Below are 72,089 nucleotides of genomic sequence, written 5' to 3' on the forward strand. Positions count from 1 at the left end.
ATAGAAATCGACAATGGTTAGCTAACATCGATCGACAGAGCATTACTAGCATTGATCGATCGCCACTTAACTGTGTTGGTCGACATTCATATCAACGTCAGTTAGCTGTTTAGAAAAGGGACCCGAGTAAACGATTGCCATGATATCGACCGACGAGAACAAGTCGATATCGATCGACATTGCTACATCTTCCACGACCGATGACAACACGTTTACATCAATCGACATCCATTCTGGTCAGGTATATCATTCTAACTTGTTAAATTGAGTACTTATGATTTATTTACACCATAACTCCGACTAGATATACACTGGTCACAGCGTTATCTAAGTCTGGGGGAGGTTCTACTGATATTGTGTTTTAGTTATGAAAAAAAAACAAAAAAAACAGATCCATATAGACGATTGCTCAGATCATCGACCGATGAGACCACCTCGATATCGATCGACAACGCTTCATCAACAACGATCGATTGTCACTTTATTGTATCGATCGATACTGAGCAGGTTATCGTTCTTACTTGTTAAATTTTGTACTTCTGCTTTATGATTTTCACCTTACCACCGACAGTGTTACACTGGGGACAGTGTAATTTAAGTCTGGGGGGATTACTAACGTTTATCTACCTTTATGAGTCTTATTTAAAATATTTTCAAAATTTGTTTTTATTGAGTCAAGAAGGGGGTGATGATCTAATTCGATTTATTACTTGTCATCTAAACCACTCTTTAGACCAGTCTTCGATTTACTGACTGCAGAAGTACTAGAGATACTAAAGTGGATCAACCTGTCAACTATGTTTGCACTTGCTGAGAGTGCTTGAAGGAACCAAAGCTGACCTCCAACCTAATTTGACTTGATTTGCTTGTCTTGAGGCTTGGTATACAAGGGATCGGAATCCTCCTGCAAGTCTGAAAGGTAAACGCTCATATGTGTTTCTGGTTCCCTTCCTTCTCTCTCTTCGGCATCTCAAAGATCAAAATTATAAAGAAAAGATTGAGATGATTTCCTGGAAGAGGCAGAGGGGTAGGAGTGTCTCTTGTGACCTGATACCACTCAAATTACCCTAAGGAGTGTTACTCTCATCAAAAGAGGTTCATATGTAGTACTTAGGGATCAAATCCACAAGGAGCTAGGGAACAATTAAATCTAGTGTTTATTAATTCTAAGAGTTGTAAATGTTTAAATGAAATAGCAATAGTAACAAGCGAAGTAACTAGAAAATGTAACTTGGTTGGAAATGATATTAGATGAAGGGCCACTATTCAGATGTTGGAGATTATAATACCTATTTGATGCATGCATGATATGTTAGAGCTCAATCGCTTAATTCAATGATCAGCTGTCGCATGTTTTACTGGTTAACAAACTAGATCTCGTGTCTCAACGGTAAGTATGTCGACAACGAAAGAGTGTCGTCGATGGTCCTATTGGGACGTCGACCGATACACCTTTGCCAACGTCGATTGATAGTCAGTTGAGGACATCGATCGACGGGTTCTAGCCAAGCCTATGCGCGAGTATGATATGCCCTATTAAGATACTAAATTGGCGGTTAGCCCTCTCTAGCAGTCCTAATATGATAGATAGATGTCAGGATGGGATAACAAGGGTGCTTGAGTATGCAATCCTATGATCAAGTTCTAGTTAGCAAGGCTAAAACAAGCAATGAATACAAATCTATCATGAATATCACAACAAGGCAGATCTATAGTTTGGGGCTAATCCCACAAACCTATCTGAACCCTGGATATAATAATTGAACTACTCAGACATAGCAAAGCAATTCATAACAATAAAGAAATAGAAACTCATAGTATAGATGAAAAGAAATGAAAACAAGGAGTTCCAATCACAAGTGATCTGCTCTCCAAAACTCTCTTCTCTCTCTCTCAAAGTGAAACTTGTAACAGAAAAGGTCTCTCTGCCGTCAAAGCACTTAGGCAGTATATAATCTACTAGGTTAAAAACTTGTCAGGGCATTTTAGTAATTTGGCTTGGCCTTGGGTTTTAAGTTTGCTGGATCCAAATGTCGTGTGTCTGATGTCTCGACATTGATCGATGGTACTTGTGTACATCGATCGATATTAATCTTCCTTCGTCGAGGCATCTCCAGGTATCGATCGACAGCACTGATGTGCATCGATCGATTGTTCTTCCTCTCGTCGACCTCTACGTGGTCAGCTCGGGTGAAATGTCCTTTAAGCTCCAAAATGCTCCAAAATTTTACTCTGAAATGCACCTGAACCTGAAAACATACCTAGAAGAGTAGAAAACATTGATATATATATAGTAAGACACTTATATACCATGGATGAAAACGGGTCAAATCCAAGGTATATCACCTCTCCCAGACTTACCCTTTTGCTTGTCCTCAAGCAAAACATACAGGCAGTCTGTCTGAAAGAGGTTTGAAAATATTAGGGACTTAGGATTTTAAAGCAAGAAATCTTTTCCTCAACAATTTTGCAACCACATTTTAAAAGTCCTAATCACAAAAGCACACTATGCAATATCCTAGCTTAGCAACCATTTCTAACATAACACAACTCATCAATTCACTTATGACATCCCCTCTACTGATTTCATTTGTTAGCATAAATATAAAGTAAATGCTTTACTTTGGGAGTATCGATCACAGGATGCAAGGATTTCAGACAAGTATCTGGAGCTGCAGGTAAAAGTTAGTTTCTAGTTTCTCTCTCTCTAATTTTCTCTCTTGAGTCAAAGTCTGCTTCCATTGCAGGATCAGTGACCAAGATTGGACAGGCTTCCATGAATCAAAACTTAATGGTGGTTACCACCAAGTTCTGTTCACTTCTTTTTGACATATATCCAAGAGTTCTTTGGGAAAGCGAGCCTTGAAGATTGCCGCCTCCAAGTCCCTTTTCGAACTCTTTTATTGGAGTCTTTATGAATTAAGCCTTAATGGTTTTAGCCACCAAGTCCTGTTCAGACTCATCCTAATTAAACAATAGATCTTATTTATTTTATATATATATATATATATATATTTTTTCAATAGACTAACTAATCTAGGGTCAAAATTTAGAGAGAGAAAATGTGATAAATAATCTACACCAGGCGTTACCTTTCAGACCTGTCTGAAGAATCCGATCCCACGTATACCAAGCCCCAAGACAAGCGGTTATGTTAGGTTTAGTGTTGGAAATCAGTTTTGGTTACTTCATACGTTTCAAGGCAAGTGTGTAGTTGATAGGTTGATCTGCTTTAGCATCTATAGTGCTATCTGCAATCAGTAAATCTAAAATGGTGCTAAAGATTGGTTAGATATTCAAGTTTAAATCAATATAAGGTTATAGTCCTTATTTTCAATAGCTAAGCATAATTTATTAAAATTCCATTTTATATAAGAATAAAATAAATTATATCAGTAAATCTCCCCCCAGACTTAAATTACACTGTCCCAATGTAACTCAGCCGGAGTTATGATGAAATAGTTCATGATGTAAAAGATGTAACAAATAGGGAAGATACATCTGGCCGGATTAGATATCTATCGATGGGTAAGTGTTACATCGATCGTCGTGTGGTTGTCTATGTCGAGCGATGTCGATGTCTCGTCGGCGGTCGATATTCAGGTCCTCCTACTTGGGTCTCCTAAATCTGAAAGAAATAAAACGAAAGTAAATAAATGCTAGCTAATAATACCAAAATAAAATACCTAATAGTGGGTTGCCTCCCACTCAGCGCTTGGTTATAGTCATTTAGCTTGACTGTGTTAGTGATTGACTATTGGGTGGAGAAACAGCTGCTTGTTGGAAAACAAGCATCCACGTCATCTCTCCACATTCTGGACCAAGATGCAATCAAACTTCTTGTGGCCTCATCATTTCTTGATCATTTGTCATCCATCTTCTTAAGTACATTGGAGATGTTCTGTAGCCTTTCTTGAACGTTGTCAATGCTGACCTGGTGCCAGCCTATATTGTCATAGGCGTATGCTGAAAGTTATGTCAATTCCTTATGAATTGACTTTATCGTCTTGTGTATCAGCTGCTCGCAGACTGGTGTAGACTCAGCATCGATCGATGCGATTAGGTGTTCGTTGGTCGATCTCGGCGAGTTGCCATGGATCGATTTCGCTCGTGTCCTGTCGATCGATGCTGATATCTGGTGTTGAGCTGCGAGTTGCCTCTGAATGGCTTTGACTTCTTTCTGTAGCCATTCTGCGTGGCTGTCTAGTCCACTGATTTTGTTGTCGAATGGAAAGTAGATGTCATCGCAGCGTTGTCGAATGGAAAGTAGATGTCATCGCAGCGTTTGTCAAATCGTTCCTCCATGGTGTCTATAGCAGTGAAGATCTTGAATGTGATCTTGTCAACCTCTGCTGCTGTGTAAGGAAGTAACTCCACAGGTTTCTTGCCATCGATCCAAGGCCCTCGTAGCCTGTCGATCGATGCTGATTTTGCCTGCAAAAACCTTTGATTAGTGATTTTATCAATATCCCTTTGGGCATGAAGTAATTGACTAGACAATTTGTTTATATATATCATGACTGGTGATATAAAGCGGTCATGCATGTCTTCGTAAGTCATCAGCCTCTCATTCATGGCTGAGACCTTAGCGTCGAGCAATGTGAAGGTACACATGTCGATCGATGTGGTTGGTTGTTGGTCCTTCTTGCGAATGGTGTCCAGATCTTGCTGTAGTAGCTCGATTTTAGTGCTTAGCCAGTCTACGTTGTTGTTGAGAGGGTAGTACACGTCGTTTATCCTTGTGTCGATGTATGAGACTTCCCATTCATCCTTGTGTTGTGCTGAACATTGCGGTTCTGCAGGGATCTGGGCTGTAGGAAGACTAACGTCGATCGATGGTGCATGTGGTGCGTCGATCGATGCTGAGGTCGTAGCTTCCTTTTCAAGTTGTTGACATAAACTCTCAATTTCTGTCCTCATTTCTGCCATACTTCTGAAAAGCTCATTGTAGCCTCTATCCAAAGGTTGATGTGTATCTTCTATCAATGATTTGAGCTCCTCTCCCAGTTTCTCCTGAGGTCCACAAATACCAAACACCATCTCATTGATTTCATCTTTGGTGTAGAGTTCTGATGCCAGTCTTGTGAGTGTGAAGGAAGTGGCATGTTCTGGAAGACAGATGTGGCTCATCAAAAAGAGATGCTCTTTCCAGTAAATTCCTGATGTCGTCCTTTGTGACAGGTATCATCTCACCAGCTACGCCTCGTGCGTGTCCACACTCATCTTTGTAGACTCCATACTCGTCCCTTTGTTCCCAAGTGAACTTTCTGGCTCCGTACATGTCAAAAATGCGGTTCCCAAATTCATACCGTCTGTCGATCGACGTCGGATCATCCTTATTGATCGACGTTGGTGTTACCCTGTCGATCGATGTCTCAGTTGTTCCGTCGATCGATGCTTGCCCTTTTGGTTGGCATGATAGATCTGGATTGATTTCTGTTGTGGCGACTCTTACGTGGTTGTTAGGATCAGTTTGAATGACGTCTGGAGTGCCACGTTGCTGTGAGAATAGGTTGTCAGGTCCATTGGCTACTTGAAGGATATCTGCTATGTCCTCTCTGGACACTTGTAAGATCCTTCCATCCAATGCACGTGCGTTGCCATCTGGGTCCCTGAAAATACCAAATTCATCAGGTGTTAGAAAACTGTAATCAATGTTTGCATAATCATTCAATTTAAAAATAGAAAGATTAGGGTTTAGAGTAGTATCGATCGATGTAGATACAGATGCATCGATCGATGGCAGAGTAATTTCTGCAGAACTTGTGTTCTTGAGATGATTGCTCTTCATGGATTTTTCTGTTGATGTAGATGGAAGAGTGTTCATCATTTTTGCTTGTGAGTCTGCTCTGGTGTGTGGAGGTGGTTTCGGGGGTGCAAAACGATTTATATAGGTATCTCTAAACCTAGTTGGAGAGGGAATATTCTCTTGCTCCTGAATTTTCGCTGCGGCGCGAATATCGATCGATGTTCCAGAACGGGTGTCGATCGATGTGAGTGGTTGTTTTGCTGGACGAGGGTGGGTATCGACCGATGTGGAGTGCACATCGTCGAACGATGTTGGAAACGTGCTGGTCAACCTATGTGGTTCGAATCTTTCATCCTGCAAAGACATTTCTATTGTACGTTCTTTCCAATAATCCTCATCGTATTCCTCTGTATGTTCCTCGTTAGATTAAGTAATTACAGTGTCAACTGCAAAACTTTCATGGAAACCACTGTCTGCCCAACTGCCTATGGAATAATCGTCATGTCCTCTCTTGCTTGGAGGTTGGAAGGCAAAGTGTTGGTAACAATGATTAGGTGGAGCAAAATGGTCAACTGGGTGCTTTACGTCGAGTGACGTGTTGTTGCGGTCATCGGTCACGGTTGGCCTGGGCATTCGGTGGACCGTTTGGTTTCGGTCCGGATAATTCGGGTTTTTGGATTTTCGGTGTTATGCTCAGAAGTACCATTCGGGTTTTACTAATTATCAGATCGGTTTTGGTTCGGTTCCTTTCGGGTTCGGTTCGGATCGGATGTAACCAATGTTTAAAATCGTCCAAAAGTATTTTTTTAAACCTTAAAAATTGACAAATGTTTTTTCAAAATATATAAATTGTTTACAAATCTAATTAAAAATTAGTTAAACTATCTAAATTAACTAAAAGGTATTCAAAATAACAATTAAAACAAACTAAAAAAATATTTTGAATATCCTAAAATATCTAAATCATCTTAAATATATAAAAACTTTAACATATTTAACTAATTTCGGATATCTTCGGATGTCGGTTCAGTTCGGATTATAACCAAACACCAAAGTACTAAGCTCATAAGTCCCGTTCGGATATTTTTGTATAACAGTTCGGATTCGATTTTGGTTTTTCCGGTTCGGGTCTAGGTAGGTACTTCGGGTTGAGTTAAAAACGCCCAGGCATAGGTCACGGTTGACTCATTGGAATCGATCGATGGAAAGGTTGGGGTGTCGATCGATTCCAAGTACTTTGTTTCGTACTCCGATTCGTACTCTGCTCCCCAATGGCATGCGCCAATGAAGCCAAGTTCTTTCCCGTAATCCACAGAATTAAGGACCTTTCGCTTAGGTCGGATGGGTCGTAGTGGATGTTGGGGTCTATGAGCGTCAGACACAATTTGTTTTTGTTCATGTCACATACAGCTCCTACTGTAGCTAGGAAAGATCTTTCAAGCAGAAGTGAAGAGTTCCAGTTAAGCTCGATGTCTAGGACATGAAAATCTACAGGGCCAAGGGCATTACCAATCTGTACCTCCAGATCTCTTATGATTCCTCCTTATCGTTTCTCTGAAAGATCCACGAAGGTGAATGATTCCGTTGAAGGTTCGATGGTCAAACCAGGCTGGTCTGCCATGATCCTAGGGAGGATACTAACTGATGCTCCTGTGTCAGACATTGAATGGGGAAATTCAACACCCTTGACTACGCATGGTATTGCAAACATCCCAGGATCACTCTTCTTCGTCAATGTGATCCTGTGTTTCATCTTTTCTCTGACTTGATGAAACATTCTCCTAATGTCCTACTCAGCTACCTTTGTTTCTCTGAAGAACATCCACAACCGGTGTGTGAAGTAAGCTTCATCAAAAGGTTTTTCGATTGGGATTCTGAGGACTCTTTTAGTGAAACCATCCATCTCCTTATCGTTAGCTTCCCTCTTAAGGTTCTTAGGAATTTTCTCATTTCTTTTCCTTAACCTTCTCCCTTCAGCTTCCTGATTTTCTTGAACTGGTTCTGGGGAACTATTTAAAGGGTTGGGTTTTGGTTCGGGTGCGTTAGCTAATGGTTTAGGTGGTAGTCTGAGTGCGTTGATATAATCATTATCGATTGAGGGTAACCGCACTCGGTATGTCACAGGTGCCCGTCGATCGATGGGAGGTGGGTTGTGACAATCGACGTCGGACTCACTCTGTCGATCGATGGTTGGCTCAACCGATCGATCGATTTTATCATAGAAAGGGGAGGGTGGGTAGCGACCGGGCTTGAGCCAAAGTTCGGTCGTTGCGTAGCGACCGAGCTCTTCCGAACGTCGGTACGACACCAGTCCATGCATTCTCGTCAAAACCTTCAAATGCTAACTCCCGAAGACCGTAGCAGGCTCAGTCCATTATCAAGAAAACTCATAGTAAACGTGTCGAGTCGGAAGACGGCCCAAAGGGACCTAAAACACGACTCGAGGCCCATCCTACGATTTTCTTAACGAAAAGCCCGTAAACCTCAGCACGGTTTACGCTTGGTCCCCAAGGAAGGATAAATGTCAAGTTTCCGCGGATAAATACGGAAGTTTTGAAGATAATTGTGAAGATCGGGAAAAATGGAATATCTCCATTTTTATGCTATGACGGCTTAAGGGCAGAAGAGTAAAAGCGTAAACCGACCTTGGAGCTAGTATATAAGGAGTCCTGGGCGAGGAGCATGAGGAGAACTTTTGGAGAGCAAACTTAGCACTTAGAGCAATTTAGGCATTTTTCCGTTTTTGTTATTTCGAGCTGCGACTCAATTAGGTTTAGCCGTCTTATGGTTGCTAGAACTAGGAATCTCGCCGACAGCTCTCGAGCCCAGGCTTATACCTTGTTGTAAACGCTCATACGAAAATTCGGAATAAGTTCTTCTTTGCTCTCTTTTTCGATTTCTTATACTTTATCGTTGTTATTCTCGTGTTCTGATTGCTTGACGTGTGGTAATTAGCAGATATACGGGTCATCTGGGAAATTAGGGTTTTCCTAGTTTCCTTATTTAAACGGAAATCGACAGTGCGAATTTTGGTACCCACAGTTTGGCGCTTGAAGGAGGGGGACATACAGATCAATCTAACCCGCAAAAGCCACCCAACGATCAGGAACGATATGCAAGATTCGACGTGCGCGAACGTCATCTCTTTCAAGGGGGGAACAACGATCGATCGAGCCAAACCTCAAAACGATCTCCTTGTCATCGAGTTGACGATTCGAGATATCGACGTCGCTAGGGTACTAATCGATACCGGAAGTTCGGCCGATATCATCTTCAAAGACACTCTCGAAAAGATGGGGATTAATCAATCCGAAGTCACGAAATGCCCAAGCCCACCGCTGGGACTTTCGGGGGAAACAACCATGGCCTATGGATCGATTAATCTCGCTGTCAAAGCCGGAACCGTGACGAACGTCACAGAGTTTCTAGTCGTTGACCGTCCCGCATCTTACAACGTTATCATGGGAACGCCATGGCTGAACGCCATGCGCGCAATCCCATCAACATACCATCTTTGCCTCAAGTTCCCGACCCCTAACGGAGTCGAGGTAATATGGGGAAATCCGAGAGTTTCACAGGTTTGTTTCGCCGCAGAACTAAAACGAAAGAGACCGGTCCTCGAGATCACTCCTAGAAAAGTGGAGAAAAAGACCTCCAGCAAAGATATGCGAGGCCAGGATTCAGCGGAACTTTTCTAGCAATCTCGCAGCATCGCAGCACTAGACGAAAAACGCGAGCCAACTTGCGAGCCCTTGGTAACGATCTGTCTCGACGAAGCCTTCCCGGAACGCTGCAATCTATAGTTGGGGCTAATCCCTCTAACCTATTTGAACCCTGAATCTAACAAGTAAACTACTTAGACATAGCTAAGCAATTCATAACACAAAATATATATAAAAACTGCATATAATAGAATAGATGAATCAATGGAGTTCCAATCACAAATCTCTCTTCCAAGCAGAAGTGAAGAGTTCTAGTTAAGCTTGATGTCTATGACATGAAAATCTACTGGGACAAGGGCATTACCAATCTGCACCTCAAGGTCTCTTATGATGCCTCTTGAGCTTCTTTTTGAAAGGTCCACGAAGGTGAAAGATTCTGATGAAGGCTCTATTTTCAGACCCAGCTGTTCTGCCATAATCTTAGGTAGTATGCTGACTGATGCTCCTGTGTCACAAAGTGCATGGGGAAATTCAATACCCTTCACCACACATGGTATTGCAAACTTCCCAGGATCACACTTCTTCTTCAATGTGATCCTTAGTTTCATCCTTTCCCTGATATGATGAAGCATTCTCCTAATGTCCTCAGTTTCCTTAGTCTCCCTGAAGATCATCCACAACCGGTGTGTGTAATAAACGTCATCAAAAGGTTTCTCCACTGGGGTTCTGTGGAATCTCTTAGTGAAACCATCCATCTCCTTCTCATTAGCTTCCCTCTTAAGGTTCTTAGGAATCTTCTCCTTCCTTTTCCTTAACCTTCTTCCTTCAGTTTCTTCATTAACTTGCATAGACTCTGGTGTAGTGTCTGAAGGGTTGGTTGTAGGTTCTGGTGGGTTTGCTAAAGGTTTAGGTGGTGGTGGTCTTAGTGCATTGATTCGGTTACTATCAATAGATGGTAATCGCACTCGGTATATGAGAGGTGCCCGTCGATCAATGGGAGGTGAGGGGAGTCGATCGATATCGGTCTCTCTTTGTCGATCGATGGCTGGCTCATGCGGTCGATCGATTTTGACGTAGAAAGGGGAGGGTGGGTGAGGATGTTTTTCTGCGAATTCTTCATGAGTCATCATTCAAACTGCACTACACTCCGCAGTTGATTCAGCAGATGACGTTGATCGATTTTTAGAGTATTCTATCGATCGATCTTCGTCATGGTCTGTCAATCGATGTGCATCCATTGACATTGGTCGACACCATTGAGATCCGCCGAAACACATGGAGCTTTCAACTTTGAAGTCTCCTTCTCCAAGCTTCTCATGCTTCACCACTTGCAAGAAATCATCATCTACGATGGCGTTCACGTGGTGTTTTGCTTTCTCAGCTCCTGCCTCTCTAGCCAAGGCTTCTTGCCTCTTTACAGTGTTTCTAGTCTGAGTCACTTGCATTTCAAGCTTCCTCACTTGAGTCCCTAAGGTCTCGATTCTTGTGTTCAGACTGTTGTAGGCGGAATCTATCTTCCCATTGATATCCACAGTGAGTTGTTGTTGTCCTTCCAAAACTCTGTCAAGCATTGCTTCAATCTTGCTTTCCTGAGTCTGTGGTGGTGGATTCTGGTAGTATGAGTTTCCATAGCCTCAGCTGTTGTTGCTGAAAGGTTTCTGAAATTGTGAACTATGGTTACTCCTCTGACCATTGCCATAGAAGTTTTAGTTTCCACCCTGGTTTTCAGACCTCTGAAATCCAGTACCTCCAATGTAGTTCACATCTTCTTCTTCTTCAATGTCCACAGCCTCTTCTTCTTCAGCTGAGCAGACCTGCTTCCTAAGAAGCTCATGAACTACATCTAACTTTGCTCTAACTTCGTCCATCTGCCCCATCCCTAGGGATGCAACAGACTTCTTCATTTCAAAGTCACTGTTCTTGGTGCTGCTGCTGTTTGCTAGATTTTCTATCAGTTTCATAGTTTCCACCGGATTCCTGGTGTTGAAGTTTCCCTCACTAGATATATCAAGAGCCATCTGATACCTCAAGAGGATACCTCTGAAGAAAGTGCTCAGCAGTTGCACTTCATTGAATCCGTGGTGTGGATAATCTCGCTGGAAGAACTTGAATCTGATCCACGCAACTTTGAAAGACTCTCCATGTGATCCGCGTACCATTAAAGTCAACCAATGAGAAAAAGCTTTATTATTTTGTTTTCTTTTTGCCAAAAAGCTTTTTTTTTGTCAAATGCTTACTTTACTATTTGTTAATTAGTCTAATATTAGTTATTATTAGTAGCTTACACAGAAATTTGATGTAGAATTCGTTTATAAATTTGTATGTTTGATTCAAAAGTTGAAAAGTTTTAAATTTAGATTTTATGGTTCTAAAAAAGAGTCAATTAGCTTAAAATATATTGAAAAGTAGGAAATTAGTTATCTACCCAAAACAGTAAAAAAAAAAAGGCAAGTGGCTGTAGATAAAAAGCATGTAAATGATTATTACACCCTTGATATCAGTTTTAAGTCTACTAAATAATAGACGGATGATAGTTTAAAAAGCGTTGAAAAGAGGAAATGGAGAGAGAGAAACATAGATAACGGTGGCCTTTTAGTTATAACCGATTTAAACAAAATTCCATTTTTTGAGTTTTAAATGATTGGATCAAATGCTACATGTGAGATATGCATTTTAAATGAAGAACAGCAAGAAAAGTGCAACTTTTGTTGGATGTCAAAGACTCAAAGATCTATGATGAAAATTGCAAAAAATTTCCACGCAACTGAAAGAAGAAGACAAACTATTTACTGGTTTGCAATTTATTATAAATTATTAAAACGTACAAAAATGGTTCCTCTCAGTCTTCGAACGCGGTAAAAGATGCCTTTATTAAGTCAGCTTTCCACCAAACTACGAAACACAATTGGTATCCTACGTAAATTGATTAATCTATACCAACATCTCCATAAAACTGAAATAAACATTAGAACTACTCCCTGAATCCCTGATACATTTCACATTAGATATATAAGATACATTAATCGTTATACAATATTATATATAAATATATATATTTAGACATCAAACAATTAATGTAAAAGACTAAACCGAAAGATAAACTGTTAATTATTAAATATGTCGGATAAAAAAATGTCTACGCTTTATTAAATATGTTATCCGTATAAAAATAAATCTACACGAATAATTTAAAAATACACGATAAGTAATTTTTACAATATTTCAATCTTTCAAAATATTTTACATTATATATGACGGATAGGTTAATTGTTATACAATATTATATATATTAGCCATCAAACAATTAATTTAAAAGACTAAAACAAAAGATAAATTGTTACAAATTATTTAGATATGCCGGATAAATAAAATTTTATATGTTATTAGATCTGTTAGTCGTATAACAATGAATTTAAAAGGATAATTCAAAATACATGTAAAAATAAAGAAAACGTTATATGATATTAAATATGTTACTGGGCTAACAATGAATTGCGAAAATCTGGATATACGGTTAAATCTGAATATTGGCTGGCACAGAATGTATTAACACCAGCGGTAGAAAAGGAAATTGTAGAACCAAGCATCAAAAAGCTCCACGTCTTCGCTTGGAAGATAAAGGGGCCGACCAAGATATGTCATCTTATTTGGCAACTATTAACTGGTCATGTGGTAGAAACGAGGAACTTAACAAGACGTAATATGAGGTGTGACAACTATTGTCCAAGATGCGGAGAATTAGAAGAAACTGTGACCCATGCATTTTTTGAATGTCCGCCTGCTCTTCAAGTCTGGTCATTATCATCGACTCCAACAAGCCCGGATATATTTCCAGTATCAAGCGTCTACACGAACATGGATTATTTGTTTTGGAGAAAGAATAGCATCATTGAGCCAGAACAAGATAGGGATCTTTATCCCTGGTTGCTATGGTATATTTGAAAAGGCTAGGAACGACAAACTCTTCAGAGGTATAGATAGAGATCCCTTGGAGCTAATTCGATATGCAGAGAGTGAATGCCAGACCTGGTTTAATGCTAACGATGTACAACCAGTGGTACAAGATAATATTTCTGAGGTAGACCAAGCCATAAGCTTGGGTAACATATGCTTGTTAGATGGATCTTGGACATCTTCTGCTCACATTAGTGGCTGCGGCTGGGTATGGATGGACGGCGCGGAGAACACTCAACTTATGGGAACAAAGAATTTCACTCGACTCGAATCAGCCTTGCATTCGGAAGTAGAAGCATTGCGGTGGGCAATGGAGAATATGCTTCAATACTCAACATGTCAACGCTTCGGGACAGATTGTAAGGAGCTGATTGCAATGATAAAAGATCCACATGCTTGGCCAAGCTTTGCAACAGAATTGGAGAGGATAGAGACGCTACAGATATGCTTCCCGGAATTCAGCATCATTCATGTTCTACGGGCGCGAAATCAGATTTCAGATTTTCTAGGTAAGACAGCAAGATCCTTCCATAGGGAGTTATTTTTTATTGGTTGTTCTATTCCGATTTGGTTACCCAGACCACCTCAAGCTTGAGTAATATAATGGTTTTTTGACGTCAAAAAAAAAAAATTGCAAAAATCAATTCACAAATACGTATAAAGTGTTAATAATTGTTTCATGCTATTTGATATGTTAGCATTTTTTCAAGAAATGGAAAACTAATTTTAAGTATATCCGGTTAAAATCATTTTTGTCAACTTACTTATTTTATCATAAAACCATTAAGAACAGAGGTACAAAGCTTGATTACAGACCCAAAATGATGAACATGGTCTGAGATAATATAGATGAGAACATGTGTTAATGTGTTGAAAATAATAGTGATGGGGTCAACACTGCTATGATAGGAAGCCAGAACTTTCTTCGGTTTCTCTGACTTCCACTATGTAATTTTCATCCATTGAAATCTCCGCCATAAGCTTTGAAGAGATCTATTGTGAAGACCTTTTGCTAAAGAGAGAGAAACATATCACATCTTCTTATCTACTCCCCTTTTATATTATATCACTAAAACATCTTGTAAATTTCACAAATCAAAGTGATTCAGTCACCAGTCGGTGTTCTGAAAAAGATGGTAATTTTTTTTGAGAAGAAAAAAAAAGATGATGATTTTCTTTGGACAATCGTCAACAAGTCTCCACGAGGCTTAATCACCAAAGTGTAACGACCCAATTCCGCAGGTCCAGCATGGCCCAATCAGTTTACTGGAAACCCTAGGTGAGTTCCTATTTAAACAGAGCCAGCCTATTATTTTATTCAGAAAAAGTCTAAGGCGTCGAACCCTTGCAGATTTAGAGCAGTCGAAGAGAGATATTGGTGAACTGTCTCAGCCACCATCGACTGAGATCAGATCAGCCACGCCACCGCCGTCTCACCCCCTAGGTAATCTGCAAACCGCCTTTTTCGATTGGTTAAGTGTTGGCCTTTTAGTAAATTGACGTTGGGTTTCTCGCGATTTCAAGGCCACCATTGCGTTCGTGACGTTGAGACGAGTCCGGAGCAGGAGTTTCAGCCCGAGAACCGCCGCGACGCGCCCACACGCGCAGGAGGAAGTGTCGCGCGTGAAGCTCACGCGCCTCCATCCCCGCCGGACATTCGCCGGAGCCACCGCAGCCGGCCACCGTCGTTGGCCGCCGCCGGCGACCGGTCCACGGCGACTCGCCGGTCGACTCGCCGATAAGTGGGTGACTCGGCCGAGTTGACTCAGCGAGTCAAGCCGTTGACCAGTCAAGCCGGTTTGGTTAGTCAATTAATTTTATTTTTGATTTAACCGACCGGTTATTGGGAATTGGTTTGGTTTGGATTAAACCGAATAGAAATCAATATTAATCTGGTCCAATTGAAATCGAATCCGGTTAAGGAAAACCGGTGGTTCAATTCGATTTCAATTTGGTCAAGGGTTGACCGGCTTAGGGTAGAGTAGACCGGGTTGACCTTTGACCAGCGGGTTGACTTTTTGACCAGATCGTTGGTTATCCGTTTTGGACCGTTCGAAGGGCGTTCTGACTCGATTTTTCGCCCTGATTTCAGATTTAGAGTGTGTTTGAGCAGTTGGAGTTTATAGCTATCACTTTTCCACATTGCTAAGGTGAGGGTCTATTCCGTACATCCTGTACCAGTGTAGAATTCTCTCTATCGTAGTTTAGATTTCGAATCATGATCCGTCTGTTTGAATTGAGTCTTGATTGTTAGTTAGTTCATTCATTGTAAAGTGGAACTAGGGGTCTAGAGGATTCAACCGTTGATTGGATTGTGTGATGTCAGTAGGGACTATGTGCGCGGGCGGGGGCTCAAAGATGTCTGGGCTAGCGACGCTACTTTGGTTGTGCGGGCAGGGGTTCAGAGACGTCTGGACTTGCGATGCTACTTGTGCGGGCGTGTGATGCAGAGACGTTTGTATCATGGACGCTACTTGAGAGGGCGGGGGTACAGAGACATACTGTACTAGCGACGCTACGTATTATATATCCATATGAGGAGATGCGGGGTGTATGGACTAGCTTTATGCTATCATCGCATTGTTTGGTTTGTGTGACGCGCTAGGCGTCGTGTGTGTTCATGTTAGAGCTAAACTTCCATACTGGGAGTTCTATTTACTCAAGTCAGTGGTTTGCGTGTTTAGCATTCCCATACCTCACGGAGTAACTCACCTGTTACTCACCCCTCCTATTCCTTTTCCCTTTCAGGTGAGACTGGCGAGCAGGAGTGATTGCTATTGGATTGGTGCTTTGGGAGTTCTATTTCTTTTATTTTCAGACTTCCGATTTTATGACTTTATCGATATTTCGGGATTTATCTATTTTATCGCATTTATGGTTATTTATTGGATTTATGACTTTGGAGTTGACTTTTGAGAAGTAATAAATGGAGATTTCAGACTTTTTATTTATTTAAATTGTTTCGGAAAATACGGGTGTTACAATTTGGTATCAGAGCGGGGTTCCGTCCCGGCTCTGACCCGGGATGGCGATTTGTGGGGACTCGGTTTTTAATCGGTTTTAGACGATTTTTAAAATATTTATAGGAATATGGGGATTTTAAAAATAAAAGTAAATAGCACCTTTTTGCTTGGCATTATGTCTTGAATCGTTAGTGTTCAGTTTCGACAGAAGTTAATTGAGTTGTTATTTCTTTCAGATGCCGCCGCGTAAGAGAGTTGCTCGCACTCAGGCCGCTAGTGCTTCTCGAGAGGGTGGAGATGAGCATGTGCCGCCACCAGTTCCACCGATTGATCAGGATGCCCTTAGGCAGATGGTGCAGGATGCTGCCAGACAGGCCGCACAGGAGGCAGTTCAGAAAGCTGTCCAGGAGGCTGCTAGAGTAGCTGCACAGGAAGTGGTTAGGCAGATGGCTGCAGCTCAGCAGGGTCAACAGGTTCCGCCAGTTCAGGCTCAGGGGCATCAGCAGTCCCCTATTCAGCCGGTTCCACCAGTTCAGGTTCAGGGACAGCAGCAACCTCCTATCCAGCATGTTCCGGGGATTTTCCAGGTCCACCACCAGCGCCACGTGTTCTTCCTGGGCAAGTTCCTGAGGTTGTGCCACCCGTTCTTCCAGAGCAGGTTCCTGAGGTTGATGAGACGCTTATGCGGGTAATGAGACAGATGAAAACTGTAGGTTTGGAGACTTTTGAGGGAACAGTAGACCCTGGAGCGGCCTATAAGTGGAAGCATAGGTTGGCTTCGTGTCTGCAGACAATCAATTTTCCGTTGCGCCTTTGTCTTAATATAGCAGAGTTGTATCTGCGTGGAGATGCATTGGTATGGTGGGATGGAGTGCGATCGATGCGTGATGGCGACATGGCTTATGAGGATTTCCTCATTGCATTCGACAAGAAGTACTTTCCTAGAGAAGCGTTGCACCAGAAGAGGAATGCTTTTGAGCATCTGAGGCAGGGTACTAGGAGTGTCAGGGAGTACGAGCGAGAGTTTTGCCAGCTCCGCTTGTTTGCTGGTAATCATTTTGATGGAGAGGACTTGATCAGGAGGTTCTTAGATGGTATGCGAGTCGATCTCCGTGGCAGGTGCAGTATGGTTACTTACACCAGTTTGGAGGATCTGGTGGAGAAGGCTGTTGTGCAGGAGGCATGTATTGCAGAGGAGAAAAAGTACTCTAAGGCTCCACCTAAGACTGGAAGGACTTCAGAGCCACAAAAGAGAACATGGGAACAGTTGGGAGCACCTAGTTGCGACAAGTGTCGTCGCCATCATTTTGGAGAGTGCATCATGTGCTTCAACTGTGGGAAGATGGGACATAAAAGTAGGGATTGTCGGAGTAGGCCATTTGGTGCGCGGGGAGTAGCACCAGCAGCACCAGCAGCATCAGCAGCACCAGCAGCGCAGGCAGCACCAGTAGCACAAGGAGCGCAGGCAGCACCAGCTGCAGCATACGCACCAGGAGCTTGCTTCACTTGTGGCCAGTTTGGCCATATCTCCAAGTTTTGCCCGACTAAAGGGCCTGGGGCCAAGCGTCAAGCCATCACTCCGCGTGTTTATGCTCTAGGAGAGGCCAATGGAGCTGAGCCAATAGCCGGTATGTATTTTTATCATACCCGTCTGTTTTTGAGTAATTGTGTTTTGATGGATATCATGTGAGTTAGAAAAAAAAAAAATTTTGTGTGTAGGATCGGTTTCTGTTGGAGGTGAGGTAGCTCACACTCTACTCGACACAGGAGCTTCTCACAGCTTCGTGAGTTCGCGTTTGGCTAAGTCTTGGCCTTTTCGAGGTGTCTTTGAGCCGAAGGTTAAGCAGATTCGGACGGCCGGTACTGAGAAATTGGCAACCACTGGCGTTCACTGAGATGTACCAGTCCTACTGGGAGGAGTCGACTTCATAGGAGACCTAGCAGAGATGGAGATGGATTACTACGATGTCATACTTGGGATGGATTGGCTGTCACGGCATCGAGTGGTGATAGACTGCATGCGAGCGAAAGTTAATATTCCTAGAGGAGATGGGAAGATCACATTCCAGTGTCTCCAGGCTTACCGTGGAATTTCTGTTATTTCCATGTTGCATGCTGAGGACTTATTGGAGAGAGGAGCAGAAGGATTTCTGGCGACTATTTCGATGGTTAAGGAAGATGGACATCCTGAGTTACAGGATATTCCAGTGGCTGCAGAATTTCAGGATGTATTTGAAGCCTTAAAGGGGCCACCACCAGCCAGAGGAGATGTTCTCAGTATTGAGTTGGAACCAGGAACGACACCGGTTTCACGGGCACCATACCGTTTAGCACCAGCAGAGATGGCTGAACTGAAGATGGAGTTGGAGGAGTTATTGAGTAAGGGTTTCATCAGACCTAGTACTTCACCGTGGGGAGCCCTAGTATTGTTTGTGAAGAAGAAAGATGGGAGTTTCAGACTTTGTATCGACTACAGAGGTTTGAACAAGGTGACCATCAAGAATAAGTACCCGCTTCCCCGTATCGATGAGTTATTGGATCAGTTGCAGGGAGCTTCATGGTTTTCAAAAATTGACTTGGCATCGGGTTACCACCAGATTGCGATAGCTGAGGAGGATGTGCGGAAGACTGCTTTCCGTACCCGTTATGGACATTATGAGTTTGTGGTGATGCCATTTGGGTTGACGAATGCACCTGCAGCATTCATGAAGCTTATGAATGATGTGTTTCGCGAACACTTGGATAAGTGTGTGATTGTTTTCATCGATGATATCTTGATCTATTCTCGGAGTAGAGAGGAGCATGCAGAGCATCTGCGGATTGTGTTGGATAAGCTCAGGGAGCATCAGCTGTTTGCCAAGCTGAGTAAGTGTAGCTTCTGGCAGAGGAAGATTGGATTCTTGGGTCACGTAATTTCAGAGGCAGGAATTGTAGTAGATCCGGAGAAGATTACTGCAATATCGGAGTGGCCTACACCTATGACCCCCACCGAGATTCGTAGCTTTCTAGGTTTAGTAGGATACTACAGGAAGTTTGTGAAAGATTTTGCTAGTATCGCGAAACCGATGACACGGTTAATAGGCAAAGACACCAAGTTTGATTGGACGGATGCTTGAATGGAGAGTTTTATTGAGCTGAAACGGAAGTTGACAGATACGCCAGTGTTGGTACTACCTAGACCAGGGGTACCGTATGAGGTTTATACAGATGCGTCAGGTACTGGTTTGGGTTGTGTATTGATGCAGGATGGTCATGTTATTGCTTACGCATCACGTCAGTTGAGGCCTCACGAGGTCAACTACCCTACTCATGATTTGGAGTTAGCAGCAGTTGTTTTTGCACTAAAGATTTGGAGGTCATATTTGTATGGAGAGAAAGTTCAGATCCTCACAGACCACCAGAGTCTGAAGTACATATTTACTCAGGCGGACCTAAATCTGAGACAGCGCAGATGGATGGAGTTGTTAGCAGACTACAACCTGGATAGTACGTATCATCCAGGTAAGGCCAATCAGGTGGCAGATGCCTTGAGTAGACGCAAGAACGATGTTTCAGGAACCAAGGAAGTTCAGGAGCTGACTGGGATACTTGCTAGTCTCAGATTGTGTTCAGTTACCGCAGAGGGAGAGACTGTTGGTCTTGAAGCATTGGAGCAGGCTGATTTATTATGGAGGATACGCAGAGCTCAGGATAGTGATGATGCTTTGGTTAAGCAGATTGAGATCGAGAGTATTGGATATCATATAGCTTTGAGCGGGATGTACATGTATCGGAACCGAGTCTGTGTGCTAGAGGACAAGTTGTTAAGGAAGGAGATTTTACAGCAAGCACATAATTCGCGTTTTTCGATCCACCTGGGAAATACCAAGATGTACAGAGATTTGAAGCGCTACTACCACTGGCCTGGTATGAAGAAAGATGTGGCTACATTTGTATCGCAGTGTCAGACGTGTCAGATGGTTAAGGCTGAGCATCAAGTGCCTAGCGGGTTATTGCAGAACCTCCCGTTGCCAGAGTGGAAATGGGACATGGTTACTATGGATTTTGTGACTGGACTTCCGATAACCTTTGGTGGGAGGAATGCTATTTGGGTGATCGTGGATAGACTTACCAAATCTGCTCATTTTATAGCTATCAAGAAAACAGACGGAGCTGATCAGTTGGCGCAGATTTACCTTCGAGATATTGTGAGATTGCATGGAGTTCCTGTCAGTATTGTATCAGATCGGGATACCAAGTTCACTTCTACATTTTGGAGAGCATTTCAGAAGGCGCTTGGGACAAAAGTTCATATGAGTACAGCCTATCACCCGCAGACAGATGGACAATCAGAGAGGACTATTCAGACACTAGAGGATATGTTTAGGGCTTGTGTCCTGGATTGGGAAGGAAGCTGGAGAAAGTATTTACCTCTAGCAGAGTTTGCTTACAACAACAGCTATCATTCGAGTATTGAGATGGCACCGTATGAGGCACTTTATGGTAGACCTTGTCGTACACCACTTTGTTGGACAGAGGTGGGAGAGCGGCGAGACTTAGAACCAGCAATGGTTCAGGAGACAGTGGAGCACATTGAGATGCTCAAGACTCAGCTTAAGGAAGCCCATGACCGGCAGAAGAGCTATGCAGATAAGCGCCGTAAAGACTTGGAGTTTCAGGTAGGAGACTTAGTATACCTGAAAATGAGGACATTCCAAGGAGGATCTAAGACTCGGAAGCTTAAGAAGCTTAAGCCGAGATATATGGGACCATACCCTATTATGGAGCGGATTGGAGCAGTGGCTTACAGATTGCGGTTATCAGCAGAGTTGTCAGATTTTCACGATGTGTTCCATGTGTCAGTCTTGAGGAAAGTTGTGAGAGAGCCAGACCTCATTTTGCAGCAGCCACCCAATGATCTTGAGAAAAATTTGTATGCATCTTGTCAGCCAGTTAAGATTTTAGATCGGCAAATGAAAGCCGTTCAGGGGATGATGACCAGTTTAGTTAAAGTTCGTTGGGAGAGAGACGGGATTCAGGAAGAAACCTGGGAGGCCGAGACTCAGATGAGGATTGATTATCCAGAGTTTTTCCAGGACAGTATTGGACAGTCGGTTCAGGAGCCGAATTCGGGGACGAATTCTCCATTGGTAGGGGAGAATTGTAACGACCCAATTCCGCAGGCCCAGCAAGGCCCAATCAGTTTATAGGAAACCCTAGGTGAGTTCCTATTTAAACAGAGCCAGCCTATTATTTTATTCAGAAAAAGTCTAAGCCGTCGAACCCCTGCCGATTTAGAGCAGTCGGAGAGAGATATTGGTGAACTGTCTCAGCCACCGTCGACTGAGATCAGATCAGCCACGCCACCGCCGTCTCACCCCCTAGGTAATCCGCAAACCGCCTTTTTCGATTGGTTAAGTGTTGGCCATTTAGTAAATCGTCGTTATCTCTCTTACCATTGGGTTTCTCGCGATTTCAAGGCCACCAGTGCGTTCGTGACGTTGAGACGAGTCCGGAGCAGGAGTTTCAGCCCGAGAACCGCCGCGACGCGCCCACACGCGCAGGAGGAAGTTTCGCGCGTGAAGCTCACGCGCCTCCATCCCCGCCAGACATTCGCCGGAGCCACCGCAGCCGGCCACCGTCCGTTCGCTGCCGGGAAGCCGTCGCCGCATTGCCGCCGCCGCCGGTGATTTTCCGGTAAGCTACCACCGTCGTTGGCCGCCTCCGGCGACCGGTCCACGGCGACTCGCCGGTCGACTCGCCGGTAAGTCGGTGACTCGGCCGAGTTGACTCAGCGAGTCAAGCCGTTGACCAGTCAAGCCGGTTTGGTTAGTCAATTGATTTTATTTTTGATTTAACCGACCGGTTATTGGGAATTGGTTTGGTTTGGATTAAACCGAATAGAAATCAATATTAATCTGGTCCAATTGAAATCGAATCCGGTTAAGGAAAACCGGTGGTTCAATTCGATTTCAATTTGGTCAAGGGTTGACCAGCTTGGGTCAGAGTAGACCGGGTTGACCTTTGACTAGCGGGTTGACTTTTTGACCAGATCGTCGGTTATCCGTTTTGGACCGTTCGAAGGGCGTTCTGACTCGATTTTTCGCCCTGATTTCAGATTTGGAGTTTGTTTGAGCAGTTGGAGTTCATAGCTGTTGTAGGCACAGGAGGGGTAACCCACGAATTGATAGAGGTTGGATCCAAGCTACAACCTGAAAACAATGAGAACCGATTTTTATGAGTTTTTAGAGTTTTATAATGCAAACAAAAACAAATATGAATATGAATCAAAATGATAATATGAATAAAAACAAATAGAAAAGGGATAGATTGATGGAGATGGGATCTTTGTTGCTGGATGTGTATCACTCTCAACAAGGATCAATGGATGGGAGATGAATGAGGATGGAACCGGTCTTGCTGGATGTGTATCACTCTCAAGATCGATTAATGGATGGAGATGGGATGATGGACGCCACAAAGCTCTGTGAAAGGAGGCTTTGATAAGTCAAGTTGCTCCAGAGTTGTTTCTCACACACTCAAAAGACTTAGAACAATAGTTTTGACAAAACTAGAAAAACTGAATAATTCATAATACTTTCAAAGATGGGTGATTTACAATGAAACAAAGACTAGAGCTTTATAGGCTCGACCAAAGACTCTCTAACAGTCATAAAATGACATAAGGAAAGAAATAAAAATCGAAATAATAAACTTGGAAGCAAAGGAATTGATGGCTCCATGAAAACTAGCCGTTGGAGGCTTTATGATGAGAATCTTGGCCAAATGAATGTAGATGGTGTTCTCCTTGTATCTGGACGGTTTGAGGGGATAACTAAGCTTCCTGGGAACCTTCTTGATGGTTTGGAGGGTGCTGAGGTCATGCCTAATCTGAAGGAAAAAGAGCTGTTGGAGCTGGATGGCAAGAAGCTCCAAATAAGGCAAGTTGGGGTTAATGAGGATCCTCCTGATCCTATGTGGGCTGGTGCATGGAATGAACTTGTCTGACTCTTCTGGACCATTGGATGGACTTCCCTAATGCATAAATAGATCTCCTGGTCGCCAATGTCTGGTTTCAAACTGATTGAACCGGTTAGCTTCCAATTGAGGCAAGTGTAGAACTGGTTTGACCGGTTTTGGAGATTGGATCATAACTTCATAATTCCGGGGCCATTTCTCCTGATCTTGGGCTTTCTGAAAACCTGAGAGATCCCTCTTGAATCCTATAATGGGCTTTGGTTCAGGCCGCTCCTTCCTTGGGCTGGAATCGCCTTCTAAAGTCGGATACTCGCAGATGGACGGGCTGGAAAACCTCTGACTTGTAAAATTCATAACTTCTTGCTCCGTGAATAGTTTGGCTCGATTCCAATTGGGCTGGACTCCTTCTTGAGTTTGGAATCCAATAAAATTTGTTTCATGTTGAAAGTCCTTCTGGTTGTAGAGATATACGCCTTGGACTGAACCTCAGTCGCTGGTACCTCCTAGTTGGCCGGTTTGGACGGTTTGGTGAGACTCTAGTTGAACCATGGATTTCGTGACCAAAACAATAGCTATCACTTTTCCACATTGCTAAGGTGAGGGTCTATTCCGTAAATCCCGTACCAGTGTAGAGTTCTCTCTATCGTAGTTTAGATTTCGAATCATGATCCGTCTGTTTGAATTGAGTCTTGATTGTTAGTTAGTTCATTCATTGTAAACTGGAACTAGGGGTCTAGAGGATTCAACCGTTGATTGGATTGTGTGATATTAAGCGATGAGATATATATGTATATATCTATACATAGTTATCAGTAGGGACTATGTGCGCGGGCGGGGGCTCAGAGATGTATGGGCTAGCGACGCTACTTTGGTTGTGCGGGCAGGGGTTCAGAGACGTCTGGACTTGCGATGCTACTTGTGCGGGCGTGTGATGCAGAGACGTTTGTATCATGGACGCTACTTGAGAGGGCGGGGGTACAGAGACATACTGTACTAGCGACGCTATGTATTATATATCCATATGAGGAGATGCGGGGTGTATGGACTAGCTTTATGCTATCATCGCATTGTTTGGTTTGTGTGACGCGCTAGGCGTCGTGTGTGTTCATGTTAGAGCTAAACTTCCATAGTGGGAATTCTATTTACTCAAGTCAGTGGTTTGCGTGTTTAGCATTCTCATACCTCACGGAGTAACTCACCTGTTACTCACCCCTCCTATTCCTTTTCCCTTTCAGGTGAGACTGACGAGCAAGAGTGATTGCTATCGGATTGGTGCTTTGGGAGTTCTATTTCTTTTATTTTCAGACTTTCGATTTTATGACTTTATCGATATTTCGAGATTTATCTATTTTATCGCATTTATGGTTATTTATTGGATTTATGACTTTGGAGTTGACTTTTGAGAAGTAATAAATGGAGATTTCAGATTTTTTATTTATTTAAATTGTTTCGAAAAATACGGGTGTTACACAAAGGCTTTAGCTGCTCACAGCGTTTGGAGTTCCAAGAGCCGGATCATGGTCATGGATCATCTGCAGATGAACATAAGAATGCAGCAGATAGAACAATTTTGGAAATTTCATTGATTTATGATGTTATTTAAAAATCAGAAAAATTGCCTTTGTTTTTGTGCTGGTTCGAGAGAGAGAGAGAGAGAGAGAGAGAGAGAGAGAGAGAGAGAGAGAGAGAGAGAGAGAGAGAGAGAGAGAGAGAGAGAGAGAGAGAGAGAGAGAGAGAGAGAGAGAGAGAGAGAGAGAGAGAGAGAGAGAGAGAGAGAGAGAGAGAGAGAGAGAGAGAGAGAGAGAGAAACAAATATGTGAAAAAATATTCGAATTAAGAGTATTGTTTAGATTGTGTTGGGATAAGGTCAATAAGGGTATAATCGTATTAAAAAACAATAAACAGTACGTAACAGTGTTTTGTGTAGTTAGCTAAATACCAAATAATGTGTTGGTAGAGAGTGCAAATACTCTATATAAATTATGATTAAGAGTAAAGTTTAGTTTTGTGATTTAAGGTTTGGACGTTGTAATATGCGGTTTAGGATTAAAGTTTAGTATTTTGGATCAAAATTGGAAAATAATTGATTTGAAGACTAGATTTAAGATTTATAGTTAAATTTTAATAATTTAAATTTGAAGTTTATATTCAGAGTATTGAATGGTTTATGTTTGAAGTAAGGATTTAGGATATAGAGTTTGATTAAAGATTTGTGTTTAGGAAATTTATAGTTTAATATTAAAAAAATTAAGTTTAATTTTAAGATTTCAAATTATAATATTGAAATATTAGAGTTTTAAGGGTTATCATTAGAGTTTGGAGTTTAAAACCGTGTTACTAATTTTAGTAACAGTTTGATTAGATAGAATAAGAATTTCTTATTTACTTTTAGTTATATTAATTCATTATAATTATTTTCTTTTTTGATTATGTATGAATGGAAAAAAAATAAGCTTTCTCTTCAGTTACTTTCTTATTCTTTGAATTTATTTTTAATGAAACATGAAAACCAATATTTTAATAATATTCTTATATATAGTACTTTTATAAATATTTTCTATTTATTCAGAAGTTATATTATTGGGTGTTATTTTGTTAATTTTTCTGTTAATTATTACTGTATATACAAATTAGTGTTACATATTGCGTTTCTTAGAAAATAGAATACTTATTAAAATATTTAGAGGTTATTAAATGTTGTTTTAATGAATTTAGATCAAATAATTGTGAAAATTTGATAAAATCTTAAAATAGCTACGATGATGGTACATGTCTGGTAGAAGTATTTTAAATTTTTGTTTGGCAACATAAATAACAGTTAAAAAAATAGTGTTGTTTGGAAACATGGATAACAGTAAGTTAAAAATAAAAAAAATGGGCTTATGATATTATAAAAATTGGAAGTCCATTACATTATAATAAAGAGTAATGAGTTTATGTTACTTGATATACATATTCAAATCAAAATAATAATTTAAAATTAATTTATATCAAAAATTTATTTAAAAATATACATATATTCAAAATTTGATTTTTACTATCATATTTTCCAATAACCATTATAAACAATTTTTGAATATATATATGAAAAATACAATACAAAACTCAATTTCAAACACCAACTTAAATTATGGTTTGTATATTTCACATTGAAATTAAAAATATAATATATGTGATTATTTATATGATTGTACGTATAAAATATTATTAATTATAAGAAAACTTATTTAATGGTACGTATAAAATATGTATAAAATACGATTAATTATATGATAACACATATTTTTGTAACCAATGATGACACATATAGGATATATAATAGTGATAAGGGGCGGGCGTTCGGGTTTGTTTTTGGGTATGTTTGGGATTTCGTGTTCGGTTCAGATCTTTGAGGATTCGGTTCGGATTTGGATAATCAATTTAAATTGGTTTGGTTTAAATATTTGGATAGAGAGTTAATAATTATTTAAGTATTTTTGGAGTTTTGAGTATATTTTAACTATTTTATATATTTACGTTTAATTATTTGTATATATTTTCAAGTATTTAAATGAATTTAAAAGTATCATATATATTCTGGATGTTTTTATATATATTAAATCTAAAAATAATTAATATATATAAGTATAAAATCTATTTTGGATACCCATATTACTTCGGTTCGGATCGGATTAGGTTTTAGTTCTTCAAATACTAAAATTTTGAATAATTCGGATATTTAATCAATTTCGGTTCGGGTTTGATATTACTTATTCGGATTGGGATTGGTTTGATTCTTCGAATTCAAGTTTTTTTTCAACCTTAAATAGTGACATAAAAAACAGATAGCATCATATTTTTTATAAAATATATCCGCGCGGGTCAAATTCTAGTGTTAGATTAAAAATGAAAATAAAAATTGTTGATGTAATTAAAAATAAAAAAATTAATGAGTTCTTCTTAGATTATCAACAATGGTTTTCACTTTCAACACCCTCCACATCATCTTCTCTCCCTTCTACCAACTAATTCAACACCTACTCATTTTTTTATATTCTACAATGGTTTGTTGAAAAAATTCAACACCTTTCTCTATAAATTTTTTTCCTTCACAATTTTGGTTCCTTATATTTTTTATTACTTATTGAAACTTATTAATTAAAATTAAATTGCAACAGTTAAGAATTAGAAGTATTTATTAAAACTAAATAACAATAGTCTTCACAATTTTGGTTTCTTATATGTTTTTTTTATTACTTATTGAAACTTATTGATTAAAATTAAATTGCAACAGTTAAGAATTAGACTTATTGATTAAAACTAAATAACAACAGTCAATAGTTGGAATTCATTTAATTAGAAGAAGAAAAAATATAAAGGCAAGAGTTTAATGGAGTCTAATAGAAAATTTATAGTACAAATAGATGAACTTTTTTTATGTTTCCAAATCAAATGAAACGAGTCTCTATTTATAGAGTTTGAAAAATTATAAATTTTGATGTAAAAATAAATTTTAGAAAATAAAAAACTTATGAAATAATTTATCTCAAATAATTCAGATGAAAAAAACAAATCAAAATTTTTTATGGCCAATAATTTAATGACAAGTAGTCATTGAGGGCTCCATTTTATGGATTCAACTTTGTTGAATTCTTTTAACCATGTTTAATACACCTAAGATACCTGTTCTTAAAATTGGCCGTCTGGGTGCTACGCGTCACTCTTCCGTCCCGATTTATGCCAAATCGATTTAAAAAATCGGATATCCGATTTTCTCCGCCTAAACCACCTAAATGACCGCCAAACCGCATAGGCGGCCACCTAATCTATTTATTTTATTATTATTTTATTTTTATTTTATTTTTGATAAAAAATTTATTTATTTATTTGATCTAAAATTTTATAAATATCCTTTATACTCATAATTTTGATGAAATTACACTATATTAAGTTTATATATTCTATTTGTGTTTTATACAATCTTAAACATGAAAATGTATTAATACTATATATAATTAAAAATTAACATGTCTTATAACATAATAAACAATCTAAAAATTCCATCCTATATAATTTCCGATTAATCCTCGATTTTCTCTTTAGGCATTAAGTCTAATTCGATCGCCCGACTAGCGCGTTCCCGAATAGAACATAGGATTCAATTTGTTTACCAGTAAACCATTGTATTCTTTTAACTATTGAATTTTTTTATTCAGTAAGCCAAAAATAGTCTTAGAGATAAAGATGATAAAGATGCTCTTGGCATTCGGACTAGTACACATTTCTCACAGTAAAAATAAAAGAAACTTAAATTAAAATCTAGCATTTTCGAAGCCGTGCAAGTCGCTCTTCTTCATCATAGCCACCTTAGCAAACTTCTCAGCTGCTCTCCATGCCGACGCGGGAGTCAACGGCTCACCGTTTTCGTCCACTAAAATCATCGTTGTGTCTCTTTCGCTTCCTCTCCGCTGTTGAATATGTTGTTGTTGGGGCTGACTCTCATATTCCATCAGCTGTTGCCTCCTCCACTGAACTTCCACCAACTCTGCCTCTACTACCTTGGTATAGTCCGCTGCCTCCGCCATTCTTGATTGCCCAAGCAAAGCATGCGCTGACGTTAACAAGTGGTGTGCGCTTGTGCATTCCCCATACTCTACCAGCCTTCGAGACTCGGCAACTGCCCGTGTCATTATGAAAAGGCACCTCAAGCGTTCGATACTGGGAGAAGATGATCTTACGGCTTGGGGAACGCGGAGTGATTGGTCACGTCCGTATACAACTTCCTGCGTCGAAGGGTCCTTATAGAGACCTCTAACTGATAGAACTTGGTGGACCATGCTTGCCGTTGATGGGATCCTAAGCTCCATTAAAACCTCTCTTTCTTCGCCTGCGTATAGGTCCCCGAGCCGGACTGATCCAGAACCAGAGCTCACCAAAGTGGGTTGTCCATTGCATAAATAAATGGCTGCGATTTCACATGGTCCAGATCCTGATCCAACTCGAAATTGGATCCTTAGATCTTGAACCACCACGCTAAGAAATCCTCCTAGGCATTTCGCGAAAGCCTCTTCGACAGGAGCATGGCTGCACCCACCACTCTCTCCAAAGCCATATTCAGTAACAGGGATCTCTATGTGAGCAAAGCGTGTTAACCCCACATGGGTTATTGTGGACCGTTGATTTGTGTTGGCTCTACTGGAAATTGGCTGACCGTCCTTTAGGAGTACGATGCTAGCAATTGGGTTTCTCTCCCTACGATCCTCCAGCACTCTTGCCGCTTTTTCCAAACCATCACTTATCTTAGAACTTTGACAGCAAAGGAGCCCATCCACCACCACTCCAGCGGAGCGTTTTCCATTCTCTGTCATTCTCTTAAGTGGGAGGAGTCTCTTCGAGGAAGCAGAGACAATAGAGAGCCGATCAGCAGAGCTGAGCGAGGAAATCACAACCCGCATGGCTCGTTTGACCATCTGGAGTTTTGCACCGTTCATGGTTCCACCTACATCAACTACAACAACCAGATCCACCGGCGCACGTTGAGACGGATCTAAAAGCCTGCGCCCTCTTGTACCTAGAGGCGGTGGTGCCTTCACTCGCAGAGCCACTGCACGGGTCTCGTAACCACACCCAACAGACACAACGGCAGATTCAGGTAACAAGCTCACCTGCACATTTCCAAAATCTCGACCCGTGGCCGGGATCTCATGAGATTTGACGGCAAAGGAAGGGCTAGGGTCTACCACGAATCCCTTGAACTGAGCCACATCAGTCTCCTCTTCACATCTGCAATTCTCATTGGCTTCAGGTATGGTGACAAACCGTGGCGAAAGCAAAGGCTCGTCATCATCGTAATTGTGAGACTGCTTTGGCATGGGCTTTGCTATAGGAGAAGTTGCGACGGCGACAACACGCTTCTCCTCAATGGAAACGGCGTTTTCCAAGGGAGGTTCAATTCCATTCCCATGAAGAGTAAGAAGAGAAGCGTCTTTCCAAAGGGAGTTACAAACAGGGCAAACAAGCTTGCCGTGTTTGCTGACGTAATCGGTGACACAAGGGAAATGAAACACATGCGAACACTCTGCCGTATATTTTGCCGTCCCTTGCCCTGTTTTCACGCTGTTCAAACAAATTCCACAATTACTCTGCAAAAAAAATTGTAATCATCAGAAACAAAGTATTTATTTTATTTGATATCTCTTTTTTTTTAAAGTTGTAACCCATTTTCTTCCATCTGTTTCTTACTCGGAATTTGAAGCTGTTGCGGAACAGAGAAAGCTTTAACCGAGGAGACGAAGGGTTTGACCTGGCCTTCAAAGATAGTCTGGGGCTCTTTGTTGCCGATCTTGGTGTCGGGATTTGCTCCGCGGTGGGAACAGGATTCTCGGCATCCGTTGTCCGACAGCCCAGGCTTGGACTATAATTTGTACGGGGAGTCGACGAATTACTTCCTCCGGAGAGAAAAGCGAGCTTCACGCAGCTTCTTGGGCTAGGGTTGGAGTTGAGAGTGTAGCCCGCTTGTTGCTTGTCAAGATCTGGGGCCACCGCGTCACTCTTTCTAGAGGCGGTGGTGCAAAAGGCTCGCCGCCATCCCGTACCCATTTATCTTCGAGTTGTTTTTTTAATGAACCAGAAAAGAAGAGTAACAAGATTAAGTTGAAAGATTTTGCAGACAAGAAGCCAAAGGAAAACGTTGACAGTTTCGTATTTTTTGGCTGTTTATTTCGGTCTTTATTGTTGTTATAATTATCTTTCCATCACAGAATGGGAGATCTGCGAAGTTTAATATTAGATCCTTTTAAAATGGTATTCTTTCTCGTCTTGATCCAAGTCTAACTCTCTCTCCTCTGCTACGATTTGTCTGAAGGGCCGATATATTAGCATAAAATATTTACAGTACATTTATTTATTTTTTTCAACGGATAGAACATTTAGTTTCTTGCGATTTCTTGTTGTTGACGTGAATGTCGAAAAAGCTTTGTTTTCTCAAGATTTGAAGTTGTTTAAAAAAAAAAGCTCGTTCTCTTTTACGTTATCTTGATAAAAAAATAGAGAAATTACCTAGACTAACTCACATTCATCTAAAAATTACAAGAAAAATTCATATTAAATATAAATTACTAGACTAAAATGAGATTTTAAAAAATTTACTAAAAGCACATTAGTAACTTGGTTAAAAAATTTACTAAAAGCACAGTCCACATTAGTAACTTGGTTAACTACAAAATTGCCACATAAATAAATTAAAAAATTTGAAAATATATGTTAAATTTGAAAAAAAATCGAAAAAATAGAAATACAAACCAACCACGACTCGTTCCTCTCTCTCTTTCTCTCTCTCGCTCTCTCACGACGACATCGAGACATGACATAAACATTCTCCGATCAAGAGTCACTGTCGTCCCTATCCCACCCTGACAACATCTCCTACGTCATAGCTGCCGTCGACAGCTCCTCTGTCACAGTCGTTCGTTACCTCCTCTTCAAGTCACCATCTTCTTTCTTTTGTGTAAACCTAAATCCCAATTTCAACTATAAGTGCTAAATCAATCCAATTCCCAGTAGTTATTACATTTCTTGAACATATATTATTTGATTGAGATGTTTAATTTCGAAAGCCCTAAATCCTAATTTCAACATTCTTTCCCTTTCAAATCTCGAGACTTTTTTTCTGTAATTAAAGTTTGGTTATGACAGTTGATCGGAGATTGTTCCTAGAGAAGAAAGTAACTTGTTAAGTGCTTTATTTTTCAGGTACGATTTCTTCTTCAGGTATGAGAAAGTATCCTCGTCGTCTGTATGAGGTTGGGAAAACCCCAGTTCAGAATAGGAGCATGAATCATAGTTGTTATCTCTCCAACATTCAAACTGTGAGAGAAGAACTTGGGGAAGATGTTTGGTCTGAGTTGAGGGAATCAACTATTGGAGTGATTGTGAAGCTGAAAGAGCTGCATTATATTTGGTATGCGAAAGTTGTTCACCATTTCCTTGCCAATCAATTAGCAACTGAGAGCAGTCATGAGATTTGGTCTTTGATAGATGATTTTATGCCATTGTGTTTCTCTTTGTATGAGTTTGGAGATAATACAGGTCTGAATTGTGATCCTTTCGACAAGCATGACGTTCGGGATGTGGATCATCAAGAGTTTTGGCTCGAGATGAACGTTCCGACATCAGATGGACCTATATTGCTTGAGTTACAAGCCATATTCCCGATTTGCAGAAACTGGCCTCGAGAGAAGCGAGTGATGATTGGTTTGTTGTGTCTGCTATCCATTGGCATTTTTGGCATTTCAAGCAACATCAGAATTCCTTTGCATTGTGCTAAAAGGGTGATGGACACTGCAGCTTTCCAGCGATATCTATGGTGTCGTGTTGGATTTAGAAGCCTTGTTGAGTCCATTAAAGTACTCACATATGAAGCAAAGAAAAGTTACACACTTCACGGCTGTGTTCATGCGCTCTTAATATGGATTTATGAGTTTGTCCCTGGTTTAGGAAAAATATATGGGAATCGGATTGAGGGAGCTGATGTTCCTCTTCTGTCATGGGGGAGGAATCTCGTACGCATATAAACTTCTTAGATTTTTGTGCCCAAGAAAAGAGAAAGTATCCAAAGGTATAAACACAAGTAGTATTTCTTCCATTTAAATTTTGTGTTTTTCTAATCTTGTATATTACTTTGCAGGTTCGTGTAAGGCATATGATTATGAAGCCAGTGGAGGATATATATCGGAAGTGGGACAATGATAAAATCTATACTGATCTGGACAACATGATAAAAGACATCCTTAATGGTCAGCTAAATGAGAAGTTTTTGGATGCAATGCCAACTACCAAATGCGAGAAGAGAAAATATGGTGTTGCTGCATCTGTTGTTCCAAACTAGAGCCCTTCTACTAAGCGAAGAAAAGACAATGAACCTGCTGATGGAGGTGAAGCATCTGATATCGTGTGTACAAAGCGTTCTTGTATTTAGTAATAGAAGAATGTTTTTATTTTTATTTTGTTAATGACATGGTTTTGTTTTGTCTATGCATATGAAGGTTTCAGCTCACAACATTGCCATAAATGGGTTAGCTGAGTTGCTTAAAATTCTCACTGCCAGAGTAGAAGGCATCAATGTTAGTGTAGCTGACAAGGTTACTAAAGCATTAGATGCTACTATTGACTGTAAGGTGGAAGCTAGACTGCGAGTATATGATTCTGACTTACGGAAGCAGATTGCAAAATTGGAGGCACAAATAAATGATAGTAAAAACAACGCTAGTGTGAACATTGCTCCTGATGTCACCACCTCCAAGGCGTATGAGGATGAGGATGATGGTACTTGTAGCAATGACTTGGTACAATTCTTTATCATTTGTTATTGTAATTTTTAAAAAAAATATTTTTTTACTAATTCTCACCGTCTATTACTTAATCATGGATTGTTTAGAAGAAAATCAATTCACAAGATGGATTGCCAGTTGATTGTGTTGTGAAGAAGGAGAAAAAAGATAAAAAGATGATGGATAGCACACAGAATCTTACGAACAAGGAGGTGATAAAGACTGAGAAGAAAGCTGGAATTGCACTAAGAAGATTGAAGCAAGAGAAGGCCTTTGCGATCCCACAACTAAATGATGAATCCATATCGTCAAAAGATTTGGAAAATCATCTACAGTGGGAGAAGAGTGTAAAATGTAGGGCGGTGTTGGAAGCACTTGCTTCAAATTTGAAGGAGCCTACACGCAGACGCAAGCCTCAGTTGACAAAGACTCGAAGGAACCTTATGACCAATTAGCTAAGGCGGAGGCAGAGAAACTGCAGAAAGTTTTGGACTTCATCAAGTCTGATTTGTAAGTTTCCTCTTGTACATCCTTTCTTCTTATTTCGATATAGTCTACTAATTTATTTTTCTTCTTTGTACGGAAGCAAAGGAGCCTTGTGTTGGAGATGATAGTGCTGGATTTTTATTGAAGTTAATGATCCCTAGGGATGATTGGCCAACAAAAAACTATGGCTGGTTGCATGACTTCGTAAGTGTAATTTCTGATTTTTCATGACAACAATATTAAACTATGGCTGGTTGTTGTACGTGAATTGTTTCATATCTTAGCACATTGCAGCAGCAATGCTTATGTTTCACAGACTGTCCAGGCAAGAACAATCTCTGTATTCCTCTTCTCGAATTGCATTTCTGTCTCACTGGTTTGTGAACTCATGGGTGAACGACTACAAGAACTGGGACCAGAACATGACTGAGTTGTCAGAAATGTACATCAAGGCTTATAATGGAGAACACCCGACTTATTTTGTCACAAGTAATAAGTGGAATGCTGACGTCCACGATCTTTTCCTCTGCCACCATGTTAACGGAGATCACTGGGTTCCTCTACGCATCGATCTGCAGAAGGCGAAAATTCATGTCTATGATAGTATTTGCATACATGTGAGTGATAAGGAGATGAAAGAGGCTTGTCGGCCTTTCATGAGAATGATATCCGCATTGCTTAACAAAATGATGCCTGCTAAAACGACAAAGAAAAGTGAAAAACAGTTCGCTTATATTAGGCACAAGAAGATCCCCCAAAATGAAGACCCGGGAGATTGCGGTGTGTACTCTTTGATGTACATCGAATCTCTAGCTCTTGGACGTAACTTTGATGGCTTGAATGATCAGATTATAACACCATTGCGATCAAAGTTGGCGGCATATATCTATGAGGAGGTGACTAAGACAATCGAATAAATTAGTTTTTTGTTTTGTTTTTTCGGTTACTGAATGACGGATGTATAACTTGCTGGTTTTTGGCTTTAGACAGATGTATAACTTGCTGGTTCTTTCCTTTAGACGGATGTATAACTTGATGGTTTTTTGGCTTTAGACGGATGTATAACTTGTTCTTTTTTTGCTTATGAATGATGGATGTATAATAGTTTGGTTTATGCATTGATGAATGTATAATCACTTGTGACTGATGAATGTCGATAACTTGAACCTTTAATAGATTAGCAATAGGTATACGGCCCTGAAAATGGTAAAGTTTTTAGATTAGAAAACAGTCTATCGAAATACAAAACTTGATTATACATATATTACCTCCAAAAAATTCTCCACACCACGAGTCAGAGAAGTTTTCATCAACACAGCATCATGTTTTCTTGTTGCAAACCAACGTGTCATCATTAATCGGATAGACTCTAAAAGGCGAACAATTGGCAAGCTTCTCACATTTGACAAAGCTCTGTTTATGGATTCAGCTATGTTATTGTAAGGCTGTTATATCTATCACCTCTAAAATGCGCTCGAGCCCACTTACACACATCAGCAAGTTCCAAATATGCACGTAAATCTGGATTTAACCCTTTAATCGTCTCGAAGCTTGCTTCAAAGTCAGCTAACCTAAAAGAGTACACAGCTTTTTTGACCAAACCAAACAGATCACGTCCTCTGTACCGTAACAAGATGTTCTTATATAAGTGGTACGTGCAAATTCCCGTGCTAGCCAATGGATAGACCATTGAAATTGTCTTCCTTATTGACTTGTGCCTGTCAGAAATTAATGCCAATCCTTCATCATCGGGTATCACACGGCTGAGTTGACGAAAGAACCATGTCCATGATTCATCATTCTCTGTGTCAACCACAGCAAATGTTATCGGAAATATCTGAAAATTACCATCCTGTGATGTTGCAATGAGAAGCGTTCCTTTGTATTTTCCTTGCAAGAAAGTACCAACAACCACCACAACCTTTCTCATAAATGGGATGACAGTAATGCTAGCGCTGAATGCAAGGAATAAGTACTTAAATCTATTGTTTGCATCAACTTCCAGTCGAGCTAAAGTCCCAGGATTTTCCATTCTAATCTTGTGCAGGTAAGAAGGTAACTCCTCATATCCATTCTCTACGAGATCTCTAGCAACTATAAGTGTACGATGAGATTTCCAGTAATCCATCTGCGATATACAATAAACAGCAACCAAGTTAAAAACAAGTAAAGTCAGATAAGACATTAGATTCAATGTAAGAAACGTAGTCAACAAACCTTGATTCCGAAGTTCATGTTCATAGGATTTTCAACATGACGTGGCAAAAGAGTTCGATCAACCCCACCAATATAGTCTTTGTACAAGAGGCCAAAAATTTCAGGAGTGGCTTGTCGAGAACGAGACGAACGCTCTGTTACTGAGCAGGAAAGTTCATCTACATATACTCGGATTGTGGACCTTGAAGATTCACCTATCGTGTAGCTCTAAGCTTCCACGTACATCCTGTTAACCAACATTTTACAAACCACAGCGTACGGGTAGATTTATCCACATCAAAATCGAATTTGTGGACAACTGAACAGATTTTCAGACGTGTCGCCAATGCATCTTTTGATTCAAAAGTCTGCCCCACTTCCAGTTTGAAAGAGCTCAAGTCGAACCTATTATGCTTACAATCTCCTTTTTGTGTCTTCAGGACTGTGGCATAACTCATCTTTGTAGGAGATCCCTGAATCTCTTGTACTTGGTCTGGCGGAAACCCATATGAGGTAAAGTTTTCGTCATCAGAGTTGCTCGATCAGAATCGTTGCAGTAATCAAATCAATCATTGTCTTCATCCGTATCTTCATCCTCTGCCGACAATGGATCATCTTTTTGCAGGGTTTCTTCTGGTTCTTTGCTAGCTTCTTCAACCTCTTTTTTCTTCAGTTTAAACTCTACACAAAGTCTAACGTTTTCGACTTTGTGAAGACACAAAAATCCATGAAATTGCCTATCGTTTCTTACTTTCACAGGAGGGGTATTGAGGTTTTCCTTGACCAGGTTACGTTTTGGCAAAACGTACGTTAGCTCCAACTCGTGTTCTGCGAAATCAACTTCGTAATCCTCATATATAATTTTCACAAAATCTTCATATCTAGTTTCCTCGGTAGCTGCAAGTAATTAACTACCTTGATCATTATACACTTCAAATAACCACTTTTTTTTTTTTTCAAATTTCCACTTTCCACAGACGAGAATGATGTGATCCATGTTTCTCTAAGCAATAAGGATTGCAACAAGTGATTAAACTACCATGAAAAGAAACAACTTGAAAAGGAAGAAAAGAGGGATGGAAAAGATGACGACAACTACAAATGTTTTCCTAATTCTGAGTTTAATTAACCTAAGAAATAAACCAGATTCGGAATTATTAGTAAACTGGGTCGAAATTGGTGTACATAAATCCAGATTTTCGTTAATAAATCTGCCGCAACATAAATAAAAAGTATGCCACCACAAAAACAAAAAGTCTACCACTACATAAAAAAAAGTCTGTCAACCATTTTAAATCGGATATATAAATCTGCCTAAAGAAAATAACTCGAACAAAAAAAATAAATCGATCCAGAAGAAAATAAGTTGAGCACATAAATCTACCATTTAGAACAAATCTGATACCTTATTCGCTAGAGATATTCTTAAAAATCTGTTTTCTAATCAAATCTGACAATTAAATCTGTCGTGTGAACAAATCTGACGTTTTCTAAAAAAATTGCCACCACTTTAACGGTAGTTTTTTTTTTCTATACAGATTTTATAAACAGACTTATTAGTCGATAGATTTATTTTTTTTTTAAAACAAATCTGCCGTCGATTAAATAATAAGGGTATTTTAGTAATATTTTTTTGTTATAACTATGTGTAAGGATAATTTCGACTAGAAAAATATTTTAATAATTTTTGGAAAATATGAGTCATTCTAGCAATAACACAATTAATTTGTGTCATTTTAATAAACTTCCCAAAATAATAAAGTCACCATGAGCAAACTAGTGGGATTCCGGAATAAACTCAAAAATAGAATTCACTTGTGCATTTAGAACTGGAAATTCGGGTTAATCAAACCAGACCTATTATTTTTATTTATTAATTATCAGTTAGTTTGATTCATTACTAATTTATCTAAACTACCAAAAAATTACAATGTGGTTTGGTTTGGTTTGGTTACCAATTTATTTAGATATTTTATATTCACTCATATTAAAAAATATTGGGTTTTTCAAATGATTTGTTGCAAATGCTATACCAGCTTGGCATGTGGTAGAACATTAGACCATAATAAAGAGAATTAAAAATTCAGTATTAGAAACCTATATAAATCGCAATCACCACGTTCCCACGAACTTCTTCACTCATATCCGTTATGTTCAAAAAAAATATTATAAAAGCACATGATTTCAACAGCCCATATGAGAAGAGATCGCAACAGTTTTCAGTATTCCCAGGCTGAAGATTCTTTTCCCAAACGTAGCCAATAATTAAAGAGGTAACTACAGTATTAAGTATGATTAGACGAAAGTTGAATGATTACCAACCACGACAACTCATTAATTGTTTTAGCAAAAAGACAACTCATTAATTGTTTTATATATTACTATATGATCCAATTTCTCTCACCACATGATGCATTATATCTAGAATGATGCTGAAACAAATAATATGACATCCCAAAACCAAATTCCAAAGTTTTTTTTAAGGGCGTCCGTTTAAGCTGCAGTCTTTTTTTTTTTTTTTGACAACATAAAAGGCAAGAGCCTATAAGACCGCCGGTTCAGATAGCCAAACCGGAGGTAGAGAGTCGACATATAGCATAGCTGAAAGAGAACTCTTTGCACCACGTGCAAGCTTGTCCGCCATTGTATTTTGTGCCCTTGAGATATGTCTGATCATGAAGTTGGGGAAGAAAGTCTTACTGCGGCAGAATTCTTCCATGTGTGTAGCAAACGCCGACCATTCATCGGGTGAGGACACCATCTTCACCAGCTGAGAACAATCCGTCACAAATACTACGTCTGAGAAACGCAGGGTCTTCATGCACTCCATCGCCCAAATCAGTGCTTCACATTCAGCATGTAAAGGTGAAAGGTTACGTCGAAGGTTCATTGCACCCATCATTACGTCCTCCGAGTTCATCTTCTGGCAATACCAGCCCTGGCCTGTAAAAGCATCTTGTTCTCTCCACGCCCCATCAATATAGCAAACGCGAGAGGACCCCATTGTCTGCCAGCTCATATCTGGCGGAGTAAACCCGTGATTCTCTTGTACCAATATTTGGGCCTCAGCCCAAAGTGATCCTTCCACTTCTGCTCTACGCAGAATTTCTTGAGGACTTGCAGTCCTATTATTATGACTTTTGTCATTCCTATTCTTCCATATATACCACATAATCCATGGAAAATACTCCGAATCAACATCTTTTGGAAGTCTCCAAAAAAGATGATCCAAACTAGTAAAAACAGAAGAAGATGAAAAAATTCCGGGAGGAGAAGGGATTCGAGATAAAGCCCATGTTTGAAGTGCTGGTGGGCATTCAAACATAACGTGATAGATGGATTCCTCTTCTGCCCCACAAATACCACACCGGAGATCACACTCTATACCACGAGCCTTCATATTTTTTGAAACAGGCAGTGTTCCAGATAAAGTTTGCCAAATAAAATGTCTTAGTTTCGGTGGGCATTTGAGTTTCCATGAATGCGCCAAAAGGGGTTTAACATTAGGTCCATAATTTAACACTCTTGGGCCTCGATCCGGGTATAATGATTCTGTCCTAAACCCTGATTTAACCGAGTATTTACCGGAGTCCGTAAACATCCAGCCGTATGAATCTGGCTTTTGCGTTCTACTAACTGCTATACCTCGAATGATCTTCACATCATCTGGATGAAAATATACATTCAGTAGATCCTCATTCCAGGAAGAATCAATGGGATTTATCAAATCTCCCACCATAAGCGACCGATTTAAAATTTGAGATTGAGTTTTTGGTATTGCTGACCTCGGGCGAGGAGCAGGGATCCAGGGGTCATTCCATACGGATATCGATTGCCCTGTCCCTACTCTTTTGATTAGCCCTTTTTTAACCAGAGGTCGAGCTGAGCAGATGCTTCTCCATCCATAAGAAGAGGAGTAAGATCTGTGATCATCCAAAGGATGAGTATTCCGAAAATAACGACCTTTAAAAACCTTCGAGAATAAACATTCCGGTTTATCTATCAGTCGCCATAATTGCTTAGCCAACAAAGCCGTATTAAAATCATGCAAATCCCTAAAGCTCAAGCCCCCATTGTCTTTATGGATGCAGACTTTATCCCAGGATAACCAATGAATACCTTTTTTATTATTCCCACTGCTCCACCATAAATGAGCTAAGGTACTCGTAATTTTTCTGGTAACCCCTTTGGGAAGCCTGTAGCAGGACATCACAAAAGTTGGCATGGGTGAGGCCGCTGATTTTATTAAGACCTCTTTACCCCTTTTGTAAGAAATCGAACGGTCTAACTATTCACTTTATTGTGAACCCTCTCATTTAAATAACCAAATATCTGTATTTTTGAACCTCCAAGACTCTCCGGAATCCCCAAATAGTTCCCCATTCCCCCCAGAGTTGTAATACCTAAGAGATTATGGATGTCCGTTCTACGATCTGCAGGAACTTTATGCCTAAATTGAATCGATGATTTAGAAAAATTAATTTGTTGTCCTGACACCTTTTCATAATCTCTAAGTAATTTTAGTATAACACTACATTCCTCCACCGTCGCCTTGCAAAAGAATAAACTATCGTCCGCAAATAAAAGGTGAGAAATTGGTGGACTTGCACGCGCTATTTTTAGCCCTGTTAAACATTTTAACCTCTCTTCTTTCTTAATATTAGCGAAAAGAGCTTCTGTACAGAGGATAAATAAATATGGAGATAACGGATCCCCTTGCCTCAAACCTCTCTCTGGAACTATAAACCCTTTTGGTTGTCCATTTAAAAGAACCTTATAACTAACTGATGATATACACTGCATCATCAAAGTCACCCATTCCATAGAAAACCCCATTTTCAGTAAAAGGCGTTGTAAAAACGACCACTCAACCCTATCATACGCTTTACTCATATCCGTTTTGATAGCTAAAAATTTTCCTTTACACGAATTATTAGTTCGTAGCCCATAAAACATTTCCTGCGCAATGAGAATATTATCCGAAATTAACCTCCCAGAAACAAATGCCGATTGCGTCTCTGAAATAAGATTTGGTAGCAGACCTTTCAACCTTTGACATAACACCTTTGAGATAATTTTATACCCAACATTACACAAACTTTCAGTCATTCGATTTGGTCTCACTGTCTTTGGGATAAGACAGATATTCGTTAAATTCAGCCGTCCATCAAAACTTCCTGTTCGCAGAAAATCGTTGACCATATTAACCACGTCCCTCTTTATTATCGACCAAGACTGTTGGTAAAAAAGCGCAGTCATTCCGTCAGGACCTGGTGCTTTTTCCGGCTTCATCATAAATAAAGCCTCTTTTCCCTCTTCTTCTGTGGCAGCTGCCATTAGCCGAAGATTTTGGGCCTCCGTCACTGATGTTGGTACTTCCTCCAGAAAAATATCAAAATCTGTTGGCACAGTAGTCCGAAACAAATCTGTGAAATATTTAACCGCCACTTCTTCCACTTCAGACTCTGTGTTCACCCAATTTCCTTCCTCATTATGGAGTCCTATAATCCTATTCTGAATACGCCTTCGTTTTGTCAAAGCATGATAAAATTTTGTATTTCTATCCCCACATGTATGCCATTTAGTCCTAGATTTTTGTTCCCAATATTGTTCCTCATCACGATACGCATCCTGCAATTTCCGAGAAACCTCTAGGACCTCTTCATTGGTTTTAGTAAAATCATTTTGAATTTCCTCAAGAACCTGCTGGAGTGAATCGATTTTCTCTTTCCCATATAGAGGATTCTGTTTCCTCCAGGCCGAGATCTCATGTCTACACCAATGAATCCTATCCACAATTCCACTCCCATCCCTAGCACGGCGAGAGTTCCATCCTCGTGTAATTGAATCCATAAGCCCCTCTTCCCCTATCCATCTCTTATCAAAACGAAAAGATTTCCTAAATTTAACGACTTTATCATCAATCATAGCAACTATCGGGCGATGGTCTGAAGCTACCATACGTAAATACTCGACGTAAGAGTATGGAAACAGATTATGCCAATCATTATTTCCAAGTGCCCGATCGAGACGACATTTAACCACCTGTTGGTATCTCCGACCACTCCATGATAAAGTGTTACCCACACTTGGAAATTCCATAAGGCCACAATTATCTATCATATTATTAAAATCTACAAATGTATCTGCATGCCGAAGGGTACCTCCTTCTTTTTCATGGTTACCTCTAATCTCATTTAAATCTCCAATAATAAACCACGGTTCCGAACGGGCGATACCTATTCTTGTTAGTCTCTCCCAGACTGGTGCCCTTAAGTTTTGATTTGGTTCACCATACACGAATGACAAGAAAATTCGTTTTCCTTTATATTCCGTTTCAATATCTATAAGTCGATTACTAGACGAGATAACCGTGACCTTATAACTAGAGTCATAATACAACGCTAGACCTCCACTTCTCCCCTGGGGATCAACCGTATGGAGATGGGTGAACCCAAAATGAAATTGAAAGGATTGGACAAACTCAAAGTTTTGTTTTGTCTCTGACAAAAACAAAAAAGATGGTCTGTGCTTATAATATATTTCTCGTAAATAACTGATAGTCCAACTAGTACCGAGACCTCGACAATTCCAACTTAAAATCTTCATCTGCTAAATACTTCCCGTGACACTACTACAAAAAAACTACCACTAAAAAAACTCTATCACCTGGAAACCTCACAGTGACATCAGTCCATATGCTCACCGTACAAAAAAGAAAACCATCAAGCCAAATTGACCATATAACATCATATAACATCAGACCATATGCTCTCCGACACAACCAAACAAAAATAAACTGTCGACACAAACATATAACAATATAGAGATAAACTGAAACCTTCCCATACAAAGGATCAAAATAAACACCTGACATGAGAATAAACCTCATCACACCAAACTTCACCTCCACCTCCGAAGTCTCCGCATAGACCATTTTAGAGTCAAACCCATACCATATACAAAGAGCAGAAAAACCATTAAGAGCCATATAACCAAAAAAGGAAACATTCCACCCCTGTTGATTCAATTCATCAACGCCCCCGACACCCCTCCAGCTCCTTGTCCCAAAATGCTTCTCTGGCACAAAAAGATACACCAAACAAGTCCCCGACATTACCATTATAGTTAGTACCTCATCAACGATCAAGAAACGAACCGCATAAACCACACCATCCCTAACAAGAGAACCCAGCAGCGTAACAACACCACACTCTTTTCTCCAGATCAACAAAGACATTATCTTACTTCCAAAATAGAACCATCTCAAACACCTCAGAATCATAACATCACACCACCCATCTCCTGCCAGAAACCAATTATTCAAACAGATAACGTAGGCATAAGCCCAGAGATCCCAAGGAGTACCACCATAACCAGAAAAAAGGATACCTCCTCTAAGTGTCCAACCAGACCAATTGTCAGCCTCAGAGAAATATCTAGCATCAGAATTAACAGGAGTAGTAAAGCACAACCTAGAAAATACTTGCCTGAAAGATAAACGCAAGCTCGAGACAAAAATGTTCCTGATACCACAATGTAACCAGACCAACCATTTATTATTATAACAGCAAACACAGGAAAAAGAAACCCTGGTAACACCCAGAGGACTAGCAAAGAAACACGACAAAATACTAAACCAATACCCAAATCCAAAGGATTTCATAACAGAATCCAACATTATTCAAAAATAAAAACAAAATGTGGCCTGCAATCCCCTTTACTCCGTTAAGCTCTATGGCTTACTAGGGACCCTCTTCGCGCCTTTATCTCCAGGCTTAGCTGCCACCTTAGCTAGGAACTTCTTACGTGGCGAGACAAACCCTGGTCCTAGTCGCTTCTTTGAGGTTCCTCCAATCCCCCCCTTAGCACCTTTCTTCAATGGAGCCGTTCCTTCATCAACCACATCCGTCTTGCCAGCATTAGCCTCCATACCAACATGATCCCCCCCCTCTGATTCATCAACAACCTGAACTTCCTCCTCCATAACATCAGTGAGCTCCCCATGCTCCCAGTCCTCTAACTCCTCTCCCTCCTCTAAGAGAAGCTCCGAGTCAGAAAGAAGCTCGCCCTCTAACATCATATTAGCATCATCCAAAGCCTGTGTATGCAAAGCCCTCTCATCAAGCTTCTGCACCTCATCATCACCCTCGCTCTGCATCTTCAAAGCCAGAGATCCACCAAGCTCCACTCCCTCTCCTGTCGGCACAAAATCATGCTCAACAGAGCTTGATTCTTCAAACAGAAGCGCCTTACATGCTTTGTTATGGCTACCACTTCCTTGCGCCTCTACCCCTATTGGCGCTTTCTCTCCGGAAGACTTTCCGGCCCCTTTAAAGGCATCGAGCATAAGCTTTGAGGGATCTGGTAGCTGTTGTTCGCCTTCAGCAACAGTAGAAAGATGCTGACTCCGAGGAACCACTCCCTTAGGCTGAGCACCACGAGCCTGCATACCACGTCTATTTTGTCCATATCCCGAGACCCTGCCATTCATTGAGGATCCATCACCATAGCCTCTAGTGAGCTTTCCTTTGTAAGGATGAAACGACCCGTCCTGTTTGGAGCTACCTTGCTTCTCATATGCAATGCCTTTGCCCTTATCACCCCCTCGGTTGTTTTGCGCCCGAGTTTGCTGATGTTCTCTACGTTCACCGCTCTTGTTGCTACCGTGGGCTACCACCGCCTTGTAGCTTGTTGCCTGAGCCCCACCATCCGGGCCTCCCCCAGCTGCGCCCAAAAGCTCCTCCTTGTGTAACCTCGGGCAACGAGAGCATTCATGAGTCAAGCAAAAACATTCAGTGCAAAACCCATAAAGCTTTTCATATCTGAGAGCCACCTTGATTTCCACACCTTCCTCAAACTCAATGTCCATTGAGAACACCAGAGGTTTGAATCCATCTATCTCTACCCGAACCCGCCCCTCCACGATATCAACCGGACCCTGAACCTGGCCAATTGCTTCCCCCACGCTCTGGAAGATCTGAGCTGCCCTGAACTGAAGAGGAATATCCAAGACTCGCACCCAAAACGTGATCTTAGTGGGATAGTTTGGTTCTAAAACCGGCTTCCACCTCCCTAAAGACACCATCCAGAAATCAAAGTGATAAGGCACCATCTTGAGGACCTCCGTGATATCCTCCTCCTGTTCGAAATCGAACGGGAACCTCCCCAGACCAAGATCTGTACCCACCACACGGCCCTCCATGTTCCAAATCCTCGGAAACACAAACAAGAGAACCTTCATATCTTGTTTAGGACGGTTCATACACCTTCCGATGAGGGTTCGTGCATAGCGCGCAATGATCTCCGAGTTATCAAACCGGGGAACCGAGATCCTTAGTCCTGATCGAACAACCTCCGCCTTCTTCTCTCCTGACTTAGTGATCCAATGACTTTGCTGAGACATGTTAACACGAAAAAGAAAGCAAGAGAAACGAACTGATGTAAGTAACTTGAAAAGAAAGAGCTCGAATAAAGGTATGAAACTTGACTGAACAAGAACCACAATATATAGTAAAACCTCGCGCAAACAAAAGTTAATGACCAAATAACATAGAAGATACCAATCACAGATCACAGCCACAATCACCTCATTTGAATTATAGAAAGTACCAAAGATACACCAAGAAAAGCCAAACATAGAAACAAGAACTCCATCATAGCCCCATTGAGAGATCCAAATCCCAGTCCCAATTTCCAAATTTAAAATCATCCCACAGCTCAAACAAATCTTAAACGAAGAAAGTAAATCTCTGTCTATCAATTTCATCATCTCAAAACAGAGAGTCGAAGCAATAAAGGAAAGATACCGCTTTTTATCGTTGACCCGAGACATGACAATCGGAGAAATCCCAAATCCTGCGTTAATCATGTAGAGAAATGAATAATCCTCCTCCTTTCTTCCCAAATCAACCCAAATCCAAATATCCTCCCCGATTTTACCCCCTACGCGACCATCCATTTCCGTTACGGAGACATAGATCACGGCAATCCCTTGATTTGCCAAAGAACCTTGATACCCCATAGAAATACCAATAAGAGGAAAGATCTCCTCATCTCGATCCATTCTGACCCGAGACAACTCAACAACCCATCGAACCTTCATCGCAAAATCAAAATCGCCATTGCCATCGCCTTATTTCCATTAACTTACTTTTTGTTTAATAAGTCTTTTTTTGTTCTATAATTTAAAACTGCAGTCTATTAAGGTTAAAACCTAAGATTTTCTTCTCTTTTTCTATAAATAAAAAACCTATTTTTTCTTTTCTCTCATCAGACAATTAGAAGCGAATGTGTGCAGAGAACTCTCGGAATCTGTAAACCTTAGCCATCTCTCTCTCTCTCTCTCTCTCTCTCTCTCTCTCTCTCTCTCTCTCTCTCTCTCTCTCTCTCTCTCTCTCTCTCTCTCTCTCTCTCTCTCTCTCTCTCTCTCTCTCTCTCTCTCTCTCTCCTCCATGGTGCTATCCCTCCTCATCGAATCCAAGCCGACAGCTGTCCCGAGTGGTGGTGGTATTTGGTTTCTGTAGTTCGCAGTTACTGATATGTTGTTCTAGTGTTCCAGATCTATTCTAAGGTGAGGTGTTTCAAATCATATTTTTCTCATGTTCTTGTATCATGTTAAATGAGGAATTAGGATTGATTAGCATCGATTGCTATCTAGTTGTTAGATCATAACAGAAGCTATGATGTTAGATGTATAGATCATGTTGTATAAGAACACCCATATTGTTAAAAGAACCCTAATAGACTGCTCTTTGTTGATTGATATGCTTAAATTACCCTAGAGAAACTCTCTTCAATATGAGATCAATTGCAATACTTAGGGATCAAATCCATAAGGAATCAATGATTGCACAATAGACTTTGATTTTCTAGTTAAACTTAGACAGTAATGGTGAAATGCAATAAACATAAATAAGAAATAATTAGGTTGTAAGTTCTCAGAATAAAAGGTGCTAGACTCAGGGAAACTTGCAGGTAAATCGAAATGGCAGACAAGACAAACTATCAGGGGTTTAATTAAGAACCGTTCTTGAACACAAACTCAAATCAATAATTAATCAACTCTCGTGGCAGAGAATATCAAATGTCTAAATCATAGAATCCGAACTTTCGTTGCGGATTCAATTATTTCAGACAAGCAATAGACTCAGGTTTAGTTAGTTCATTAAATCCTTAAACCAACTGTCGCTGTGAATAAAAATTTAGCTCATCTAAGTCGATTACACTCTCGTGTCTCACAATTATACTAAGGTCTAAGGTGATTAATCTATAAGCTAGCATTAATAAGAACTTAGATGACGAACTAATGGATAACTCTAACAATCCTATCAAGCCTAACAATTCATTCAACAACCTGTGAAGAACCCTAAATCTAACAAAAAAAACTACTCAGACATAATCACGGAAACCATAATCATAGACTGAATATAATGCACAGATAATAAATAAAAGGAGTTACATATCAACTCTGAAGGAGTTCTAATCTATCTCGCCAAATCTAAAATCAAGCTTTTTTTTTTTTTTTTTTTTTTTTTTTTTGACGACAAACGGCCATTCTATTACTCAAGCTTGAGGTGGTCTGGGTAACCAGACCGGAATAGAACAACCAATGAAAAGTAACTCCCTATGAACGCTCCTAGCAGTCTTAGCTAAAAAATCAGGAAAATGATTGCGTAGCCGTGGTACATGAGTGATCTTGAAGTCCGGAAAACAAATCTGCAGCGTCTCTATCTTCTCCAGCTCTGTCGCAAATCTTGGCCACTTCTGGGGTTCATTTATCATTGCGATCAACTCTTTGCAGTCCGTTCCAAAGCTCTGGCACGGCGAGTGTTGAAGCATGTTCTCCATCGCCCATCGCAGCGCTTCTACCTCCGAATGCAACGCTGATTCACATCGAGTAAAGTTTCGTGTTCCCAAAAGTTGTATGTCCTCCCTACTATCCAACCAGACCCATCCACATCCACTAAAGCGATCAGAAGCTGTCCAAGATCCATCTAACAAGCAGATATTACCCAAGCTTAAGACTTGGTTTACATCATTGTTGCTAGCCTGGACTTGTTGCGGTATCATCTCATTTGCGTTGAACCAGGCTTGGCATTCACTCTCTGCGTATCGAACGAGTTCCAAAGGATCTCTATCTATACCCCTGAAAAGCTTATCATTGCGAGCCTTCCAAATATACCATATTATCCAGGGATAAGGATCCCTGTCTTGGTCTGGCACAATGATATTATTTTTCCTCCAGAAAAGATAGTCCTTGTTTGTGTAGACGCTCGCCACTGGGAATATACCAGGACTTGTAGGAGTTACCGATAAAGACCATACTTTCAAGGCTGGAGGGCATTCAAATATTGCATGAGTTACAGATTCCTCTATTTCCCCACACCTTGGGCAATAATTATCGCACCTCATATTACGCCTTACTAGATTCCTTGTTACTGCTACCTGACCTGTGATCAATTGCCATATAAGATGGCACATCTTCCTTGGCGCTTTCAACTTCCAAGCAAAGGCTTGAAGTTTAGTGATACTTGGCTCTAATATTTCCTTTTCCTCTTCTTGCTGCAATAGGTTCTGAGCAACCCAGTATCCAGACTTGACTGTGTATTGGCCATTTCTCGTGTAGTTCCAACAAAAGGTATCTCGACGGTGAGTAGAGCTTATAGCCATACTACAGATGAGAGGTATATCATCAGGATGGACATAATCATCTAGCAATCCTACATCCCACTCCTTTGATTCCTGATTAATGATGTCACTGACTCTCATGTTTAGGTTCATCACAGGGGCTATAGGTTTAGCCGGTCTAGCAGGTGTCGTTGGAATCCACGGATCCTCCCACACCCTGACGTCATAACCAGAGTGAATCTTCTGTCTGATCCCTAGCAGTAAAAGCTTCCTCGCTGCGGAGATGCTTGTCCACACATATGATGGGCTGCTAGTAGAGGTCGCCCTCAATGGCGAGGTCATCCTATAATATCGCCCCCTTAATACTCGGGCAACCAGTGAATCAGGGTATTGGACCAGTCTCCATAATTGTTTTGCCAATAGTGCTAAATTGAACTCATGAATTAGCCGGAAGCCAATACCGCCCTCCTCTTTGGGTAAACAAACCTTGGCCCATTTTGCCCAGTGTATTCCTCTCTTCGGAGGATTCGAGCTCCACCAAAATTGTGCAATGGCACTAGCGAGATTTTCACAGATCTCCAATGGAAGCAGAAACGTCGACATAACGTATGTCGGAAGAGCTAATAAAATGGATTTGATCATTACTTCCTTTCCTCCTTTCGAGAGCCATCGACCAGTCCATCCATTGACTCTGTGCATCAGATTTTCCTTTAGAAATGCAAAAAGTTTACATTTAGAGCCACTAATATCCTCTGGGATCCCCAAATACTTTCCCATCCCTCCATCATTGTGAATTCCAAGTGTATCTTTAACCTCTTGCCGGGTGGCTGCATTAATCCTCTTACCAAAGAGTAAGGAAGACTTTTCAAAGTTTATACATTGGCCAGATGCTTTGCCATATTTCCTGACTACTTTCATCACTTCTTCACATTCACGGGGCTCCGCCTTACAGAAGAAAAGGCTATCATCAGCAAAGAGAAGGTGGGATACCGAAGGACATGCGCGTGTGATACGCATCCCCGTTATCTTCCCTTGGTTCTCTGCATGATTGAGAAGGCTAACGAGCGCTTCCGTGCACAGAATAAAAATGAAAGGAGACAAAGGATCTCCTTGACGCAGACCTCTACCTGGAATAATATTTCCTCTTGGCTGCCCATTCATGAGAACTTTGTATTTGACCGACGTAATGCACCTCATAATCCAGGTGATCCATGTCTCAGAGAATCCCATCTTACGCATCACCAGATTCGATAAACGACCATTCCATCCTATCATATGCCTTACTCATATCTGTCTTGATGGCCATCCTCTTATTACGTCCACTCGGTTTTGTTCGTAGAGCATGGAACATCTCTTGAGCAATCATGATATTATCTGATATCTGTCTTCCAGCAACAAAGGCTGACTGGGTTTCTGATATCAAACCTGGCAAAAATTTCTTTAGTCTCTGGTATAAGACCTTCAAGACGATCTTGTAGCTAACATTACACAAGCTTATGGGTCGGAACTTAGCCATATCATTAGGCTTAGTTGTTTTCGGGATAAGGCATATGTTTGTATCATTCAAACCATTGGCTACATGTCCTTCAAACAGGAATTTATTCACCATAAGAGTTAAATCCTGTTTGACTATATCCCAAAACTGTTGGTAAAAAAGCGCAGTCATCCCATCTGGTCCCGGTGCCTTATCTGGATGCATAGCAAAGAGAGCTAATTTAACCTCCCATTCTGAAACAGGAGCAGTGAGACTGTCATTCATTGTTCCTGTGATCGTCGTAGGAACCTCAGATAACGCCTCTTCAATATCCTCTGGTGTAGATGACTCAAAGATTTGTCGAAAATAACTAGTAGCAATGGCTACCAGTCCTTCCTCATCCTCAACTACATTACCATTAACATCCAGAAGCTGCGTGATTTTGTTCCTTGCTCTCCTTTGCTTCGTTAAGGCATGGAAAAATTTGGTATTTTGATCTCCCTCTCTCAGCCAGAACACTCTACTCTTTTGTTTCCAGAACATTTCTTCTGCCTTAAGAGCATCAGATAGTTCCTTCAACGCTGCTGCAATTTCCTCCGTCGTCGCATTGTCATCTGCATATAAACCCTCAACTTTCTCCTTTAACTCCTCCACTAGCTTTGCCGAATTGATGTTGTGTTGTTTCCTCCACTCACTCAAAGCTTTTCGACAACTCGAGATATGTTTCATTATAGTAGCATTGGGTGGTAAATCAGGAGATTTCCATCCCTCAAGAATGACTTGCCTCAGTTCCTCATTGTCTAGCCATCTCCTATCAAATTTGAATTTCTTTGATCTTCTCGTTGGCTTTGTCAGTATGTCTGCAAGAATCGGACGATGATCTGAGCCCCATAATCTCAAGTACTTGACATTTGAGTGTGGGAACTTCTCATGCCAATCAGCATTGCCTACTGCTCTGTCTAGACGACACCGAACAGTTACACGTCCAGCTCTCTTCCCTACCCATGAAAGCATGTCCCCCGTAAAAGAAAACTCTAACATCCCGCAGTCTGTAAGCATTTGCTTGAAGGATAGGAACGAACTATCTGAACGCTGTCGCCCGCCTTCCTTCTCATTGTGCCCCGTAATTTCATTGAAATCTCCAATCATGAACCAAGGTCCAGTTCTAGTTGTTGAGAAACGCGTAAGACGTTCCCAAACTTGATCTCTTCGTTCCAAAACAGGGTCACCATAAACAAACGTCATAAAAACTCTTATTCCATCAATGACTGCCTCAATGTCAATCATTCTGTTATTCGAAAATAAAACATTAACTTGAAATTCATCCATAAAAAATAAAGCTAAACCTCCGCTGAGACCAAGTGGCTCAACAGTAAATAAATGATCAAATCCTAAATTGGCCTGAATGTTCTGCAACAGCGGCCTTTTATTCTTCGTCTCAGAAAGAAACACAAATCCTGGGCGATGCTTCTGACACATCTCCGTAAGGCGTCGAACTGTGAGGTCGTTTCCAATCCCCCGACAGTTCCAACTGAGCGTCCTCATCTATAATCCTGTGATGAGTTTTTGGAACCCATCAACCCATCACCTTTGGACGCACTACCTCTCTGTTTCTTCGAACTCTGACTATGTTTCCGTGACCTAGTCGAGTCTCTAGCCGTATGAGCTCCTTGAAACGAAGAGGAAGGCTTCCGAGGAGATCCCCGACGGAGAATCTCAAACTTCTTGTTGTGAAGGCCCAAAGGGACATTCACCTTAGTACCTTGTCGACTGTTCTTCAACACGGTAGTAACAGTCCGTGAGGTCACATGCCCCGACGTTGCCTTGCTCACAACCTGGAGCGCCTCTCTCTCCTCCATATCTTTGAGATCTATACCAAGTAAGTCCTCATCCATCCCTTCACATTCCATCATTCCATCATCCTGATTATCCTCAATCTCCATATCATTCAGTGCACCAATAATCTGATTATCCCCAGCAACAGTTACCGGTTCATGGTCACTAAGGTCCGTGAAAGAGAGAGAACGAGTAAGCTCCTTTGCCCGCTTTGTGACATTCTCCTCCATATCGTTATGATCACCAACGTCAATTCGGGACGGCGTTACGATGGTGCTAGCCAATCTCTTAGCGCCTCTAGCGCTGTTGCTCTCTTCTACCCTCGCAGTCTGTTCCACCATCCCATTTAAATCATTGTTACTTATGCCGGAAGATTGCTCATATGGAACAATCTGACGAGAATCAGTTGCTGGTGCCACTGAGGGTTGTGACATTGTAACTAGACGCATATTAGTCTCAGCTTTCTCTCGCCACGTCTGCCGCTTGTTGCGGTCATATGGACCCTTAGAAGCTCTCGAACCTCCATATCGATCACCCCGAGTAGGATCATTGCGACGTCGCATTATCCTATCTGAATGTGTAGCATGTAGATCAGCAGGATGATATGTCCTCTGAGCGTATTTCCTATCGTCCTCATAATATCTCGAAGATGCAGCTTGTCTGGCCGAAGACTCCAGTCGTGAAGCATAGGGCTGGCGTTCATGTAACTTTAGCCCCTGCTCTCTGTGGAAGGTATGACGCTGTGCTAACTCCTGTGGAGCTTGCATTCTCGTAAAGATACCAGGACGCTCTGGTTGAGGCTGAAGGCGCGATCGCATATCCACAGAAGGACAATGATCCTTCTCATGCGTAAGCATACCACATGTAGAGCAGTGTTTAAATAACTTCTCATATTTTATCTCGATAGTGACTTCATCTCCATCTTTCGACTCCACTTTCCTTGAAAATTTTAGTGGTTTTCGAGAATCCACATCAACGAGCATACGGCCCTCCGCTACTTCCAAAGTAGCAACATGAACATGGCCTAATCGTGCACCAATGTTTCTGAGATTTATGTCCGTCCAGAGATGCAAAGGAATGCCAATCACTTGGACCATAAAAGGAACAATCCACGGGTAATCATCATGAACAATGGGTTCCCATCTTACCAGCACGAACATACAAAAGTTGAAATGGAAAGGACCCTGTCGAAGAACAGAGTTGAGATCCTCTTCCGACGTAAAATTAAGCAGGAACTTCCCGTTGCCCAAATCATTGGCCGTAATGCGATCTTCCATACCCCATTGTGATGACATTTTCCGAAGTAACTTCTCGACATTTTGTTTCTTTGGATTCAGGACCTTCCCAATAAGTGACAAACTAAATTCGCTAGCAATCATTGTATCATCCTGATCCATCAGTTTGATCGGTGCGTCGTCATCCTCGTAGAGGATACCCTTGCCTTTCATGGCCGCCTTATGGCTAGATCGCGTTATGTAAGAAGACCCCATACGATGATATGGAGCTTGGTACACAGAGAGCCTGAGGAAACGGTTTGATTCAAATGATCAGATGATCAGATGGGATCAAAAAAATGATCGGGGCGCGCCAGAGGAAACGGTTTGATTCGAGTGATCGTGAAAACGATTTAGATATCGAAAGTGACGATGCAGAGCCCGGCGAGCGCAGGATCCCAGTTCGTATGAAACTAGAGCAGCTACCTTGTGAAAGACGCCACGAAGAAAACCAGCTCCACTACAAATGAAAGCTTCCACAAACGAGAGAGAAGAAGATGATGGCCAATCTAACGTCAAAGAACGTATAGATCAGAGGGAGATCGACACCCAAAGAAGGTCTCGACCTTAAGTCTCGCCGTCGCCTTCAGATCGCCTTGGAGCGGCTAGGGCTTTTCTTATTTTCTAAAATCAAGCTTAACAGTCAACAATGGAATAGAAACATATAATATAGGTTCAAACACGTTTTGAGTCTTTTACAAATAAGGGAGATTTTTGGGCTAAACTGTAATTCTTGGAAGTTGATAAAAACTCATTGGGTACTGATCATCATGGGCGTCGTTCGACGCTGGTAACCTCAAACCGGTGGCATTGGAAAGCTAACTCAAAGCTTCATCTTGTTTTAAAAATATGAGCTCAATCTCACCAAGGGAAGGTCTCCATCCGTTGCTAAACGTCTTACGCAACTGCGCGGTTCTGCACTTCAAATAGCTCTGAAATGCTCCATCATCTCCAAAATGATCCAAAAGTACCTAAACCTGTAAATAAACTAAAACAGACTCGAAGTACATAATAAATACTCTAAATATGGCTTAAAAGTAATAAAATTCGAGGACATATCATTGATGTGTATGATTGACTGACTGTCTGATTTTATTGTTTGATTTGAGTTCTTGATATGAATGTTTGGTGAAAATTAGGCTGACTAGAAAGAATCGAATGTTAGGATAATCGGTAAATTATACCAGAACTGAATAGATGAATGATGCATGATATACCATGGATTTTACTCATTTTTAGCCATGGTATATGAATGTTTTAGGATATAATTATTCTGTTTTGGTGTCGTTTTTGCATATTAACCGTTCAAGAGTGTTTTGGAGGAAAATGATGTTTTGAGTGCATTTTGGAGATAAAATGAGAGGAAGCCCGTAGCTGACTATCGAACCACCATCCAAGGTAAGTAAAAAAGCTAAACATAATAATCTATCTAACACCAGATGATTTTGGTATTTTCAGTGACCCAAAAGGCTATGCAAGAGCAATGGATGGACGACTTCTACAAATATCCAGAGAGGACATTGCAGACATCCTTAAGATGGCTAATGGAGCTGAAAATCTCTTCATGCAAAAACACAACACTCCAGAATACCAGCAGAGAGTTACAGACGAGTTCTATGACACAACTGTTGGAGTAGATGATCGTTTAAAGCCAAAGTATCGACAACATATTCGACCGTCGATCGACATGAGTGTACCATCATCGATCGACAAACATCCAGAGTTTGGAAAAATAGCCTGCAACCGTGATGGAATAAGGAGATTCCATTGGGAACTGAAGGATGAGTATGGAGTCTATAGAGATGAGCATGGACGTGTATAAGGTGTAGATGGACATATCATCCATGTATCCAAGGGTGATATCAGAAATCTTCTGGAAAGAGCCTCAATGGATGAGCACAACTACATATGTCTTCTAAAACATGCAGAGTCATTCACACAAACCAAACTAGCACCTGAGATCTACACCAAGGATGAGATCAGTGAGACACTTTATGGAATCTGTGGAGCTCAGGGAAAGAAAGAAGATGACTTCCAGATGAAGTTTGATGGTGTCTACTGCCCATTGAATGATAGCATTAGTTGGTTGGCTACATGCATGGATGAGATGAGGCAAGATATAGCCAGAATGCAGACGCAGCATGCAGACACAAAAACATCAGCAGCATCGATCGACATCAACACTATAACATCGATCGACGCCCAGTTTGCAGCAATTGAGAATAGTTTATAGTTATTTGAGGAGAACATTGGTATTTCCTACTACCCGATGAGCAAGGACATAGACACCTTGACTACACGTATGGATGCATTGCAGCAGGAGATGGACACGATTCAGCAACAACTTGATTTTTAAGCCGGACAATCTCTATCGATCGACATGAGGACTCAACCATCGATCGACGATCTGCATGCAACTGCAGCAGCAACATCACCATCGATCGACATAAGTATTCATACGTCGATCGACAATGAGCATCACCCACTGAATACAACCAAGTCTGAACCACCTTCCTACACCAAAGCAGAGATTGATCAGTTAGTAGAAGAGATCTACGGAATTCTGGGAGCATCAGAAGACAGACTTGACAGGAGATGTGATGACATATATTTCCCATGGGACATCACCATCAGTTCTTTGACTTCACAGACACAGGAAATGTAGAGGGAGATAGTGGAGATTAAGAGATACATCACGAGTCGTCCAGAGGCATCAACATCGATTGACAGATACATCATAATATCAACCGACAGTTACAGTAGAACATCGATCGACGAAGCCATACCAATAGACCGAGGAGAGCTAGTAACAAAGGTGACATCAGATATGTTTGATACAATAAACCATGGAGAGGAGATCTCAGATGACACATACGCCACAATTGTAAGGCATCAGTTCAAACTTCAATGTCTTGCAGACAGATTGAAGAAGATAGAGAATATAACTGCAACATTGAAGGACAAGTGGCGCAGAGGAGATGAGCCAATGAGAGACATCACTGGTACATGGTTCAACAAGAGCAGAGAATAGATAGAGACTTGCTACCCAACAAGTACACCTGCTTTCCACATTACTAGCCAACACCTCTAAAATGACTATAACAAATAGCTGAGTGGGAGACAACCCACTATTAGGTAATTTTAATTGGTTTTCATTAGTTTAGTACTTATGTTAGTTTTTGAATATTTGCAGGTCAGAAAAAAAGGTTCCAAGTTGACGATTGCCAAGAATATCGACCGACGAGACCTTGCCGATATCGATCGACAGAACATCACCTGCCGTGATGGATAACAACATCTTCACATCGATCGACATCTATTATGGTCTGGTATATCGTTCTTACTTGTTAAATTGAGTCATTTTGCTTTAGTTATCCCCGTAACTCCGACTGAATTTACACTGGGGACAGTGTAGTTTAAGTCTAGGGGGGGGGGGAGGTTTACTGATATTAGTTTATTTCATGAGTCTTACTAAAATGTTTTCAAAAAGAATTTTTTATTGAGTCAAGAAGGGGAAATGAACTTATTGATTTTGTTTGTTGTCTAACCACACCATTCTAGATTTACTAGTTGCAGATATCACTAAAGATACTAAAGTTGTAAGACCCGATCCCGGCTCCAAAGCCCAATCTGATCCGTGGCCTTAACTCCCATCCTATGACTAATTAATTCCGGTTTTAAGTCTTTAGTTTCTAGGTCCAATTCAATTCAATTGAGGTTCAAGACAAATCAACTTAACATGATAATCATAAGGGGAAAATCGATTATATATATATAAAAGGAGATCCATACATCATCCATAAGTTCATACTAATAAGTTTCACACTTAGTCCATCATAAGTTCACAGTTTGCACAATAGGCTATCAATACTTCACACTTATCAACAATGACCCAATCACCACACATCTTCCCATGGCCTGAGTCTTCACGATGCCTTTCCCTTACCACGGTCCAAGTCTGATCCTGAAACCACACGAATCACATCACATACACATCAAGTCGATATCCAAGCATCAGATCTAAGATAGCATGGTTCGGATCCTTAAGAACTAGGTTCTGCCCAAAATTACATACTCAAATAAATTCTTAAAAACTAATTAAAATTCATGACAATTCCTGATAAATCCCAACTAAGAGAATCCCATAATCAGTTTCCAACAAATCAACCCAGAAATGTTAGATCCGATCATGGGCAGTCCGGCCAAAGGCCAAGGACTTCGTTCCTGAACCAGCCAAGGCCTAGGTTCAGCATTCCCTGTCTGATCAACCCAAATACAACACAATATATAGAAGAGAAGGTGATGTAGAAGAGATCGAGAGAATGGATGTAACCGGTTCTTAAATCAGCCATAAGCCTGATCGAATCAACCGCCGGTTGGGGCCGTTTGCTTGCCGTGTACACCACTGACCTTAGGCGTTCTCTCTCCTCGTGCCATCTCCTTCTCCTTGTCTTTATCATTTTCTCTCTGTATGGTATCCATCTCTTCAAGCCTTGTTTCCCACGGTCAAGTCTTCACCGGAACAACCAAGCCTTCACACGGTTCTCCCTCTCAACCGTCGGTCTCTCTCTCTTTCTTTCTTTGGGATTCTCACGAATTTTGGCAGAGGTTTCCCTAACGAATTGTGTATCCAAAATTGACCCCAAGTCCTTGTATTTATAGAGCGAGGGAGTCGGAACCGCCCTTGGGGCAATGGGGTGGGAGTTTTGGCCAAAAAGGTGTCATTCTCTCTCTTGCATCCTTTCGCCATTAACTGCCTAACCGATCCGCAACTGCCTCCAACTGCTCCTGATCCTCTCGGTTCCAAGCCTGTCTCCAAGGCCTGAACCCTTAGACTGATCGTCCAACACCACGGCCACACCATTTAGCCAAGCCACCATAACCGTCTAACCGCCTCGGACATGAACACTCAGCCCAGCTGAGTTGAGCTGGTTGCTAGCTACCTCCACCTGAGTGAGCTAGTACATCCAGATCCACTAGCTGATGTACACTGAATGAGCTACCATCGAGCTTCCCCAAGCTGACTGAGCTCAACCTTTGCCTCGCCCAGCTACCGGAGCACCTGTCCAGCTCTGTTGAGCTTGTCTCTTCCTTGTTCTGGTTAAGTCTCAGCCTCTGATACCCTTAACCACGTCTTTGAGCCATGATAAGCTTGTCTTTAGGTCTGATGACCTGACTGGTGCGTCTCCTCGCACCATGGCTTGTCCCGAACGATCCTACCTCGGATCGGGGACATGACAAAAAATGATCAACCTGTCGACTATGTTACCCTTGCTGAGAATGTTTGAAGGAACCGAAGCTGACCTCCAACCTAACTGAGCTCAACTTTGCTTGTCTTGGGGCTTGGTATACATGGGATCGGATTCTTCAAACAAGTCTGGAAGGTAAAGCCTTGTGTAGATATGTCACCCTCTCTCTATTTCAAAATTTAGATTAGATAGAATAAAAAAAATAAAATTTTCGAGAAACAAAGAAAAAGAAAAAAAAATTATATGTATATATATATATAATAATAATTTTAGGAAAAAAATTCGAACAGCACTTGGTGGCTACAACCAATAAGGCTTGATTCATAAGAATTCTATAGGTAAATGATTCGAACATGACTTGGTGGGTACAACCATTAAGGCTTAATTCACAAAGTATCCTAGGATATATTTCAAAAAGAAGTGAACTGGATTTGGTGGTTAAAACCATTAAAGCTTGATTCATGAAAGCCTCTCCAATCTTGGTCAATGATCATGCAATGGAAACATACTTTTACTGAGAGAGAAACTAGGAGAGAGAGAGGAAATGAACTCCCAGTTACCTGCAGGTTCAGATACTTGTTTGAGCATCCTTGCATCATGTGATCGATACCCCCAATGCTGGGAAAAAAATATCCCGGTACTATTTTTTCCAGCCCCCAGACAGGACTCAGATCCCTAGATCCCTAGTAAACGGGTTCCCCGGGTCCCCCCAGAGGGAACCCTGGGCTCGGTCCCTAGACCCTGCTCCCTTCCAAGAAATGGAAAACTTCCGATAAGGAGAACCTTCCATATTTCCGAATATGGAAGAATTTAACCTAATGAGACCCACTTCTAGACGACTATATAATAGCTACAATCAGTCCTCAAGCAGGGGACGGAGACCTTTTTACTTGGAGATTATATTTAGGCGGCTAGGGTTAGGGTTCATACGAATATACTTGTAATCCTTGTTTGTTCTAAGTAATAAAGATTTCTTCAAGTCTAGATTCTCTTCAATCTCTCTAAATCCTCACGAAATACTCTTAAACCTACCCAACAAATCAACTTGTCCATCGTTCTATGGCACTCACAAAGAGCCTACACAAAAATCCCCTAACAGTTTGGCGCTAGAAGGAAGGGAGTAATCTAAGCTACGTGATGATGGCGATGGATGAGTGCTCCAAACCACCCGAAGCTGTTCAAGAAGGAGCCAATCCCCTTGGATTATCTACTAACCATCGGAGTCGAGCAGATAATCCTATCGAAGCTGAGTCCTCCCTACCACACTCGCAAAAGGAAACGATTTACGTCATATCCGGAGGATTAGAGACGTGCAGTGCAAGTCACTCAACCACCCCGGAAAACACCAGGAGTACTGGGAGCAGTTCGACGAAAATCAAGCAGAAATCCTCCCAGACCAACGAGATAAGCTTCACAGCCGAAGAACGAGCGAGAGTCCTGTTACCTCATCACGATGCCCTCGTCGTCACACCTCCGGTAGCAAACTGCCTGGTCAAAAGGATACTGGTGGATAACGGTAGCTCCAGTAATGTCATCTTCCAAGCGGCGTACCAAAGTATGGGGTTAGAAGAAGGAACCCTAATACGCACAGCGGCCCCCCTGATAGGATTCAGCGGGGAAGTCAAACAAGCAACCGGAGAAATCTTCCTCCCCATCTACGCTGAAGGAGTCAGCCTCCTTACTAGGCTCCTCGTCGTCGACTGCCACTCCTCTTATAATATGATCTTAAGCCGAGCATGGATTCATGGAATGAGAGCAGTTCCCTCGACTCTCCATCAGATGATAAAGTTCCCCACCTCTCAAGGCATTAGAACAATCAGAGGAGATCAGGAAACCGCCCGCCATTGCTACCAGATCGCTCTAAAAGAGCGAACCGAAACAACATTGCCACCACAAGTCAAATCCCAAGCTCCGCATACAGAAAAAACATAAGTCGAGGATATGGACGACGTACCCCTGGTAGAAGGTGACTTAACTCGCAACCTCAAGATCGGGTCAAAGCTCTCCGAAGGATTAAGAAGAAGACTGGTAGACTTCCTCCAGTCCAATTCTGACTGTTTCGCATGGTCACACCTAGACATGCCGGGGATCAATCCCGAGGTTATCATACACCATGTTGGGGTAAAAATCGGTCACGACGGAATCAATGTCTGAAAGTCTGTAAAAATCAGCATGAACGATTTTACGAAAAGTAATCTTCGTAAAGAAATCTTTACGAAGAGCCTTGTGATAAAACCTTGTTCAAATCTCAATCAAACCACTAAAACCGATTGTCCGAAGGCAATGGACATGTATCCAAAACAGCCACAGACAAGCTCAAGTATGGCCATCGGACCACGCACTAGCCAAGCTCGGTCGCTACGTAGCGACCGAGCACGAACATGGCTCGGTCGTTACGTAGCGACCGAGCCTCATATAAGCTTGGTCACTACATAGCGACCGAGCTCAAGCCAAGCTCGGTCGCTACGTAGCGACCGAGCACGAACATAGCTCGGTCGCTACGTAGCGACCAAGCACGTACATGGCTCAGTCGCTACGTAGCGACCTAGCTCCGGCCAAGATCGGTCGCTACGTATCGACAACCAAGCATGTATCAACCAAGCACGTATCGACGGAGCACGTAACGACCGAGCACGTATCGACCGAGCAGGTATCGACTGAGTACGTATCGACCGAGCACGTATCGACCGAGCACGTATCGACTGAGCATGTATCGACCGAGCACGTATCGACCGAGCACGTATCGACCGAGCACGTATCGACCGAGCATGTATCGACCGAGCACGTATCGACCGAGCATGTATCGACCGAGCACGTATCGACCGAGCACGTAGCGACCAAGCATGTATCGACCGAGCACGTAGCGACCGAGCACGTATCGACCGAGCATGTAGAAACCCGTTAAAAAAAAGAAAAAAAAGAAAAGAAAAGAGTGGTCGAGTATCTTGGTGGTGGTCGAGTCGCGGGCGATCGAGAAGTTTTGAAGTACGAAGTGGGCGAAGAATTGATCGTGAGATAACTATGAGTCGAATAAGTTGCTCGACCATAGTTAGAAGATGTCTTAGATTGATGAGACGGACGTTTTCGAAGCATAACATTTTTGGAAGCACGACGGTTTAGAAGCTTGACGTTTTGGAAGAATGACGTTTCTTCAGCACGAAGTTTTCCGCAAAACTTCGTATTAGCGGAATATTATTTCGAAGACATTGGAAACATGATGGGAATTAAGCACAACGGGAAGTAAACACGACGGGAAGCAAGCACGACGGGATTGAAACACGACGGAAAAACCCGAAATTGGACGAAAACCCTAATTTCGGTATTATGAAATTTTTCGAGGAAGCCGGAGGCTCAGGACATATTTTCCCTGAACTTCAGAGATCAAGTGGAGTTTATTAAAATTGTTCTGAGCATAAGAGAGGCTGTAGAAAAATATTTGGGATTGACGCGGGCAAAAATTCACCGAAACGATCGAAATCACGCGAATGGACCGAGAAGCTCGAGGTGGCTTGTTGCATGGGTTCAGAACGTGGTGTCAACTATCTAACAAGCTCAGTTTCAACACAAGGAAGAGGTGTAGACGTGCATGGAAGCAGTCCATGCAGCCAGACACATAGAAGCACGAGGTGGAGCGGCCAAGCACGAGATGTCGCGACACATGCAACCGAAGCATGCGGCCAGCCATGTGTGTGATGCTGTGGCGACTTGCATGAGTTACAGTCATGCAGCCTGACATCTGGGAGGAGTGGTGGCGTCCTGTATGTGTCCTGGACATGCAGCCAGCCATGTGGAGCACGAGGTGGATCGGCCAAGCACGAGATGTCGCGACGCATGCAACCGAAGCATGCTGATTGACATGTGTGAGGATGTGTGGCGCTTTGCATGAGCTCCAGTCATGCAGCCTGACATCTGGGAGGAGTGGTGGCGTCCTGCATGTGTCCTGGACATGCAGCCAGCCATGTGGAGCACGAGGTGTCGCCGTGCATGTGTCCGGAGCCATGCGGAGCGACACACGGGCTGCCACCAACCTGAAGCTGATTGGCTGGTGTCTCCTATAAATAGCCCACGACCCCTGCTCATTTCATCACATCCAGACCTGTCCAAAGCCAGTTAAAAACGTGAGAGAAAAATAGAAAAAGAAAGTAAGTGATTCCGATCTATTTCGAGAGTTTTAGAGAGTTTTCGAGATCAGTTCTCTACTGATTTTGAGTTATCGCCTTGGGAAGGTTCTGTCCAACTGAAGATCAATCAAGTGAAGATCGGTTCAGATAGGAAGCAAGTCAATGTGGCTAGAGAGGGAGAGAGAAACGAAGTGGCCGACTTAGAGTATAGTCAATTCTCACCGAGAAGGCCAGCTCCGTCCAATCGATGATTCTCTACGATTGTGACGTGGAAGCTCTGTCCAATTCAATTCGTCCAAGCCAGTCACATTCTATGATAGTCAAGTGTAGGTGCTGTCCAGAGTTCGTTCAGAACCACGGGTTCAGATCAGTCGAAGTTCTGCTTGATACTCCGCCGGGAAGTCCAAAGAACTGTCCAGAAGCTAGAGGAGGTTCTGTCCGAGTCCAGATCAGTCCGTCCAGACCTGTTAGTGTCTTCATGATCAAGCCGAGGGTCTGTCCAAGTCAAGGTCAGTCCAGTACAGTCCAGTCAAGACGTTCATATTGGGTTTTGGCCAAGTCCTCTCCGATCAACCAGCTGCTTCTCGCCTAGAACACTGTGAGTTGGTTTGTGTGAATTCCACTTGGAATTTAGGGTAGTTTTGTGAGTTGGTTTGTTTGAATTCCACTTGGAATTTAGGGTAGATCGAGTCTGCATATAGATTAGAATGATCACGCTATTGAATGGTAGAGTCCTTAGGATTATTTTATTTATGGAACCGGACTCAGTTTAGCAAGGGCTAAGCTGAGATGAATGGAATTAAGACTGAGTTAATAACCTGACTAGGACTAGGGCTAGGATGCATCATGTTTTCTATTATTGCGTGTTGATATTGTTGAGTGCAGGTTCCCGTTATCTTTAAAGATAGTTTCTCAGCGGGAGGCTGGACTATCTGGGTAACGGTTTGATTTAATTGATTAGTATTGATTATTATTGCTTAGTTGTTTAGTAGTTAGTAGTAAGGGTCTTAGGCCATATAGGCCAGACTACTGGTACTATTGGTTTGTGTTGTAGAGTCGAGTGTCTAGTTAGGATCTGGAACTTTGGCTTTAGGTTAGGTTCTAGATCGAGTTTGTTTTGTTGTGAGTGTGCCGACAGTATGTGCGTGACCCGCCCATACTAGGCTTGTGTAGGGGTGATTAGTGTTTCCTCGCCCTCGTATTCAGCGGGTTCAAGGAAACCCCTTATTCGCTGGAACGGGAAGACTCAGAGAGACGGGATCATGGCCTATGGCTGAGTGATTACATGACGGTGTAATGTGGCAGTGACCCGAAGGACTGTGGGCTGTCGCGCGGTGACCAAAAGGACTGTGGGCCGCGGTCGGTTGAAAGTTCCTTCTTCTGGCCTTTGTGGTAGGAAGATAGGATATTGCCGATAGAGAGGATGAACACTAAGTCACCATTTCCCGGGGTAGTGTGTTGTGTTGTGTTAGAGTGTCGTAGAGGGTTATGGAACCCTAGAGTTAGTGTAGCACTGATATACGGTGTTATGAGTTAGATCGAGTCGTAGATATAGTCTTATTATTGTGATTGTGTTTGTGGTTGATTGATTTGCTTGCAGGTTTTGACATTAAGTCCTAAGTCTGGTTTAGGTACCGGATTAGGCTTGGTGTGTATTTTGTTAGTGTAGGCCTGATGTTGGCCTGTATGTGTTTGAGGGATTGCTTGTGAAGGGTGGTGGATATTAAAGCTATGCGGTATCATTGGTTGGCCGATCATGTTCTTGTTTGATTGTTGGTTGATCGATTAATGATACTTGTATAATCTAAGTGTCTAACACTACATGAGTATTGAACTCATGCATATATATGGTTAACCAGGGATTGCTTGTTGACTTGTTTTAATGCAGGTTCCCGTTACTTGAAGCTAGATCATGGCAGGAGGCCAAGTCTAACTTAGTAACGGTTTGCTTAGCCTTAGCTTTTATTGCATGCTAGGGCTAGATTGATTGTTATTTTGGGTTGTCTGGGTAGAGTCTAGGTTGCGGGTAGAGGCCGCCAGCTCACTGAGTAATACTAGATTACTAATCAAACTCCGTTGTCCTTTTTGCAGGTCGCTTTAGGTAAGGATGATCGGATAGCTTCGTGTTGGACGTTAGGACCGCCGGTGTAGATTTTTATGCCTTTTGTAAACGGTATTGTGAATTGTGTTATGTTGACTCGATTTGGCATTAGGCCGGGCCCAGTCTTGAATTATTCAATGTATGAATATTTCTTGAATCAATAAAAGTAATTGTTTTATATGCGCTTCATGAGTACTCTGATATTTGACTAGTCCGGTCTAACACAACGTTAGGTCGAGGTACGGGTTGAAAAGCCTTAGGCCTTGATCTAACGGAAAACGCTAACTCTAGGTATGGGTTGCAAAGCCTTATGCCTTGACGCAGCGGGACAAGTTAGTGGATGAACTAGTCTAGGTCGTGGAGTAAAGTTTATGACTCTGACCGGATTGTCCCTAGCCCGTCACGTAGCGCTTCCGGACCATGGTGTTGGGTTGGACGGTCAGTCATGTTCTTGTTTGATTGTTGGCTGGCCGGTTGGCCTTTCATCTCCAACCCTTGGTGTGGGTCGTCCGTCGGTCATGTTCTTGTTTGATTGTTGGCCGGTGGATCAACCTATGCTTAGGACGGTTCGGGGGTGTTACAGAGCACATATCGACCGAGCACGTATCGACCGAGCACGTATCAACCAAGCACGTACCAACCGAGCACGTATCGACCGAGCACATATCGACCGAGCACGTATCGACCTAACACGTATCGACCGAGCATGTATCGACCTAGCACGTATCGACCGAGCACGTATCGACCCAGCACGTATCGATCGAGCACGTAACGACCATGCACGTATCGACTGAGCACGTATCGACCGAGCACGTATCAATCGAGCACGTATCAACCGAGCCCGTATCGACCGAGCACGTAGCGACCGATCTCTCCCAAAACGTCGATACGACATGAATCCTTGTATTCTCGTCTACTCTTTAATGTTATCTCCCGCAGGCTATGGCTCAACCATTCTATGTTTTTCGTCACTCGAAGTAATCAGTCAAACTTTACGATAAAAAACCGCGGGAAGTTTGTGTTTATCAAAGAAACCGTAATAAACGTTTCGAGTCAAAGACAGCCCAAGAAGGCCTAAAACGCAGCTCGAAGCCCACTTACGATTTCTTAACCAAAAGCCCATAAGTCGTATGAAGGTTTATGCTTGGTTCATAAGGAAAGGATAAATGTCAAGTTTCCGAGGATAAATGTCAAGTTTCCGAGGATAAATACGAAGTTTTGGAAGATAATTACGAAGATCGGAAAAAATGAATATCTCCATTTTAAAGTTATGATGGCTTAAGGGCAGAAAGGAAAAAGCGTAAACCGACATGGAAGAGAGTATATAAAGAGTCCTAGGCGAGAGGCACAAGGAGGGAGACTTTTTCAGAGCAAACTTAACACTTAGAGCGATTTAGGCATATTTCCATTTTTGTTATTTCGAGCTGCGTCTCAATTAGGTTTAACCGTCTTAGGGTTGCTAGAACTAGGAATCTCGTCAACAGCTCTCGAGCCCAGGCTTATACCTTGTTGTAACGCTCAAACACATATTTAGAATAAGATCTATTTTGCTCTCTTTTTATGATTTTTATACTTTTTCGTTGATATCTCGCGTTCTGATTGCTTAGCGTGTGGTATTAACAGATCTCCGGGACCTCTGGAAAATTAGGGTTTTCCTAGTTTCCTAATTTAGACGGAAATCGATAGTGCGAATTTTGGTTCCCACTGTTTGGCGCTAGAAGGAGGGGGGGGGGGTACGGATCAATCTAACGCTCGATTAAAACAATGTCTGGAAATACGAAAAACAAAATCGCAGTTCACAATAACGCTGGTAAGACAATCCCAGCCGCCACTGCGCCTATGGCCAACGCCTACGCAAACGCCACAATTCTTGACAAAATCGTAAAGCTTGCTGCGACTTTTTGCCAATGGAAGTGCAATGAAACGAGCTCGCAATTTCTCTTTCTAAACATAAAGGGAAACGATAAATCTTATCGAACCCCGTAAGTTTGGCTCATCTCCGAGCTAAAGAAGTTTCAATGCGTAAGGGTTTTACCAAAACACGTTTTCCGAAAAACCGCAGAAAACCCCTAGGTTAATCGCGAAAAAAGGAAGCGCAGCAAATCGATTACACAGCTCGGTCGCTAATCTTGGTCGCTACGTAGCGACCGAGCACGCACACAGCTCGGTCGCTACGTAGCGACCGAGGACGCACACAGCTCGGTCGTTACGTAGCGACCGAGCACACACTCGGCTCGGTCGCTACGTAGCGACCGAGCTCGAGCCAAACTTGATCGCTACGTAGCAACCTGTCAGGCCTCAGAAAGGTCCTCCTTTGCATTCTCCTTTGAATCCTCATCGAAACGCTTCGCCTCAATCGGAGTTTCCGTTGAGATTGTACGACGAAAACAAGTAGGACTCTTCTTGGCTTGCTTCTACTCGCTACGTAGCGACCTGTGAGACCTCCACTTGCTACATAGCGACCTGTCAGGCCTCAGAAAGGTCTTCCTTTGCGTTCACCTTTGAATCCTCATCGAAACGCTTTTTGTTTCGTGTCAATCGGAGTTTCGGTTTAGATTTTATGACGAAAACAAGTAGGACTCTTTTTGGTTTGCTTCTACTAGCTACGTAGCGACCTGTCAGACCTTCACTTGCTACATAGCGACCTGTCATGCCTCAGAAATGTCCTCCTTTGCGTTCTATTTTGAATCCTCATCGAAACGCGTTTTATTTCGTCTCAATCGGAGTTTCCATTGAGATTTTACGACGAAAACAAGTAGGACTCTTCTTGGCTTACTTTTACTCGTTACATACCGACCTGTCAGACCTCCAGCTCGCTACATAGCGACCTGTCAGGCCTCCAAAACCTCATTCTTTGTGTTCTCTTTTGAATCCAGATCGAAATGCTTTTCGTTTCGTCTCAATCGGAGTTTCCATTGAAATTTTACGACGAAAACAAGTAAGACTCGTCTAAACTCCTTCGCTTGCTCCTACTCTCCCTTACCTACATCTTTGTGTTCTCGTTCAAATCTCGATCGAAACGTCCCTTGTTTCGTCTCGATTAGAGTTACCATTGAAACTTTAGGATAAAAAAAAGAAAAAACTGCAAAGACTTGTTTTCTCGCATGGATTCAGATTAATCGTATAAAACGGCAACGATTAACTTAACACCTTAGCCGCCTCAACTATACGATTACGTTGAACCTTTTTATAAAAAATGGCATCATATCTAAGGAGAAGATAACAGTCAAGTTCGGAAGATAAATGTCAAGTTTCAAAGGATAAACAGCAATATCGAAAATGGCGAACATACACGAGAAGAGGAAGGGGAAATGAGCAAGCAAAACTGAGAAGAGACAAAACTGCATCTTCGAGAGAACTAAGGTATTTCCGACTTAAAAATTTTGAAATCAGACTTGGAATTTTCGTAGGAAATTACTAAGAAATAAAAACGCCTTTGAGACTGCCACATAACTTTAGGGAACGTAAAACCTAGATGGATAGTCTAGCGAACTAAGTCTTAGTAGATTTTTCATGTCTTGATATATCGTTCCACAACTGTTCATCCAGATCTTGCAAACCAATCTACACTCTCCGAAAACCGAGAAACGATCGCCACGCATATCAAGCTCGCTTCCTAAGGAGAGAAAAAACTAGAGACATCAACGTCGTCTTAAAACCGATTCCTTTCTGGCAATTTTCTCAGAACCGACATATTCCAAGTCGTCAACATGGAAACAACCAAATCACAGTCCAAGCGTCGTCATTAAATCGTCCTGGATTATCGATAATTCCAAACCTCAGAAGAAGAAACGTACACCACCCTTCAAAGAATCGGTTCAACCGTTTTCTTTCGTAAAAAAAATAAGGGGGGAGTAGGTACGTATACTATACCCGTATACTCCTAGACTTTAAAAACTTTTGCAAATCGTTAAGAAAACAATTTCATCAAAACAAATCATCCCAAATAGGCAAACGAAAATCTAAAATTCGTCTAAACGCTAGCAACATATCCAGACGATCATGAACATAATCTCAAAGACTATACATCATTTCTTGTCGCAATCATGCGTACAGAAAACCTGTACCAATATCAAACTGAAACTCGACGATTAGCTAAAGTATTGAAGCCCCTTTCTGGCTTCAGAAAGCCAGTTTCGTTTAAAAATTTCTACGAAAAATCTTCAATCACCAAAGCAATTCTTTCAGTTTCCGTTGTACCAAGTGAGTCACGGAAAAGCATCGATAATATTTGCGACGAAGAAAACTCGAGAATAGATGTAGCATAGTTCACATTAAATGGAGCACTTTCCTCCTAATGGTTAGCTAGATCCACTTCTAGTTGACCAATTCGTTCAAGAAACAAATGTGTCATGAGAATCCTCTCAAAAAACCTATGAACAACGTTCTGTGACTAGATCGTATTGGAATAAACTTCGGTAACACTCCATGAGTAACTCCAAGCAACTTTCACCTAAGATCGAAATCACAGCAGAAACGTTTCTCGTAAAACCCGCAGAAACAACGCTACTTTGACATATGTATACATATCACCGATTTACAATCATACAAGGTCTTACGAAGAAACTTTCTAAAGTTAACATAACAGGCTCTATGAAGAATCCTGTGGCTCGCTGGCTTCTGCTTTTCTTTTCCCTCGGTCACATCCGAGAAGACAGTCATCCCGCCGCTGACTCCACACTGGTTATGTAGCAAACCTCTTGGGATTCGTCTTCCTCAGACAAAAAAGAATCGATTTTCATAAGACTATATGTCACATTATACGAAATATTTGTCGTGTAACTGAAACCAAGAGCGGAGAATCGTTTTCTACGACTATCGGCCATATTAGCATGGATAACCCGATAAAATTGGCCTATCAATCTCAACAAGCGCTCTTTGGCCCTCGGTCAATTACGCCTTCCACTAAAGGTCCAAACCAATATTTGCCATCCCCTTTAAGGATAATCATAAACTAACATGGTCGTAAATATTAAAGTACCATGTTCTTATCCTTGACCTACAACATCCTTGGCTATCTGAGTGAACACATCCCTCACGCCAAACCAAACTGTTTGAGAAACCATCACTCCATACCTTAACAGTTAAACGACAATCTACGATTTGTCTAAAAACGCCGTGTCACTATTAAGAGAATAATTATTGTATAACCCACAGTCGAAAGTCATATGATAAATTCTTCGTAACGAAACTCAGTTCTAACAACCAAACGGTTAATGGAAAATCTAAACTTTTCGAAAATGACCAAGTTCAATACGCTCCACAATTTACTTTAAGCCTGCAACGTTTTACCCATAATATGCGGCATGTAAGGAAAAATTCGTAACAAAACTTCTAGAGTTATACGAAACATCCTAAAAAATGCACGAAATAGAACTCGGAAGGGACCTAGCTCCGGCCAAGCTCGGTCGCTACGTATCGACCAAGCATGTATCGACCGAGCACGTATCAACCGAGCACGTAGCGACCAAGCATGTATCGATCAAGCACGTATCGACCAAGCACGTATCGACCGAGCACGTATCGACCGAGCACGTATCGACCGAGCACGTATCGACCGAACACGTATCGACCGAGCACGTAGCGACCAAGCACGTAGGGACCTAGCATGTATCAACCGAGCACGTTGCAACCTAGCACGTATCGACCGAGCTCCGGACAAGCTCGGTCGCTACGTATCGACCAAGCACGTATCGACCGAGCACGTATCGACCGAGCACGTATCAACCGAGCACGTAGCGACCAAGCATGTATCGACCAAGCACGTATCGACCAAGCACCTATCGACCGAGCACGTATCGACCGAGCACGTATCGACCGAGCACGTATCGACCAAACACGTATCGACCGAGCACGTAGCGACCAAGCACGTAGGGACCTAGCACGTATCAAACGAGCACGTTGCAACCTAGCACGTATCGACCGAGCACGTATCGACCGAGCACGTATCGACCGAGCACGTAGCGACCGAGCACGTATCGACCGAGCACGTATCGACCGAGCACGTTGCGACCGAGCACGTATCGACGGAGCACGTATCGACCGAGCACGTATCGACCAAGCACGATCGACCAAGCACGTATCGACCGAGCACGTATAGACCGAGCATGTATCGACCGAGCACGTATCGACCGAGCACGTATCGACCGAGCACGTATTGACCGAGCATGTAGCGACCGACCACGTATCGACCGAGCACTTAGCGACCGAGCATGTATCGACCAAGCACGTATCGACCAAGCACATATCGACCGAGCAGGTATCGACCGAGCACGTATCGACCGAGCACGTATCGACCGAGCACGTAGTGACCAAGCTCTCCCAAAACGTCGATACAATATGAATCCGTGTATTCTCGTCTACTCTTTAATGTTATCACCCGCAAGCCATTGCTAAACTATTCTATGTTTCTCGTCACTCGAAGTCATCAGTCAAACTTTACGATAAAAACCGTGGGAAGTTTTTTTTTATGAAAGAAACCGTAATAAACGCTTCGAGTCAAAGACGGCCCAAGAAGGCCTAAAACGCAGCTCAAAGCCCACTTACGATTTCTTAACCAAAAGCCCATAAGCCGTATGACGGTTTATGCTTGGTTCATAAGGAAATGATAGTTTCCGAGGATAAATAGGAAGTTTTTGAAGATAATTAAGAAGATCGGGAAAAATGGAATATCTCCATTTTTAAGCTATGATGGCTTAAGGGCAGAAAGGGAAGAGCGTAAACCGACATGGGAGGGAGTATATAAAGAGTCCTAGGCGAGAGGCACAAGGAGGGAGACTTTTTCAGAGCAAACTTAGCATTTAGAGCGATTTAGGCATATTTCCGTTTTTGTTATTTCGAGCTGCGACTCAATTAGGTTTAGCCGTCTTAGGGTTGGTAGAACTAGGAATCTCGCCGATAGCTCTCGAGCCAAGGCTTATACCTTGTTGTAACGCTCAAACACAGATTCAGAATAATATCTATTTTGCTCTCTTTTTACGATTTTTATACTTTGTCGTTGATATCTCGCGTTCTGATTGGTTAGTGTGTGGTATTAACAGATCTCCGGGACCTCTAGTAAATTAGGATTTTCCTAGTTTTCTAATTTAGACAAAAATTGACAGTGCAAATTTCGGTCAAGCTCCGGCCAA

The 72,089-nt window shown here is 41.7% G+C and overlaps 4 protein-coding genes across 4 annotated transcripts; 2 read left to right on the forward strand and 2 right to left on the reverse strand.

Moving 5' to 3' along the window:
• Positions 1-17,019: 17,019 nt before the first annotated feature.
• On the forward strand, positions 17,020-18,223 carry LOC125584414. The gene is made up of 2 exons (XM_048752869.1): positions 17,020-17,956; positions 18,048-18,223. The coding sequence occupies exons 1-2, from the start codon at positions 17,020-17,022 to the stop codon at positions 18,221-18,223; spliced, it is 1,113 nt and encodes a 370-aa protein (XP_048608826.1).
• Positions 18,224-28,450: 10,227 nt separating this feature from the next.
• LOC106427609 (E3 ubiquitin-protein ligase WAV3) lies at positions 28,451-31,098 on the reverse strand. The gene is made up of 2 exons (XM_013868325.3): positions 30,507-31,098; positions 28,451-30,406 (listed from the first exon to the last, which is right to left on the reverse strand). The coding sequence occupies exons 1-2, from the start codon at positions 30,861-30,863 to the stop codon at positions 28,577-28,579; spliced, it is 2,187 nt and encodes a 728-aa protein (XP_013723779.2). The 5' UTR covers positions 30,864-31,098; the 3' UTR covers positions 28,451-28,576.
• Positions 31,099-32,095: 997 nt separating this feature from the next.
• Positions 32,096-34,995, forward strand: LOC106427589. Its single transcript, XM_013868309.2, has 5 exons — positions 32,096-32,824; positions 32,950-33,135; positions 33,308-33,607; positions 33,700-33,939; positions 34,363-34,995. The coding sequence occupies exons 1-5, from the start codon at positions 32,096-32,098 to the stop codon at positions 34,993-34,995; spliced, it is 2,088 nt and encodes a 695-aa protein (XP_013723763.2).
• Positions 34,996-35,507: 512 nt separating this feature from the next.
• LOC106427591 lies at positions 35,508-36,313 on the reverse strand. The gene is made up of 2 exons (XM_013868310.2): positions 36,296-36,313; positions 35,508-36,206 (listed from the first exon to the last, which is right to left on the reverse strand). The coding sequence occupies exons 1-2, from the start codon at positions 36,311-36,313 to the stop codon at positions 35,508-35,510; spliced, it is 717 nt and encodes a 238-aa protein (XP_013723764.2).
• Between the last annotated feature and the right edge of the window lie 35,776 nt (positions 36,314-72,089).

This window comes from Brassica napus, chromosome A2 (assembly GCF_020379485.1).
Source record: "Brassica napus cultivar Da-Ae chromosome A2, Da-Ae, whole genome shotgun sequence".
Classification (NCBI taxonomy): domain Eukaryota; kingdom Viridiplantae; phylum Streptophyta; class Magnoliopsida; order Brassicales; family Brassicaceae; genus Brassica; species Brassica napus.

Coding starts and splice junctions, on each gene's coding strand:
- LOC125584414 (XM_048752869.1), top strand. CDS start 17,020: ATGAGACAGATGAAAACTGTAGGTTTGGAGACTTTTGAGGGAACAGTA. Junction 17,957..18,047: donor TGGAGCTGAGCCAATAGCCG/GTATGTATTTTT, acceptor TTTTGTGTGTAG/GATCGGTTTCTGTTGGAGGT.
- LOC106427589 (XM_013868309.2), top strand. CDS start 32,096: ATGAATCATAGTTGTTATCTCTCCAACATTCAAACTGTGAGAGAAGAA. Junction 32,825..32,949: donor TGTCATGGGGGAGGAATCTC/GTACGCATATAA, acceptor ATTACTTTGCAG/GTTCGTGTAAGGCATATGAT. Junction 33,608..33,699: donor GTACTTGTAGCAATGACTTG/GTACAATTCTTT, acceptor TGGATTGTTTAG/AAGAAAATCAATTCACAAGA.
- LOC106427609 (XM_013868325.3), bottom strand. CDS start 30,863: ATGGGTACGGGATGGCGGCGAGCCTTTTGCACCACCGCCTCTAGAAAG. Junction 30,407..30,506: donor GCAACAGCTTCAAATTCCGA/GTAAGAAACAGA, acceptor TTTTTTTTGCAG/AGTAATTGTGGAATTTGTTT.